The sequence below is a fragment of the Oncorhynchus keta genome, chromosome 29, assembly GCF_023373465.1.
Source record: "Oncorhynchus keta strain PuntledgeMale-10-30-2019 chromosome 29, Oket_V2, whole genome shotgun sequence".
NCBI classification, from domain to species: Eukaryota; Metazoa; Chordata; class Actinopteri; order Salmoniformes; family Salmonidae; genus Oncorhynchus; species Oncorhynchus keta.
The window spans coordinates 40986881-41058969 of record NC_068449.1 but is presented as its reverse complement, the minus strand read 5'-3'; the positions used below and the strand labels follow the sequence as shown (position 1 = coordinate 41058969).

The 72089-nt window shown below is 42.6% G+C and overlaps 3 protein-coding genes across 4 annotated transcripts in view; 2 read left to right on the top strand and 1 right to left on the bottom strand.

Moving 5' to 3' along the window:
• Window positions 1-27168, bottom strand: part of LOC118362905 (uncharacterized protein C4orf54-like) — a 29577-nt gene extending 2409 nt beyond the window's left edge. Inside the window, exons 1-3 of one of the 2 annotated variants that reach the window (XR_004821279.2) lie at window positions 22145-27168; window positions 21917-21954; window positions 1-2318 (exon numbers count right to left, since the gene is read on the bottom strand). The exon at window positions 1-2318 is cut by the window's left edge and continues 2409 nt beyond it. Coding sequence is in view for 1 of the 2 variants with exons in the window: in XM_035743623.2 (XP_035599516.1) it covers window positions 22165-26793 (4629 nt within the window). In the remaining variant the exon portion in view is untranslated. The remainder of the gene's footprint in view (window positions 2319-21916; window positions 21955-22144) is intronic. The other variant, XM_035743623.2, reaches the window with a different exon arrangement.
• Window positions 27169-36529: 9361 nt separating this feature from the next.
• LOC118362903 (ATP-dependent RNA helicase DHX15-like) lies at window positions 36530-53131 on the top strand. The gene is made up of 14 exons (XM_052486572.1): window positions 36530-36734; window positions 38036-38372; window positions 39048-39241; window positions 39979-40138; window positions 41294-41512; window positions 41757-41924; window positions 42222-42308; window positions 47236-47385; window positions 47686-47794; window positions 48025-48216; window positions 49856-49978; window positions 50340-50530; window positions 50688-50857; window positions 51068-53131. The coding sequence occupies exons 1-14, from the start codon at window positions 36673-36675 to the stop codon at window positions 51183-51185; spliced, it is 2280 nt and encodes a 759-aa protein (XP_052342532.1). The 5' UTR covers window positions 36530-36672; the 3' UTR covers window positions 51186-53131.
• A 7918-nt stretch (window positions 53132-61049) lies between these two features.
• LOC118362902 (storkhead-box protein 1-like) lies at window positions 61050-69498 on the top strand. Its single transcript, XM_035743622.2, has 2 exons — window positions 61050-62341; window positions 68478-69498. Exons 1-2 carry the CDS (start codon window positions 62020-62022, stop codon window positions 68483-68485), a joined length of 330 nt encoding a protein of 109 aa, XP_035599515.1. The 5' UTR covers window positions 61050-62019; the 3' UTR covers window positions 68486-69498.
• The last annotated feature ends 2591 nt before the right edge of the window (window positions 69499-72089 follow it).

Sequence of the window (72089 nt, the reverse complement as noted above, 5' to 3'; positions counted from 1 at the left end):
GTGTGAATGTACTGTACTGTTCAGTAGAATGTGCTACTTTGTGTCAGGATTCAATTAGACTTCATTCTACTATTCAGTAATTCATCAGGATTAATGCGTAACAAATTTCCTTTTGAAGGACAAGAAACATCATCAACCAATTTTCAACTGTTACAGTATGCACTGCTTTTGGTTGGTGAATAAAATCATTTATCTAGCCTGCCAAGTGCACTAATGTGCCCAACAGCAATTACACACCCTTAAGAAGGAAATTCAGTTTACATACCACAGTATATGAACCATTTCATAAAAACCAACAACACAAGAAATGACATGTCAAATAAAAATACAAATAAATTGTCTTCTCTGGTTTGACATTTTGAAAGTTATCATGTTTGACGTTTGAATCCAAATGTTTGCATGATAAAGGTGAAATACCGTTAGTGAATTTAATCCACCCTTTTGTAACAGGTGAACATTTTTTAAATGTTATAGATCCATGGCCCAGTGGGTTGTACTGTGACTAAACTTTCTTCCACAGTGGAATCAACTCACAGGATACTTTTTTATACAGTACGTTGTCACAGACAGAAAACTCAAATCTATTTTTTCAGTTTCAAAGACTGACCAGCAGCTGAAAATACCTTTAATGCATTTTCGAATGTGTAAAACAAGAAAAACAGCAACCTACAATATGCATATTCAAACATGGAACTTAAAAAATAAAATAAAACTGAAGAAAGCACCATTGCTCTAAGCGTGAGTGTCTATTGTTGCACTGCAAAATTGTTCAAAAGGAAAGAAAGAGATTAGTATATTTTTTAAATTTGGAGTCAATTTCATTTTAGCTCATTCATCCCTGAGTGTGAGCTGAAATTGTATTAATAAATGTGAAAGTCCACATACCAATTTGTTTTAATAATGAGCAATTTTCAATGAATTCATTTGATTTCAAATCATGACTTGAAATGACTGAATTCAAATTTGAATTCACCCCAACCCTGGTCCTGATTGAATATGAATATAAGCATTTTTTACAATTGGTATTCAGAATGGGCATGAATTAGCAGTATCCACTATTTTTTTAAACAATTGCCATTTAAGAAAAGGATCAAAGGGAAAGACAATTCCTTTCCCGTTCCTGTTCCTGTTTACAAGTAGGTAACCTCCCAAAACATTGTGAAATCTTAAATACAAAATGCTTATGTATGAATGAATGATCGACTGATGCATTTCTAATTTATCTGAGTTATTCTGTAACACGCTAGCCTGTTGTCTGTGCACATAATGCATAATACCTCACAATTACTAAACACATACAGTACATACACACACTAACCCTAACCCATGTCATTCTCCTTTTACACGTGAGTGTAAAGTTAGCCAAAACCTATAGAGGAGGTTATCCCATAAAATGTCTCAACTTTATCTATAAGGTCCCACCCTAAGCCTACAGTAAAGCTACTTGGGAAACATTTGCCCCAAATATACTATATAGCCAACCTCTGACTCTAAACAACCACTAAATATGTGGCAGGTCCCAGGGCTCCAGCTTTTCTCGGCAACACACTTAGTGTGTTTCTCTTAAGTCTATCATCATAGTATTTGCATACAAGGAGAGTGCCATACGAATGTCATATAAAAGCACATCAAATCATACAATCCAATAACTGTGTGGCTATTAGCTGCAAAAGACGGAAACAAAGGGTGCAGCTAGAAGTGTGATCTTGTTACTACTTCTCCAGGTCACCAAAGAGCCAAGAAAAAAGGAAACGCCTCAGTTTAGAGAATAAAAAAAAATCTCTCCTCAAAAATAATTCCTGGATTGGATTTTCAATTTATATGATGCATTGAATTAGAATGAACTCCCCTGCAAATGCAAATGTTTTCCAATGTATGGTGTAATAGGGTCTTTTGTACGTCTACTGATTCAATATTTTTGTTGGGATAATCACACTCGCACACGCACGCATCGGGTGTAACTTTTATAGAATCTTAATTGGAAAACATTAATTCCTGTTGAATCACAATATTGCAGTGCCTGAATCCAAATGCTTTTGAACACAAGGGATGGTCTGTAATCTAAATACAGACCTGAAAGCAGTTATACAAAGCAATTAGCTACCCTACAAACAAGTATTAGGCATGAAGCATAGCTTTACAGATACAGACGTGCTGCAAAGACCACCGGTTGGATGGGGCGGTGATGGTGGCCGGTGGTTGGGCTTGGAAACATGGTGGGTTCAGGTGGAATTTGGTGGACTGGGTGCGAAGAAGGGTGTGAGAAGATTACCATGAAACATCTACTTATCACAGGACAGGCTCCTCAAGAAGCACTCCTGTGTAGAAAAACAACAAAGGATGGTGGTCAGGACACATGCAATAAAACTTCATCATGATCAAGGGTTCATTTGAAAAGGCTTGAATTTGTTTTTATTTTCTTGGCGAACCTCACACCCAATATTTTGACCACATCCACTTTTGCAACAATGGTGCAGTAAATGAAACACTCACATGAACTATTATACCTGTGTGATACTAATTACTCAATAAATTGTGTTCAGAGGCTAATTCAGTGGCCTTGTGTTTAGAGTGTCTTCCCTGACATTGGAAGGTTGGCGGTTCAATCCCGGTGAGTCATAGCAAAGACTCTAAAAATGGGACCCGATGCTTGGCACTCGGCATTAAGTAGATGGATTGGTGGTGAGGCCCGGTGATATACTGGCATCCTGTCCAGGTGTACATCAAGCTACCTCATGCTACAGAAACAGGAGATAGGCTCCTGTCCTATGGGCTTTTCTGGCTTGGACAAGGTTCATTATTTAGTTGTATTGATAAAGAGACAGGACACCACTATGTTAGCTTTAGGGATGCCCTTTATGAAGATAAAACTGGATATGTAACACAGAGCATTGTGCATGCTGTAGTACAGTGGTTCCCAACCAGGGGTACTAGGACCCCTGGGGGTATTTGACCTAACCACAGGGGGTACTTGAGAAGACTCAGGAGACCATAGGCCTACTGGTAAAATGCACAAGAGGGGGTACTTCTAGGGTACTCCCGGCAGAGCAAAATTAAGTTGGTGGTACAGTAACCGAAAAAGGTTGGGATCCACTGCTGTAGTACATCATGCTACAGCAATAACATCGTACTAGCATGCTGTTATTTAAGTTATAATGCCCTCGAAGCCAGTGTTTGGAGGATATATTGGCACAGGTGTTGTTAGGCCCGAGACAAAGTCTTTGTGGGAATTATCACTTTTAAACAACAGATTACCAACATATTCAAAACATTTACTTACATATTTTCATTTAAAAAGTTATTTTGATTAATTTAATTCATACTATTTCATCCTTCCACAAGATATTGTGCCGACACATATCTAGGGTTGATTCCCAAGCGGGCTGGTCGTTTTTCTATCAGTTCGGTTGCCGGAGACACGACCCAGTTATTAAGTCTTTTTGTTCTGTAACTATAGACACGACCCAGTCGTTCGTTCTAAACGTTCCATTGCCATTCTGGCTGGCAACGTTCTTATTCCTTGCTTGCTAGCTAGGCAACTACAGCTGACTTACAGTCATGTCAAACAGTGTGGCCAGAATAACAACAAGGTAGCTGCATTTGCATTTGTTTGGATACATCCATAATGATGCACGATTTCACCTGACATAAAAAAAATGCTCTCTCGTCAGGACACTGTTCAGAGGAGCTAGCCAACAACACAGCAAGCACAATCACTTCGGTTCGCTGAAAAGACTGCAAACTAGCTACACTTCATTTCGTTTGACCTGTTTTCTATTGACTGTTCTTTGTATATATCCATAAAAATGATACTGATTCATGATTTCGACTGGCTGAGAAAAGCTGCCTGCCTGTCTGTCTCGTCACGACTCCCGACAAGTTAATTACTATGGGACAGCTGGAGATCGAATTTGAATTTTTATATAATGTTGCAAATGTCAGAGAGACAGACAGCAAGTTTTATTCAAATTTGTTCTTAACTGACTTGCCTAGTTAAATAAAGGTTAAATAAAAAATAAAAGATGGAAGAGGCATTTTAACGTCATAGATTTAGCTGGTGGTAACTTGTGGAATAGACACTGGCTGGAATGTGGTTTTAACCAATCAGCATTCAGGATTAGACCCACCCACCCATATGAAAGTTATTTAGTAGTTGCCTTCCGATAGCAATTTCAGCAACTTTTGTCATTCATTGTCAATAGCCATTTAACTTCATGACCATGCAATTACAAAGCAACTACTATATTAACTTATAATATAAGATAACACAACTTTATTACTTGAGTAATTACATCGTTATTAAATAGGTCTAACATTTCATATAAAGTGTTAACCTTTAATTCACAGCACCATCATTGCGACAAGTGGACATGGTCAAAATATTGGGTGTGAGGTTCAGTGTGGTGTTATTATACAGGAATAAGAGCAACTTAATGTAAAGTGGGACCCTTAAAAGATAGAGTGAAACGTAGTAAAAGTATGTAACCCCTTTACGTAAGAGCTGGAGGTCAGCCTCCACCTCCTCCACTTTTAGGAGAGAGGGGCGACCTATAAAAAGTTGAACCTGCTGCAGCCTCGCTCACCAATCTACCCCCCCCCCCCCCTCAAGCATCTGATCTCTCCCAGCAGCTGTCCCCTCCTGCATCAGCACAACAAATACTTTACATTGCCTGACCTTTTCTCTCCCGTCGCTATCCCAGCCGTGCCCAATGCTACCACTCAACCCCATCTGACTCCCTAGCCATTGACCCAGCTGACATGTATCCCTCATGCAATCGTCCCAGTACACCGACACGTGTGTGTGTGTGTGTGTGTGTGTGTGTGTGTGTGTGTGTGTGTGTGTGTGTGTGTGTGTGTGTGTGTGTGTGTGTGTGTGTGTGTGTGTGTGTGTGTGTGTGTGTGTGTGTGTGTGTGTGTGTGTGTGTGTGTGTGAAAGAGAGGATGAGGACAGAAGGGGTAGGGGAGGGTGCGTAGGGTTGAAGAATTGATTTTGAGTTTCAATATATCCACAAACGTCAATACACAAAGGACAGTGCCAATGGAAATCTCCCTTCACATATATGATACATTTAGTATTGAGGAACCCAGATTTGAGTATATTTCCCCCACGAAAATGTCATTAAGTTAAATGTAGATGGAAGTGATAAAATTGTGTGAAATACATTTTCAACATTTAAGCTGTATTTTGTCACAATAACCAGGTTTCCAATCCAACCTTTTTATGCACGTAAAGTACATGCCGGATTTAAAAAATGTATGACAGGCCTGAGGGAAACAGAAAATTTGTCATAAACTTTCCAAATGTCGACAAAACAAAATACGCTAGATAAGGCGGGATCTTTTTGTGTCTGTAAAATTAATTATGAAAACGCTCTTATGTGCAAATATTGATATAATAACCATCATATCAAAGTAAACTTGGAGTCACACGATGACATGTTGTGTGGTCCTCTGACTACGACTCGGGGAATGTTTATTAGGCTACAGATGAAATAAATGATGATGAACTTCACAGGGTGGTGAAAGTGCAAGGTGATGATCTTGATGCTCCTTTCCAATAAATATCGAGCATCTTATTCGACCAGTTCTCTGCTGCCAATGACTGGAACGAATTGCAAAAATCACTGAAGCTGGAGACTTATATCTCCCTCTCTACCTTTAAGCATCTTCTGTCAGAGCAGCTTACCGATCTCTGTACCTGTACACAGCCAATCTGTAAATAGTATACCCAACTACCTCATCCCCATATTGTTATTTATCTTCTTGCTCTTTTGTATCTCTACTTGCACATCATCATCTGCACATCTATCACTCCAGTGTTAATGCTAAATTGTAATTATTTCACCTCTATGGCCTATTTATTGCATTACCTCCCTAATCTTCTACATTTGCACACACTGTACATACATGTTTCTATTGTGTTATTGACTGTACATTTGTTTATGTGTAACGCTGTGTTGTTGTTTTTGTCGCAATGCTTTGCTTTATCTTGGCCATGTCGGAGTTGTAAATGAGAACTTGTTCTCAACTGGCCTACCTGGTTAAATAATGGTGAAATAAAATTTAAAAAATAAAAAATCTGGTGACATGATGATTGATGCTTGGCTGCTGTTTGACAACTGAAAATAATCTCACTCTTTTCATTACAGACAGAATCTCAAAACGCTTGTTAAGCAAAATAAACGAGCAATTTAAAAAGAAATATACAACAGTAGCTAGATCAAGTCTGTTTGAGTGCTTCTTGAAGCCTTCAGAAGATGGACAGCCGCAGTCATGAGAGGATCTGATGATCTGATAGTCAGCGGAGGGGGGGGCCGGAGATGGTGGCAGGGCGTCTCAGCCTTTTTGCAGCTCTTTACTTTACTGGGACTCTGTGATGAGCTCCTCACAGAGTACAGCCCACTCCTTACTTCAGAAGTACCCCCTAAGCAATGACAAAGCTGGCCCCCTGTCAACTCTGCATGCATAGCCTCTCTTGGGTCACCATTGTCGAAAAACAACCCAAAGGTGTTGTAATGGAACATACACCTGCGAGCTAGCATTAGCTAGCTTATTGGCCTTGCTGATTTTCATCAAGACACAGGCAGGATTCCAATTCATGATATCAAGACTTGATCTGCATGCTTTTAGCTGTTGAAAAATGAAGTTTGTAAAAAGTATTTACATAAAAACAATTAAATATGTACAAAATTTACATGAGCTCTTTGCCTAGGCTGCCACTAGGCGCCATGGCAATTATAGAACTCTGATGTTATACAGTTCATTTGGGCAAGGCATGTGGCTGGATTCTGTAAATAACATAAGACCACTTTCGACAAACATTGGAGTGAACTGTGACTTTCATTAATGGATTGTATGTGGACATACAGTGTGTTCCAAAATTATTGACACAATTGATAAAGATGACTTTATAAAATAAATCATTCAAACGAAATGTTATTTGTGCCAAATACAACTGGTGTAGACTTTACCGTTAAATTGCAAGATCGCAATTTCAAGATTTCAATTTCAAGATCGATAGATCGAATCCCCGAGCTGAAAAGGTACAAATCTGTCATTCTTCCCCTGAACAAGGCAGTTAACCCACTGTTCTAGGCCGTGTATTGAAAATAAGAATTTGTTCTTAACGGACTTGCCTAGTTAAAGGTTAAAAAAAAGAAGAAGCTTTCTTACGAGCCCTTCTCAATGATGCACAGTTTAAAAATAGTTATTCAATTAGTATTTTAATTCAAACACGAGGAATAACAGTAAAATACTTAAGAATGGAGCTAAAAACAGGGAGTACCAGTACCAGATCAATGTGCAGAGGTACGAGGTATTTGAGGTAGATACATACATGAAGGCAGGGTAAAGTGACTCAGGATAGATAATAATAAGAGTAAAATAAAGAACAGAGTAGCAACATCAATTGATGACTTTAAAAGTGGGTGTGTAATGTGTATGTATGTGTGTTTGTGTTGTGTTATGTGTGTGTGCGTAGTCTATTTGAATGTGTGTTGGCTTTAAGTGGGAGTGTCAAAATAGTGAGTGTGCGTAGGGTCAGTGGAAGATATTTTATTTTATTTCACCTTTATTTAACCAGGTAGGCTAGTTGAGAACAAGTTCTCATTTGTAACTGCGACCTGGCCAAGATAAAGCGTAGCAATTCGACACATACAACAACACAGAGTTACACATGGAATAAACAAAACATACAGTCAATAATACAGTAGAACAAAAGAAAAAAAAAAGTCTATATACAGTGAGTGAAAATTAGGTAAGTTAAGGAAATAAATAGGCCATGGTGGCGAAGTAATTACAATATAACAATTAAACACTGGAATGGTAGATCGGCAGAAGATGAATGTGCAGGTAGAGATACTGGGGTGCAAAGGAGCAAAATAAATAAATAAATACCAGTATGGGGATGAGGTAGGTAGATAGATGGGCTGTTTACAGATAGGCTAAGTACAGGTGCAGTGATCTGTAAAATGCTCTGACAGCTGGTGCTTAAAGCTCGTGAGGGAGATATGAGTCTCCAGCTTCAGAGATTTTTGCAATTCGTTCCAGTCATGGGCAGCAGAGAACTGGAAGGAAAGACGACCAAAGGAGGAATTGGCTTTGGGGGTGACCAGTGAGATATACCTGCTGGAGCACGTGCTACAAGTGGGTGCTGCTATGGTGACCAGTGAGCTGAGATAAGGTGGGGCTTTACCTAGCAGAGACTTGTAGATAACCTGTAGCCAGTGGGTTTGGCGACGAGTATGAAGCGAGGGCCAACCAACGAGAGCGTACAGGTCGCAATGGTGGGTAGTGTATGGTGCTTTGGTGACAAAACGGATGGCACTGTGATAGACTGCATCCAGTTTGTTGAGTAGAGTGTTGGAGGCTATTTTATAGATGACATCACCGAAGTCGAGGATTGGTAGGATGGTCAGTTTTACGAGGGTATGTTTGGCAACATGAGTGAAGGATGCTTTGTTGCGATATAGGAAGCCAATTCTAGATTTAATTTTGGATTGGAGATGCTTAATGTGAGTCTGGAAGGAGAGTTTACAGTCTAACCAGACACCCATGTATTTGTAGTTGTCCACGTATTCTAAGTCAGAGCCGTCCAGAGTAGTGATGCAGGTGCGGGCAGCGGTAGATTGAAAAGCATGCATTTAGTTTTACTTGCGTTTAAGAGCAGTTGGAGGCCACGGAAGGAGAGTTGTATGGCATTGAAGCTCGTCTGGAGGTTAGTTAACACAGTGTCCAAGGAGGGGCCAGAAGTATACAGAATGGTGTCGTCTGCGTAGAGGTGGATCAGAGAATCACCAGTAGCAAGAGCAACATCATTGATGTATACAGAAAAGAGAGTCGGCCCGAGAATTGAACCCTATGGCACACCCATAGAGACTGTCAGAGGTCCAGACAACAGGCCCTCCGATTTGACACACTGAACTCTATCAGAGAAGTAGTTGGTAAACCAGGCGAGGCAATCATTTGAGAAACCAAGGCTGTCGAGTCTGCCAATAAGAATGTTGTGATTGACAGAGTCGAAAGCCTTGGCCAGGTTGATGAATACGGCTGCACAGTAATGTCTCTTATCGATGGCGGTTATGATGTCGTTTAGAACCTTGAGCGTGGCTGAGGTGCACCCATGACCAGCTCTGAAACCAGATTGCATAGCGGAGAAGGTATGGTGGGATTTGAAATGGTCAGTAATCTGTTTGTTAACTTGGTTTTCGAAGACCTTAGAAAGACAGGGTAGGATAGATATAGGTCTGTGGCAGTTTGGGTCTAGAGTGTCACCCCCTTTGAAGAGGGGGATGACCGCGGCAGCTTTCCAATCTTTGGGAATCTCAGACGATACGAAAGAGAGGTTGAACAGGCTAGTAATAGGGGTTGCAACATTTTCGGCAGATAATTTTGGAAAGAGAGGGTCCAGATTGTCTAGCCCGGCTGATTTGTAGGGGTCCAGATTTGCAGCTCTTTCAGAACATCGGCGATCTGGATTTGGGTAAAGGAGAAATGGTGGGGGCTTTGGCGGGTTGCTGTGGAGGGTGCTGGGCAGTTGACCGGGGTAGGGGTAGCGATGTGGAAAGCATGGCCAGTCATGGAGAAATGCTTGTTGAAATTCTCAATTATAGCGGATTTATCGGTGGTGACAATGTTTCCTAGCCTCAGAGCAGTGGGCAGCTGGGAGGAGGTGCTCTTATTCTCCATGGACTTTACAGTGTCCCAGAACTTTTTTGAGTTAGTACTATAGGATGCAAATTTCTGTTTGAAAAAGCTTGCCTTAGCTTTTCTAACTGCCTGTGTATATTTGTTCCCAACTTCCCTGAAAAGTTGCATATCACGGGGGCTATTCGATGCTAATGCAGAACGCCACAGGATGTTTTTGTGCTGGTCAAGGGCAGACAGGTCTGGCGTGAACCAATGACTATATCTATTCCTAGTTCTAATTTTTTAAAGAGGGGCATGCTTATTTAAGATGGTGAGAAAGGCACTTTTAAAGAATAGCCAGGCATCATCTACTGATGGGATGAGGTCAATGTCATTCCAGGATACCCCGGCCAGGTTGATTAGAAAGGCCTGCTCGCAGAAGTGTTTCAGGGAGCGTTTGACAGTGATGAGGGGTGGTCATCATTACGGATGCAGGCAATGAGGCAGTGATCGCTGAGATCTTGATTGAAAACAGCAGAGGTGTATTTGGAGGGCGAATTAGTTAGGGTGACATGTATGAGGGTGCCCGTGTTTACTGATTTGGGGTTGTACCTGGTAGGTTCATTGATAATTTGTGTGAGATTGAGGGCATCAAGCTTAGTTTGTAGGATGGCCGGGGTGTTAAGCATGTCCCAGTTTAGGTCACCTAGTAGCACGAGCTCAGAAGATAGATGGGGGGCAATCAGTTCACATATCGTATCGAGGGCACAGCTGGGGCAGAGGGATGTCTATAGCAAGTGGCAACAGTGAGAGACTTGTTTCTGGAAAGGTGAATTTTTAGAATTACAAGCTCAAATTGTTTGGGTACAGACTTAGAAAGTAATACAGAACTCTGCAGGCTATCTTTGCAGTAAATTGCAACACCGCCCCCTTTGGCAGTCCTATCTTGGCGGAAAACGTTATAGTTAGCAATGGAGATTTCATTTTTTTTGGTGGTTTTCCTAAGCCAGGATTCAGACACGGCTAAGACATCTGGGTTGGCAGAGTGTGCTAAAGCAGTGAGTAAAACAAACTTGGGGAGTAGGCTTCTAATGTTAACATGCATGAAACCAAGGCTTTTATGTTTACAGAAGTCAACAAATGAGAGCACCTGGGGGGTGGGAGTGGAGCTAGGCACTGCAGGACCTGGATTAACCTCCACATCACCAGAGGAACAGAGGAGAAGTAGGATAAGGGTACGGCTAAAGACTATACGAACTGGCCGTCTAGCACGTTCAGAACAGAGAGTAAAAGAAGGCCGGGTTAGCAAGCAAGCAGTTAGCATGGGCTAGCAGTTAGTAGACCAGGGCAAGCTAGCAGTTAACAGACCGGGTTAGCAAGCAGGCAGTTTGCAAGAGTTAGCAGTTAGCAGACCGGGCAGGCAAGCTAGCAGTTAGCAGACCGGGTTAGCAAGCAAGCAGTTCGCAAGGACTAGCAGTTAGCTAGTCAGTGGAGATAGAGTCAGTGGAGATAGTTTGGGTACCATTCATTGACTATTCATTGACTATTTAGCAATCTGGCTATTCATATACTTATTATTAAATAAATACTATTCAGATACTGAGCTATAAAGTATGCTTAAAATATTTGGGAAATTATATTATTTTATACGAATACAATTGCTCAGATTAACAAGTACATTTTCTCAAAAAGGTAGGGGTCAAAATGATTGACACCTCTGTTTTCAATACCTTTTCAGGATAACCGCACTGAAAATGTGTTTTAGCCAGAACTACAGACGGCTATATCGGTCCGCTAGTACAGGACTAGTGTGAGAAACAGTTTTTTTGTATTCAAAAATGTATAACATTAAAAGAAAAAGATTAGGGGGTGCTGCAGTACCCTCAGCACTTGTACTTCCTGTGGCATAGGGTTATTGTATTGCTGGAAGATCCACTTGTGGCCAAGTTTCAGTCTCCTGGCAGAGGCAACCAGGTTTTTGGCTAAAATGTCCTGGTACTGGGTAAAGTGCATGATGCCATTGACCTTAACAAGTGCCCCAGAATTAGTGGAAGCAAAATAGCTGTCACGCCCTGGTCGTAGTATTTTGTGTTTTTCTTCATGTATTTGGTCAGGCCAGGGTGTGACATGGGTTTTTGTATGTAGTGTGTAGATAGTGGGATTGCAGCTTAGTGGGGTGTTCTAGGTTAGTCTATGGCTGTCTGAAGTGGTTCTCAATCAGAGGCAGGTGTTTATCGTTGTCTCTGATTGGGAACCATATTTAGGCAGCCATATTCTTTGGTTGTATTGTGGGTGATTGTCCTGAGTGTCTTGATGTCCTTGTGCTGTGTTAGTTGACACAAGTATAGGCTGTTTTCGGTTTTCGTTTCGTTTATTGTTTTGTAGTGTTTGTGTTTATTCGTGTTTACGTTGTTTGATTAAACATGGATCGCAATATACATGCTGCAGTTTGGTCCGACTCTCCTTCACCATATGAAAACCATGACAATAGCCCCATAACATCAAAGAACCACCACCATATTTTACAGTAGGAATGGGTTCTTTTCTGCTCATGCATTCTCATTTTGATGCCAAACCCATCACTGGGATGCATGGCCAAAGATATTTATTTCCATGTCATCAAACAAATGTAAACACCTGGGGCCTCATTTATCAAAGGTGTGTGCTTACAAAAAATACTCAAATTCAAATGAAATCAAATCAAATTGTATCAAATTGTATTAGTCACATGCACTGAACAACAGACCTTACAGTGAAATTCTTACTTACAAGCCCATAACCAACAATGCAGTTTAAAAAATATGAATAAGAATAAGAAATAAAAGGAACAAGAAATTAAAGAGCAGCAGTAAAATAACAATAGCGAGACTATATACAAGGGGTACCGGTACAGAGTCAATGTGTGGGGGCACCGGTTAGTCGAGGTAATTGAGGTAATATGTACATGTAGGTAGAGTTATTAAAGTGACTATGCATAGGTAATAACAGAGAGTAGCAGCGGCGTAAAAGAGGGGGTGGGGCAATGCAAATAGTCTGGGTAGCCATTTGATTAGATGTTCAGGAGTGTTGGGGGTAGAAGCTGTTTAGAAGCCTCTTAGACCTAGACTTGGCACTCCGATACCGCTTGCCGTGCGGTAGCAGAGAAAACAGTCTATGACTAGGGTGGCTGGAGTCTGACAATTTTTAGGGCCTTCCTCTGACACCGCCTGGTATAGAAGTCCTGGATGGCAGGAAGCTTGGACCCAGTGATATACTGGGCCGTACGCATTACCCTCTGTAGTGCCTTGCGGTCGGAGGTTGAGCAGTTGCCTTACTAGGCAGAGATGCAACCAGTCAGGATGCTCTCGATGGTGCAGCTGTAGAACCTTTGAGGATCTGAGGACTCATGCCAAATCTTTTCAGTCTCCTGAGGGGGAATAGGTTTTGTCGTGCCCTCTTCACGCCTGTCTTGGTGTACTTGGACCTTGCGTGTGCCTAGTATTCCCGCAAAATTTAATATGGCTCTGATTTATCAATGAAAACATGGGTATATGTTGCGTGCGACAGTTTGATACATCCCAATAGAAAAAGGCTCCGTGTCATTAACCTCACAAGGTGAGGTATTGAAAGGTATTGAAAACAGGGGTGTCAATCATTTTTACCCCTACCTTTTTGAGATAAAAAGTATTACTTGTTAAACAAAATCAATCTGAGAAATTGCATTAGTATAAAATAATACAGTTGTAAAAAAAATTGGAGTATACCATAATGTAATTATTTATTTTATACAGTCAATTTTGCTCATATTTATCAAGGGTGTCAATAATTTCGGGCCACCACTGGACATACAATGTGCTATCCTGTATGATTATTTATCAGTTCAGTTTCTGTTGAAACAGTTGAAACTATATGTCACTTACATGTACAATACATGTTTTAATACTTGATTGGATATGAAGAGTGAAAATGATAATATGATATTATTGACTTGCATTGGATTTGGGCCACAAATGCAAAAAAGTTAGCATTTGAAACAGTGATCAGGTAAAAAAAAACAAAGCATGGTGGTCATACCTTGTCCATAGACTGCTTACATTGTAAAAACAAAAACAAAGCATGGTGGTCATACCTTGTCCATAGACTGCTTACATGGTAAAAACAAAACCAAAGCATGGTGGTCATACCTTGTCCATAGACTGCTTACATAGTCAAAACAAAACCAAAGCATGGTGGTCATGCCTTGTCCATAGACTGCTTACATGGTAAAAACAAAACCAAAACATGGTGGTCATGCCTTGTCCATAGACTGCTTACATGGTAAAAACAAAACCAAAACATGGTGGTCATGCCTTGTCCATAGACTGCTTACATGGTAAGGAAACCAATATGTAATTTGGGTGAACTATCCCTTTAGGAATCTCTGTTATCACTCATTACCTACCATCAACGAGACAGAAGTAAGGCACTGTATCTAACGGTACAGACATTGGCCTTTATTCACAATGTGTCTCAGAGTAGGAGTGCTGATCTAGGATCAGGTCCTCCCAGTCGATATAATTTTTAAACATTTTGATCTAAATTAGAAACTGATTGTACATCAGCACTCCTACTCTGAGATGCTTTCTGAATATGTTACTTCGAAAGTATAGGGCAAACTGAAAACATCACACAGAAATACAATTCTTCTTTCTTTAGAATTCACTAAAACATGCAACATCAAGTAGGCCATAATTATTTAAAGTACCAGAAAGTATTGTTACCACATAATATTCTAGTAAACACTAGGAAACTACTGGAAATACTACCGTAAAGTACAGTCTGTGACTGATTACTTAGAAGCACTGATAAACTATAATATATAATACCAGATAACTCATTTGGGGCCCGATTCAGACTTACTGTAGGAAATATACACCTTCCCTACACACACCATTCCTACGTACTTCTTAGTAGTTGGTATTCAGACTTGTCCTATGTAGGTGCGTAACAGGCTTTGCATGTGTGGTTCCCCTGCGCTTGCTGAATAAATGTAATTCAACTGCTGAAAACCCTCCCACTTGCTGGCCAACAGATTTTCTCGTGGAGTATTCAAGACAAACAAAACGATCACAGATAACACAAAAAAAATACAGCAACAGATTACATTTACACATAAGTTATTACCCTAACAGCACAAGAACTTGCTTTACACGAAACAGTTACAAGCAATACCACAATAACAATCCTCCAATAAATATTTAAAATGGGCGACAGGGGGACATGAGTCTCAAGTTTAAGTTTAGTCTGCAAGCTATAGGCAAAAAGGCAGCCATACCCAAGGAAAAGGCAGCCATACCCAACTCTGTGGAAATCGCATGGGCCTCACTTGAGACCTGGTTTTAGGAATTCTAATTCTAATATTGATGAGTGATGAGAAGGTAGTTTATTCAGAAGTGCTTTTTAATTTTTTTTCATTTTATTTTACCCCTTTTTCATGGTATCCAATTGTTGTAGTAGCTACTATCTTGTCTCATCGCTACAACTCCCGTACGGGCTCGGGAGAGACGAAGGTTGAAAGTCATGCGTCCTCCGATACACAACCCAAACAGCCGTGCTGCTTCTTAACACAGCGCGCATCCAACCCGGAAGCCAGCCGCACCAATGTGTTGGAGCACCTGCACCTGGCAACCTTGGTTAGCGCGCACTGCACCCGGCCCGCCACAGGAGTCGCTGGTGCGTGATGAGACAAGGACATCCCTACCGACCAAGCCCTCCCTAACCCGGACGACGCTAGGCCAATTGTGCGTCGCCCCACGGACCTCCCAGTCGCAGCCGGTTGCGCGAACCCAGGGACTCTGATGGCACAGCTGGCGCTGCAGTACACCGCCCTTAACCACTGCGCCACCTGGGAGGCCCAGAAGTGCTTTATAGACAAATACGAGAGCATGTTGTTCTCGTCTCATGGACAGCGAAGTCCAACCCACATTTTGATATAAAACACAGTGGTGAGTTCTGTAGCTAACACCCGTAATAAATCTAAGTGCGCAATGATAAGTAGCATCCAGCGATTTAAGTGTTGATGCCGTACCATGCATGTAAATAATATCCCCATAATCTATAACAGACATAAAAGTAGCTTGCACAACTTGTCTTCTATTTGTAGAGGACAAACATGTCCTGTTTCTATAGAGGAAGCCTAGCTTGATTTTTAGCCGTTTACAAAGTTCATTAATATGCATTTTAAAAGACAGTCTATCATTCAACCATATCCCTAAGTATTTATATGCAGAGACCTGATTTATTTGAGAACCATCTAAGCTCGTAAGTGCAAGTGTATTTTCAACCAACGTTTTGAACCTACAGGGTTTTCAGTACATTTATCTAAAGCCATCCCTTTAAATTTGGTGTGCCTTTAATTAGAATTTTCTCCGTGGACGATACTACAATATATGAAGAAAACGGTTCAGAATATTAGGGATCCCAAGTGGAGCAGCAGTCTAAGGCACTAGGCAAGGATCATATCACCGCCACCCTAGACCCACTTCAGTTTGCATACCGCCCCAACAGGTCCACAGATGACGCAATCGCCATCACACTGCACACTGCCCTATCCCATCTGGACAAAAACTAATACCTATGTAATGCTGTTCATTGACTACAGCTCAGCATTCAACATCATAGTACCATCCAAGCTCATCATCAAGCTGGAGGCCCTGGGTCTCAACCCCGCCCTGTGCAACTGGGTCCTGGACTTTCTGACGGGCCGCCCCCAGGTGATGAAGGTAGAAAATAACATTTCCACTTCGCTGACCCTCAACATTGGGTCCCCACAAGAGTGTGTGCTCAGACCTCTCCTGTACTCCCTGTTCACCCACGACAGCGTGGCCATGCACACCTCCAACTCAATCATCAAGTTTGCAGATGACACAACAGTAGTGGGCCTGATCACCAACAACAACGAGACAGCCTACAGGGAGGAGGTGAGGGCATTCTGAGTGGGGTGTCAGGAAAACAACTTCTCACTCAACGTCACAAAACAAAGGAGATGATCGTGGACTTCAGGAAACAGCAGAGGGAGCACTCCCCTATTCAAATTGAAGGGACAGCAGTGGAGAAGGTGTAAAGTTTTAAGTTCCTGGACATACACATCACAGATGTACTGAAAAGGTCCACCCACACAGACAGTGTGGTGAAGAAGGCGCAACAGCGCCTCTTCAACCTCAGGAGCCTGAAGAAATTTGGCTTATCACCCAAAACCCTGACAAACTTTTACAGATGCACAATCAAGAGCATCCTGTCAGGCTGTATCACCGCCTGGTACGGCAACTGCTCCGCCCACAACCGTAAGGCTCTCCAGAGGGTAGTGAAGTCTGCACAACGCATCACCGGGGGCAAACTACCTGCCCTCCAGGACACATATACAGCATCCGATGTCACAGGAAGGCCAAAAAGATCATCAAAGACAACAACCACCTGAGCCACTGCCTGTTCACCCCGCTATCACCCAGAACCCGAGGTCAGTACAGGTCCATCAAAGCTGGGACAGAGAGACTGAAAAACAGCTTCTATTTCAAGGCCATCAGACTGCTAAACAGCAATCACTAACTCAGAGAGGCTGCTGCCTACATTGAGACCCAATCACTGGACACTTTAAATAATGTCACTTTTATATGTTTTACATATCTTACATTACTCATATCACATGTATATACTGGTTGGCTGAACACTATTTAAAAAAAAAAAATTAAAAATATTTTTGCATTAGCTTTTTCTTCCTGTTGTGATGGTGTCAAAGGGTTTCTATTTTAAAACGTTTTGCCTCCCAATATTTTTGTATATAGTTCATTAGTTTTATATACCATCTACTGCACCGTGCCTATGCCGCTCGTCCATCTGGCTCATCCATATATTTATATGTACATATTCTCATTCACCTCTTTAGATATGTGTGTATTAGGTAGTTCTTGGGGAATTGTTAGATTACTCGTTAGATATTACTGCACTGTAGAAACTAGAAGCACAAGCATTTCCCTACACTCGCATGAATAACATCTGCTAACCATGTGTATGTGACCAATCAAATTTGATTTGTATCACAACTGGCCGTGAAAGGGAGTCCCATAGGGTGACGCAGCGTCGTCCGGGTTTGGCTGGGGTAGGCCGTCATTGTAAATAAGAATTTGTTCTTAACTGACTTGCCTAGTTAAATAAAGGTTAAATAAATAATAAATAAAATCAATGAAAGAAAGCCATGTAGGCCTAAATACATGCATATTCGTCTATTTTTCTGCACCAATTGGTAGATTTAAAAATACTCTGATATTGTGTATTATATATTTAGCGTTAGGAAAATATTCATGAATAATAATAAAAAACAGGTTTGCAAAGCCTTTATGCACTAATAATACCCTAATAATACCCACTAATCATGGAACTGTGATGACAACGGTCCAGTCGTCATGAACTGTGCGCAGGCTGGCTACAAGTTTAAACTGCTACATATGTGAGCTACAAGTCCTAAATGACAGCACAACTTGTAATACATTAGACTAAGATGAGCCACTATTGCTGGTGATCCTCAGGAACAACCACACAAATGTGACAGAGGAAAGAAAAGTAAACTAAGTATGTAATGGAATGATGCAAAATGTAAGGAAATGAGCACTCAAGTGACAGTTATAAATATACAGTATGTGGGTATAACTGATGGTGGCTACCGAAAATGGCTAATTGTTTAGCCTGGTACCGTTTTTTAAAAATACAGTAAAAAGCCCAGGGATATAATTAAAACATACTAGAAATCATAAATCAACTCGGTAGGTTTGCCCCTTTAATATAATTTGCGTGTGGCTACAGAAGCATATAGTTTAGGTCTCCAAATGTCATCCTTGCCAGTAATAAGCCCAGCATTTCATAAACTTCACTGTGGAAAAGTTGAAATGTTGATATGCTTCAGTTAGCTACCATATGGCTGGTCACACATTTGTCTCTAGCGATCCTAAGGTCAAATATATCCAAAACAATTGACATTTCCTCACCTGTCTGTGTCTTATTTCAATAAACAAACTCGATAACTTGAAAGGCCTGATTGGAGACAGCAACGTAAAATAAAAATACAATTCAGGGGACTTATATCATAAGAAAAGTGTAAAAAAGGTTAATAAGATCGTCATTCATCACAAGGGAACAGGATGCTCCTTGTGCCAAGTCAATCTGGTCTCATCATTCATTATACTAATTCATAATCTAACGTTCCTCATTCATCTTACATTTCCAAGTAGATGGGAGGGGGCGAGGGGGGACGTGGCACTTTTAATACTAATGCAATAATGGAGCATTAATTCAATTCTTTATGAAAGGCTTTATGAAAATTGTCGCAAACCCAACTTACCAATTTTTTAAATTACAATTTAAATGTAAAAAATAACCCCCCCCCCTGCAATTTGTATATGTTACGAATTCCAATTCGTACAGTATGTTACAAATGTGTAAGTGCTTAATATTCCGTTCAATCTCTTTAATCCACTTGGTGGTAATTGTAAATTGGCTCATATTAAATGCTTATGAATTTTCTTCATTTCAAAACACAAATCTCAAACCAAATCTTAACCATTATTTCTCAGGTGGTGGATAAAAAAAAGACTAATCTCATAGGGCCTGATTCCGACCCGAGTTAAGTGCGCATAAATGTACCGTAATTCCGTTTTTATGCACTTTTCTCTATATGCATATTCTGAACTTGAATTTAAGCATGAGTATAGAATGCTATTCCCCTGATATTCGTTCGGGGTGGAGATCTAAGAAATTGAGGTGTGGCGGAGCTGTGTCTACAGATACATCGTATTTTGACCTTGACTTAATTCTCTTATAATTACACCACCTTTACGCACACGGAAATCATGAATAAGGTCGAGCGAATCTGATGGTTCCAAGTGTAAATAGCATCTGCTAGATTTTTTTCTCAGTAGAAATAACAGCATTCTCCATGCACTATAATTTACAACTTGATATAGCTTGGTAAATAAGTAATCCGTTTGAATAAGGGAATTGTAAATATAAATTACACTTGTTTTAGATCTATTTGAACTTATAATCGCTGGAGACAAATGTGACACCAGTCATATGGCAGCAAACTGAATCATATAAACATATCAACTTTCTCACAGAAAGGTTTATGAAATGCTGGGCCATTATGCAGAATTGAAATTTTACAGCATTTTAACTTTCAGGGATGGGCACTCTTGAATGTCTAAATTATAGGCTACCTTGACTGTCTCTGTTTCCTATTTCTATCATGTTAAATATTTCGCCACTGTCAGTATCAACCATCAGTAGACCTAATAACCACACATATTCAACTGACAATTTACTGTTAGTTCCCTTCAGTTGGTAAAGCCTACGTTATCATTCCATTTAATTACATTATTTCGTTTATCTTCATTCGCCATGGCGGGGTGGTTGTTGCTGAGGATCATTAGTCACAATTCATAATGTAAAAAAAGAAATGTAGGCTAATTAAAATACTATGGTATGGAGCACAGACCAAGCCGTAACAGTTTGAACTCGACGCATTGCGCAATACTTGTGTCACGTGTGCTCCCTCTCCCGCCTCTAGGTCACCAGGCTGCTAGTTATGGCGCACATCTGTCACCATCGTTACGCGCACCTCCGCATCATCAGACTCACCTGGACTCCATCACTTCCCTGATTACATTCCCTATATATGTCACTCCCTTTGGTTCCTTCCCCAGGCGTTATTGTTCTGTTTCATCTCTGTGTGCTGTGTGTTTCTTGTGTTGTATTATTTTCCGTTTATTTGATTAAAACACTCACTGAACTTGCTTCCTGACTCTTAGCGCACTCGTTACAACTTGGCCGTGTCATTGCACAGTTCCATGGTTAGTGCAGGCAATAGCCTACTATTGTACACTATTATCCCTATTATAATTCTATGTACACTAATATTTCAACATTATCATGGGTTGAAAAACTGAATGTGGCAATTTTTTAGAATTAAAGCTGCAATATGTAACTTTTTGGGCAACCTGACCAAATTCACATAAACTGGTCTGCCATTCTCATTGAAAGCAAGTCTAAGAAGTGGTACATATGTTCTATGTGTGTTATTTCTTATGCTTACAGTTCATACATTTTGTTTTTGTGTATTTTTCTTTTGGTTTTGTACACCCGTTTCAAAGAGCTGAAAATATAATCTTTTTGGTTATGGAAAATATATTTTAAAGTGGTTTAAATGGTACAATGATTCTCTACACTATGTCACATAAACTTAAATTAGCCGAAGTATTAGAATTTTAACAACCAGGTAACTTGGTCTCAGAGCATTTCATATGATATGTATGATATATAATGTTTCATATGGTATGTATTAATTTGTGGATGTCCATCACCCATTCCATATGATATGTTGCAAATTACAATTTGTATTATATGTTATGAATTGCAAAACGTACAATATGTTACGACTTTGCACAACGAATGATAGGGTTAGCTAAAAATGTTAGGGGTTAGGTGAAGGGTTAGATAAAAGGGTTAAGAATAGGGTTAGGGGAAGTGTTAGCTAACATGCTAAGTAGTTGCAAAGTAGCTAAAAAGTAGTAAGTAGTTTAAAATTCTAAAGTTGTGCTTTGGGTTGCTAAACATTCTAGTTATACACCCACCCATCCACCCCGACCAACAACCCTACTTTAGTTTTTGCCTAAACTAACCATCTATCTTACGCAATCATACCAAACTTAACATATCATACTGAATGAAGTGTCTCGGATTTACACACAGAATAATACGCAATGCTCTGAGAAATGCTCTGAGAAGTTGGGAAATGGCAGAGCATCTTTAATCAAACCATTGTTTTCTTTATTTCGTGAGTAAAGAATCTCCAAGACTGTTTTTTATGATTCATAAATACTTTCCTAAATCTAAATAATCTAAAGATCAGTCTTTTTTTAGTCTACCAATTGGTGCTGAAACGGATATTAAATACACATAGCCTATATAGATGGTGTTCTTTCATTGATCCCTAATATTCTGAACCCGTAATCTCTAGATATTCTATTGAGTGTCGACAAAATTCTAACTACAAGGAACACCGTATTTAAAGGGACGTTTAAGATAAATGACCTGAAAGCCCTACTGAATGAAAACTCCAAGAGAAAATCTGTTGGCCAGCATGCGCAAGGGAACCACACCTGCAAAGCACGTTATGATAAAGTAAATCTGAATACCAACTACTGAGAAGTATGTAGGAAAGTCATGCGTAAGAAAGGCTTAATTTCCTAAATCGGAATCAGGGCCACACAGAGAGAATACTCACCTGCTGTATATGCTGTCAAAAAGTGGATTTTAAAGGGTCTGTAGATTGTAAACAAAGACACTATGTAAACATGTTAATGGCATGCTTGGTGGTATTCCAATACAGATTGGGGTCTTTGCATGTTGTCAATATTTATACAAGTAATTTAAGGTTGTATTCCAGCCACAGACTGTACAGTTTAGATATGGTACAAGCATGAGTGAGAAGGAAACACTCAAGGTGACTCACTGTGTATATTCCCTTGGTGGTTACCGATGCTCCACCACAAAGCTCATGGTCGTACCATCGAAGGAGGGTGGTGCAATGATTCTCGGGCGTTGCTGGGACGTGATGCTGATGACCGGTGGTTTCCCTTCTGACAAGGCCGCACTCCCCCGGGTGGTGACGTGGTGGCCCAAGGTGACGGGCACTGATGCTGGCACTGACCCTCCAGTAGCACTGTAGTAGGGGCTCTCTGCCCCCGTCATGTTACCCTCCTGTCCCCCCCCACGCACCAGGGTGTATTTCCTGTGAGCGGTATTCCCGCTCTCGTCCTCCAATTGGGATGCCACGTAGGATGCGACCTGGGGTGTCATCACCGTCTGTGTAGGAAGCATGGGTGAGAGGAACCCCGGGTAGATCATGTAGTTGGGTGAGTACACCCCTCCCGTGTTCAGCGCCAGGGGGGACACGGACATGGGGGTCACTGGCTGCAGCTGTGGCATAGGCATGGGCACGTCCACATACTGGCGCGTCTCAGGGTCGAAGAGACGCCGGGTGACTGGCTCACTCGGAGTGTCCACCAGGTAGTACTGTCCGGTGGTGGGATCAAAGAGCATCTTCCTCTGGGTAGGCTGGAAGGGGTCTCCCCCCGAAGGGGTTGTGGGCAAGGGGGCAATGGACGGGGAGAAGCAGAACACCTGCGGCTGGGGGGCTCCTTGCTTGACCACTGGTAGAGAGTGGTGGTAGATGGTGGCGGTAGTGGGGATGGTGGGGGTATCTGGGGGCCGCGTCTCCATGACAACAGGGGACCGTTTGAGAGACTGGATAGAATTATGCTCGGATCTCTTGGTGTCGGTGATGTCAGGTTGACTGGCAGCAGGGCTGCTTGGGAATACCTGCTCTTGAATGGGCAGTTTCACTTGACCGACACACCGGCCTTCTACAGGTATTGTTAAGTAGTTTTCAGAGTCTGGGTTGCCAGATTTGATGGGCTGTGGTGTTGTCTCTGTGGTGGGGCTGCTTTTGAACCTTCCCCTGTCCACCAGCACTCGTTTTGGGGGGCATATTTTCAATGAGAGAGGAGCTTTCGGGGTCTTAGTGCTAATGCTTTTCACCATAGAGGTTGCATGTGATGGAGAACAGGGTTGTGGCCCATTCCTACTAGCAAAGCTGCTGCTACTGACAGCTGTCTTAATGCTGTTCCCCAAATGAAACACACTTTTGTTACTAAACATTTTACTTTGTTGTGACTGGGTTTTAAATGTGTTCTTTGTGAATGGGACATGGATTATTCTTAGACAACCTTTCTCTTCTTGAATGTTGCATGTTTCTGGCAGCCTGTCTGTGTTTGTCTCTGTAATAAGCCTCTCTCTGTCACCTGCTGAACCTAGCTCCTCCGGGCCACCGTGCTCCTCTTTAGCAATGAGTGACAGAACATGACTGTCTGTAATAGGCCAGGGAGCCTGGCTCTTGCGCTTCCATTCATTTCTGTCAAAAACATAAAGCTGTTCCATTGTTTTAACGGCCGCCTTTAGTTTCTCTAACGCCACCTGTTTTGGTATTTTCGACTCCGGTTTGCGTTCAACTGCCTCGACCATTTTTTCCTGCTTCTGTTTAGCCTCGGACTGATCTGTGTTGGGGTGTTTAGCGAAGCCAATTGGAGGTCTGCCCGTCGCCCTGTGCAGCGACGTGGGTTCATTTTTGGCACAGTCTGGAGATGGTTTGGGGGATGACCTATCGTTCTCAATTTGTCTCTGCTTTGGAGCCTCGGTTACAAGCACACCTTGTTTAGTACTGCTATTTGTATTTACAGACTGACATTTTATTACAATTGAAGAGGGAGGCGATTTTGTACCGGGTAGTTTCTTAGAAGCTTTATTATCTTCGCGTAATGAGGCAGTTACAGGGGCGACTGCGCCTTTACTCTCGCTGTTATCCACTGAGACTAAACGATATGAACTCTTGACCAATTTACGTACGTCTCTTACCTGATGAATTGGCGTCTGAAACTTGCACTTATTGTCTCTTATATCCCTAACCGTAAAGTGTGGCACTCTGTCTGACGCAGGCAGCACCTGACATTTGGAGTCACCTGCTGACTTTATTGGATAATTTATATTAGGGGTTAACAAGTTGTCAATATTTAGCGGATTGCATTTGTTTTCTTTTACGCTCCTCAGGCGTATTTTTATCTCGGGTGCCTTTGACCCTTTCACGATTCCTGCATTGTTGTCAGGTCTAAACTTTCTCTCTCGGTCCCCCTGTTGCTCTTTTTGCGCACCGAGGAAAGTACTGTCTGGCACCTGTTCTTTCAATTCCGTATCTTTAGGAAGACGCTGGGAACTTGGAACAAACAAGTGTGACAATTTAGTTAGCTTGCTACTTACAGACCTGGTGTCTAACTCCCTTTCCCCCGTGTTATCTGTTGTGGAGTGTGTCCCATCTAAAACGGTACAAATGTCATGTTCATCTTGGGGCTCTGGCTCACCATCCCTCCATGATTTGAATGCGCTGTTTTGGCTATGGCTCAGGGATCCTCTTGTGGGCTCGCATGCATCCCTTTGAGAATCTAGTCGTGCCTCATTTATGGGCTGAAAGCTTGCTAATGTTCTTGTACGCTCTTCCTTGGGGTCACAAGAATTAGGTCTACTGTCCACAGCCCCTTGTTCATCCGAATAATTGCTTGTGCATCCCGAACCCGATTTTGAGGATTGACTATGCACGCCTCTCTCTGTATCCCTCTCCCTTATCCCATCTTGATCCTTGCATTGAAAGCATGGGGAGTGCGTGGGATGCGTGTCCCGTATCTCCCCCCTCTCCATCTTACGCTCCTGTTCAAATTGCATTTTTTTGGAAATTACATTTTTTAAGAGACTTGATGCGAAACTTGCATTCTTATGTGTGCCTTCCATGCTATCACCCGCGTCACTGTGTTGGGAGCTCACTTCATATCCTGGCTTAGCTGGCAAGGTGCCGGTAACTTCATCCATGGAACGTGCTCCTGACACATTTTCTGAATACTTAGGAGACTTCCCGGGTTCAGGTGACCCCGCTTCAACATTACAGCAAAAATTCAATGTCTTTGTCAAAGTGATAACCTCACTGCCTGGTTCAAATGGGCCTGTAAGCTCTACATTTTGGGTAGAGGAAGATGCATGTTGTGGACTAGATATTTTTGTATTCAAAGAAAACATATTGGTTTGGGGTACTTTCTTATTGCTTATGGCAATACCATGTATACTCTTATAGTCTGCGTTCTTGCTCATTTCAAAAGTTGCAGTTGCACTCTTATGGGCGATTAGATTTTGCTCTCTGCCATGTGACATATTGCCATATTTAAGGTCAACGAAAGCTGACCACTTGTTTAAGCCAAGCCCATTTTCTGACATTGAAGACTCACTTGAAGTGCTCAAATTTATAGCATCGAAATAGGGACATGCCAAACTCCTAAATGATTTGGCGGTTAAATTACGCACTTCTTTATCAGCGTCGTCCAGTTCACTAATCGAACTTGACGCACCGCTGGAATATTCGTTAACATCTTTCCCTCTTAATTTAGTTGCAAAGTGTTGACGTCCCGGGGCTGGGATAAAATATTGGGATCTATCGCACAAGGCTTCCGCTCTGGCGTCAGTGCTTGTAAAAAAGAAGTGACTCCTGTTTCCCGTGTGCTTGGTATTATAACAAATGTTTTCATTCTCAATTATATTGTTAGAGTCGTTTATTGCTCTTGATGACGTCTTGATTGACAGGTGAATTTGCCCCGCCGAATTCCCACTACTGTTTTGTTTTTTACAAATGCTTTCATCTGAGCTGGGGCATTTGTCAGAGTCACAAAACTCACTCTCAGTGCTGACAACTGCACAACCAGAAACACGTTGGTGCACATTACATTGCGCCTGGCTGCTTTTTACTTTCGCCTGGCTCCTACCATCCACTAGGCCTATCAAAGTTTCCTCCGTTGTTTCATCGCTTTCAAAAGAGGCATAATCCACAAATGAATAAACCAGATTATCGTCCTCAATATCCCAACAGTTTCCCCGTCCAAAATCACAATCGACATCATGGTCATGCTCTGTCAGTTGAATTTCGTGCGTTGTAATGTAGTGCGATTCGTCTATCACCGTATCAGGCGCACAATGGTCTGACAATACTACGCTCTCACCGTCGTCCGATTCGGTTTTACTGTTCAAATACATGTCTGTGTATTGTAACTCCTCACACTCGCTAGGGACATTATAATCACGAGGCACAATTTCGCTCTGGGGTTCTCTCGTATTGTTATTCCCCAAGTCCACATTGCTGTTAAATTCTGTCAAATAAGTGTCCATGGGGGGATCTTCCGAGACAGGCCTATCTGCCCACCTGTCCTTCGATGTTTCCTCATAGATTTGATCCACATTGTCATCAATCTCGCGAACCCCGGGGCTCCTCTCTCCGGACGTATCACTGTTGCATTTGAAAACGGCAAGCTGGTTACCGTCACCGGTGAAAGTCACTTTAACAGTTTTTGTGCACTCTGAATTGATATCAAGTAAATCATCCAAATCAACATAATTGGATTCGTCACTTTTTGCCTTAGTGTTGCACTGGTTTTTGTCTTCATTTCCATGGAGCAGCTTTCTATAAGGTCCGGTGTCGTCTCGGTAAGTGAGAGTTTTCTCAACTGCTTCCATTTGTGCAGTTTCTTACTGCCAGAAAATGCTCTTTGTTAGCGATGTTATCCTGTCACAGGACGGAAAACTCTGCGCGAGGGAGAGACTGGAATGAGGGAGGGAGAGTGAGAGGGGGTCAGTCTAGTCGCCCTCGAAATCCCCAGTGCACCCTCTGTTGTATATTCCGACGTCCGTAATCAGCACATGGAGTTGTTGCTCTTCACGGCTTCACTCGACGACAGTTGTCTGTTTAACGCTCGAGTGACATTTCGGATGACATGTCAGCTACATTGGCAAAGGCTGGGGTCAAACCTTCGTCACAGAGTGCGATTTTAGGTCTACATGCTAATCTACTTGATGCTACTCTCTTTGATTACGTAGCCGTGCACAATCAATTGCGCGGTTGAGAGAGAGAGAGCGAGCGAGCGAGTGAGAGAGAGAGAGAGAGAGAGAGAGAGAGAGAGAGACGAATGACTATGTGGATTTAACGACCCTCATGGAATGCGCGTGAACAGGATCTCTCTTGTGCCAAATTACAATAAATTACGCACAGCGACTTACTTACGCACAACGTGTTACTGTATTTTCTAGTAAATATTTGATGCGCCCATGCAGTCTATTAGATACAAAAACGTAAAAATCAAACTCTATAGTGTTGCCTTTAACACTTGCATATGTAACAAATAGGAAATACAAGATAACGGAATGGAAGACGCCTATTTTTATCAGCCGTGCACGGGACTAAACCTCAGTGCCGCACAGCACAGGCACTCGATGACTGCATAGTACTCTTTTGGAAAAAATATTAGGTCCTAATTTAACTCCTAATTAAAAAACTATTTCAGAAGTATGTTAAAGTGGTTCAACGCTAGCTGCCTCGTATTTTCAAGAGAATTGTCGCATCAGCTACCGTATGCCCAAAATGCAGTTAATAAGGACATGGAATGTGCGTCACCTTTCCTAGAACAACAGCTAATTTTCCTAGAATACAGCGAAAACTTATATCCAGATCTTTCTTTCTTTCGTTCTATACTTTCTAAATAAATACCTAAGAAATAAATAAATACATTACGGAAGGAAATATTTTCTAAAGAAAGGAAAGATGTGCATTTGTTAATTCATGGGCAAGGTAGCTGATTTAAATCAGAAATGCATAGCATCAATGTCTCTAACAAATTAACATAATTTCTAGGCTACTAGAAGCCGAAACAGCTACATGATGCTTTATAAATACCACTCCCGAATAGGTCAATATCTTTCTGCTCTTATTTTCAGACATTATGATTGATTGGAAAGGAGCATGAAATAGATCAGTTGGCCCCAAACCAAACCGGCCTTATGTGGTAGCTGCAAATACATTGGACTTAAAATATTTTTTGACAGCTGAATGTTATCAATGCTCCACCCACGATTTCCAACAGCTGCAAACTCTTAATAGAGAGAACCAGGAAGGTTGTCCGATAGGTTCTATCGTGGAACTCACTGCAAGGACTGAGACTCACCCAAATCCAATGCGTCAACAATGGTATATGTTTTTCTCATCTTATACAGTATGTATGGACTTTGTGATTGACCTGACTGTATATTAACTTGGTGATAAACTTGCTGAAAAAAATGCACAATTTGTACAACAGTGGTATTCAAACGTCTTCACCCGAAATACCAAAAACATGATCTGGGACAGTGGACATCAAACACACATTTCTGCAGAATAACCATTATTCAAATATAAAACATTGATGTTCATTGGCACGATTTCTGAATGGATGCTTTACTGTTGTAGCTCCTTTGTTGATCTGTCTTCCTCTGACTTTTCAATCATTGACTGGTGCCCAGAGGTCAGTAATGAATCAGTAGGCCTAATGGAGAAATAAGACATTAATGATGCTTTTTAATTAATGTTATATAGCCATTGATCCTTGAAGAATACAGCTTATAAATGTCTCATGACTTTAGTTTAACTGTCTACCCTATTATGTAAGCTTGTTTTACACCATTGTTTGTAAACAATGTAGGCCTAATTGCAATCAAGCACTGTTTAACTTTTTAAAAAAGGATGAAACTGTCATTTGGATCTCAGGATGGTCGATGCTTGCATCCATAGCTCTGTCTATGAAATTGAAAGTGGCTGCATTTCTACAGCCCCATCCCTCAGCTGTTTTCCAAAACAAGATTTCTGAGGCATTTATGTAGTGCTTATAAAGATGCTAAGAATGCCCTGTTAAGAATTTGTGAACGCGCACACACACACACACACACACACACACACACACACACACACACACACACACACACACACACACACACACACACACACACACACACACACACACACACACACCTATTATTTTTCCGAAACCACTGTCGTGTCTGTGACTATCATTAAATGTGAAGACTTATTTATATCAAATCAGTTATTTAGGTTTAATTATTACATTAAACTTATCATGTAAACATTGATTAATTAGGAAGTCAGGGGCACCACGGAAAACGCAGAGATTACAAAGTTATAATTCTTTAATATCTGATCAATTAGTGTTCAATGAATGAATTATTATTATTACCTCAATTCGCGTTACTGAACGTCGCAAACCCTTGGATATCTGCACAAACCCTAGCCAAAATCATGAATCAGCGATATACAAATTGGCTTAATTATTTATTTACGAACTAACTAAATAATCACACAAAATGACAGAACAAACAAACAGTAGATATTGGTTACTAACAATGATAGAAAAGTCTCTAGTGGGCTAAGCCAATATGACGGCTTGATAAACAAATGAAAGGGGTGGGGAAAGACAAAATGGATTCACTACACACAGTCTATAATTATATTCATAGAATGCTAATCCTTTGCACATGAACGGCCGCTCATTCGAGAATAAATTGCAATGTACATATTTACGCCTGTATGTCATTGTTGTCTCTCCGTTAAACACTCGATCGTCTTGTAGAGTTCATCAGAGTCTCTGGTTAACTTTCTCAGAAGTCACAATGTCTTTCGTGATTGTTGGTGGTTAGAATGGATAGTTCAGAGTACCATTCGGAAATGTTGTCACAGAATAGATGCTTCAGCGGTTGTCTGTTTTCTCACTCTAGATTTACGTAATTTCTATCTGCAGACTCCTTGCTCTTAGTGATCAATAGTCTCAGAGTTTAAATATTTCCAGCCGTGTAGCCAAAACTACAGCTGTATGGTCTCCGTGGCCTATAGAATTGTAGCCATTCCAATGTGGGGACGATGTCCCAGCTTTTTCTGAGTTCTTAACCATTCGAGAAACCCGGCTTACTATGGGTCTCTTTGGCATGAAATGTAAATTTGGTCATGGGTGATCTTATACTCTGGAGTAGAAAAGGGAGGTTCCATGTCTATGCTCATGTGGGCGTGGGCATTGATTTGGTGAACTTTATATGAAAACCCATACTCTCATTTAGAAGGTTAACATCACATTACATCTTTTCACAAATAGTTTCATGTTTAATCACATACGTTTCACAATATTTAGATGTAAACCTGACAGCTGGGAAATGTACACTTTAAGTGATACAGTTATGTGTGTTTCCTGTCCTCCATGAGATCACCAAATGAAACACACCAAATGAACACACATTTTTTATTTAATTTTATTTTACCTTTATTTTACTAGGAAAGTCAGTTAAGAACAAATTCTTATTTTCAATGACGGCCTAGGAACAGTCATAACTGTCCCATAAGTGTCCACGGACCATTCCCACATTCTCAAAAATATAAGTATGGTTTAGTTCTCCCATTTTGGGGATATAGGAGTTTTGAACAAAATAAGGTCTTTGTTCTCGCTCTCCCTAAATACTGCATGGCAGTTTCTACCAGGTATTTATGACCTGTCGTAAAGTCATAAAACTGTGGCGAGAGAGGGGGAGGGGGCTATGATCCTCCCCCCAGGTTACGTCATGACACCACAATAAATGAAAGTAAACAGGATATGCAGATGAGGCACAGGCACAGCCTCGTAACAAGGAACGACTGTCCCCCTGGTGCCTCTAACCTAACATCAAACTGAGGGGCATGGGGTTAGAAACAGGCCTCATTCCATTCCAAAACTATGCCCACTCCCCTCTGCTCTCGTTCACTTGTCATCACAACCTTGATACAGCTAGGGGGGTATTATGCAATAGCACCACTTAGTTTCCGCCATATTGCTTTGGTTTCACCTATACTGTCTGGTCAGTTCTGTGAAGGGGGAAAGCTAAAGGAAGGCAGCTGCCAGTGCATGCAACTGCCGACTGACTGATCTACAAATCACCTTACATCATAACTAACAACTCATGATTATTTATAGATCAGTCAGTCACAATTTACCCATGATACATCGCGGTTTTGATGCTCTCGAACACGGCCAAATTCTGCATGTGGAAGCACAACAGCTCGTGTTACTCATAGGGTATATTTAAAATCTTGACACCCTCCTCATTTCCCTCTAGCTTTGATAACATGAGGGAGAGGTGTAGGGGCTTGACTGAGTTTGTCTCTATGGTGTTGTCACGGATCCCCCTAGTACTGCTGCTCATTCCGTTCACCAGCTCTGGAGGTCTACGTCACCGGCCTTATAGGCGTCACTGAACTGGATTCATTATCACCAACCCTGGACTGTCTTGTCTCATTACGTACACCTGATTCCCATTCCCCCGGATTAGTATGTGTATATATGTGCCCTCTGTTCCCCATTGTCCTTGTCGGTTATTGTTAGCATGTCCGTTGGTCTTGTGAGCACCTGTGCTGTTGTATCGGCTTCCATGCTACGTGTTATTGTGCACTTGTACCGTGTATTATTGAGAGGTTTACACCTTGTTCTTTTATTTGGGTGGAGAAAATAAAAACCCTTATTACGTATTCCTGCACTTGTCTCCTATCATTTTACAGCGTGACAGAATAACCAACCTACTAAATGGAGACAGCAGGAAAGACTGAGCTGTCGACCATCGTAGAGACAGTCCAGCATCAAGAGTGACTGTCTCTCCAGACTCGGCAGTGCCATGGACAGTGTGCTGGCAACCATTCTGCGTTTGGAGGGGAATGTGCAGTCCCTCCAGTCTCCAGCACCGGTTCCGGCACCAGTCCCCACACCACTACCAGCCTCCCGTCCCATCTGAGCCGGTCCGCGGAATACCCCTGTCCCTTTGACGGCGCACCAGCGAGATGCAAGGGCTTCTTTCTGCACTGTGACCTGTACCTCACTAGCTACGCCGAGGCTGCCTCCAGGAGAGACAGGGTTGCCATCTCGGCACTGACCAGACGGGCCCTGGACTGGAGTGCTGCGGTCTGGGAAACAGGCGGACCCGAGGTCGAGTCCTACGAGCGCTTCACCCTCCTCTTCTGCTCGGTGTTTGATCAACCTGTTGAGGGCCGAGAGGACCAGGGATCAACGACCGCCTCGGAGTTCGCTTTGGAGTTCTGGACGAGGCCTCCACCGGATGAAACGAGTCAGCTCTGGTTACCGTGCACAGACCATACAAGCGCTCCACACCGCGTGGCCGCGGCCACCCTAATCTGGTGGTCCCAGTGCGCACGACCCACGTGTAGTTCCAGGTCTCCGGTAGCCTCTGGAACTGCCGATCTGCGGCCAACAAGGCAGAGTTCATCTCAGCCTATGCCTCCCTCCAGTCCCTCGACTTCTTGGCACTGACGGAAACATGGATCACCACAGATAACACTGCTACTCCTACTGCTCTCTCCTCGTCCACCCACGTGTTCTCGCACACCCCGAGAGCTTCTGGTCAGCGGGGTGGTGGCACCGGGATCCTCATCTCTCCCAAGTGGTCATTCTCTCTTTCTCCCCTTACCCATCTGTCTATCGCCTCCTTTGAATTCCATGCTGTCACAGTTACCAGCCCTTTCAAGCTTAACATCCTTATCATTTATCGCCCTCCAGGTTCCTCGGAGAGTTCATCAATGAGCTTGATGCCTTGATAAGCTCCTTTCCTGAGGACGGCTCACCTCTCACAGTTCTGGGCGACTTTAACCTCCCCACGTCTACCTTTGACTCATTCCTCTCTGCCTCCTTCTTTCCACTCCTCTCCTCTTTTGACCTCACCCTCTCACCTTCCCCCTACTCACAAGGCAGGCAATACGCTCAACCTCATCTTTACTAGATGCTGTTCTTCCACTAACCTCATTGCAACTCCCCTCCAAGTCTCCGACCACTACCTTGTATCCTTTTCCCTCTCGCTCTCATCCAACACTTCCCACACTGCCCCTACTCAGATGGTATCGCGCCGTCCCAACCTTCGCTCTCTCTCCCCTCTACTCTCTCCTCTTCCATCCTATCATCTCTTCCCTCTGCTCAAACCTTCTCCAACCTATCTCCTGATTCTGCCTCCTCAACCCTCCTCTCCTCCCTTTCTGCATCCTTTGACTTTCTATGTCCCCTATCCTCCAGGCCGGCTCGGTCCTCCCCTCCCGCTCCGTGGCTCGACGACTCATTGCGAGCTCACAGAACAGGGCTCCGGGCAGCCGGCGGAAATGGAGGAAAACTCCCGCCTCCCTGCGGACCTGGCATCCTTTCACTCCCTCCTCTCTACATTTTCCTCCTCTGTCTCTGCTGCTAAAGCCACTTTCTACCACTCTAAATTCCAAGCATCTGCCTCTAACCCTAGGAAGCTCTTTGCCACCTTCTCCTCCCTCCTGAATCCTCCCCCCTCCTCCCTCTCTGCAGATGACTTCGTCAACCATTTTGAAAAGAAGGTCGACGACATCCGATCCTCGTTTGCTAAGTCAAACGACACCGCTGGTTCTGCTCACACTGCCCTACCCTGTGCTCTGACCTCTTTCTCCCCTCTCTCTCCAGATGAAATCTCGCGTCTTGTGACGGCCGGCCGCCCAACAACCTGCCCGCTTGACCCTATCCCCTCCTCTCTTCTCCAGACCATCTCCGGAGACCTTCTCCCTTACCTCACCTCGCTCATCAACTCATCCCTGACCGCTGGCTACGTCCCTTCCGTCTTCAAGAGAGCGAGAGTTGCACCCCTTCTGAAAAAAAAACACTCGATCCCTCCGATGTCAACAACTACAGACCAGTATCCCTTCTCTCTTTTCTCTCCAAAACTCTTGAGCGTGCCGTCCTTGGCCAGCTCTACCGCTATCTCTCTCAGAATGACCTTCTTGATCCAAATCAGTCAGGTTTCAAGACTAGTCATTCAACTGAGACTGCTCTTCTCTGCATCATGGAGGCGCTCCGCACTGCTAAAGCTAACTCTCTCTCCTCTGCTCTCATCCTTCTAGACCTATCGGCTGCCTTCGATACTGTGAACCATCAGATCCTCCTCTCCACCCTCTCCGAGTTGGGCATCTCCGGCGCGGCCCACGCTTGGATTGCGTCCTACCTGACAGGTCGCTCCTACCAGGTGGCGTGGCGAGAATCTGTCTCCTCACCACGCGCTCTCACCACTGGTGTCCCCCAGGGCTCTGTTCTAGGCCCTCTCCTATTCTCGCTATACACCAAGTCACTTGGCTCTGTCATAACCTCACATGGTCTCTCCTATCATTGCTATGCAGACGACACACAATTAATCTTCTCCTTTCCCCCTTCTGATGACCAGGTGGCGAATCACATCTCTGCATGTCTGGCAGACATATCAGTGTGGATGACGGATCACCACCTCAAGCTGAATCTCGGCAAGACGGAGCTCCTCTTCCTCCCGGGGAAGGACTGCCCGTTCCATGATCTCGCCATCACGGTTGACAACTCCATTGTGTCCTCCTCCCAGAGCGCTAAGAACCTTGGCGTGATCCTGAACAACACCCTGTCGTTCTCAACTAACATCAAGGCGGTGGCCCGTTCCTGTAGGTTCATGCTCTACAACATCCGCAGAGTACGACCCTGCCTCACACAGGAAGCGGCGCAGGTCCTAATCCAGGCACTTGTCATCTCCCATCTGGATTACTGCAACTCGCTGTTGGCTGGGCTCCCTGCCTGTGCCATTAAACCCTACAACTCATCCAGAACGCCGCAGCCCGTCTGGTGTTCAACCTTCCCAAGTTCTCTCACGTCACCCCGCTCCTCCGCTCTCTCCACTGGCTTCCAGTTGAAGCTCGCATCCGCTACAAGTCCATGGTGCTTGCCTACGGAGCTGTGAGGGGAACGGCACCTCAGTACCTCCAGGCTCTGATCAGGCCCTACACCCAAACAAGGGCACTGCGTTCATCCACCTCTGGCCTGCTCGCCTCCCTACCACTGAGGAAGTACAGTTCCTGCTCAGCCCAGTCAAAACTGTTCGCTGCTCTGGCCCCCAATGGTGGAACAAACTCCCTCACGACGCCAGGACAGCGGAGTCAATCACCACCTTCCAGAGACACCTGAAACCCCACCTCTTTAAGGAATACCTAGGATAGGATAAGTAATCCTTCTCACCCCCCTAAAATATTTAGATGCACTATTGTAAAGTGGCTGTTCCACTGGATGTCATAAGGTGAATGCACCAATTTGTAAGTCACTCTGGATAAGAGTGTCTTCTAAATTACTTAAATGTAAATGTGTCCCTGAACAAAGGGGGAATCAAAAGTAACAGTCAGTATCTGGTGTGGCCACCAGCTGCATTAAGTACTGCAGTGCATCTCCTCCTCATGGACTGCACCAGATTTGCCAGTTCTTGCTGTGATATGTTACCCTACTCTTCCACCAAGGCACCTGCAAGTTCCCAGATATTTCTGGGGGGAATAGCCCTAGCCCTCACCCTCCAATCCAACAGGTCCCAGACGTGCTCAATGGGATTAAGATCCGGGCTCTTCGCTGGACATGGCAGAACACTGACATTCCTGTCTTTCAGGAAATCACGCAAAGAATGAGCAGTATGGCTGGTGGCATTGACATGCTGGAGGTTCATGTCAGGATGAGCTTGCAGGAAGGGTACCACATGAGGGAGGAAGATGTCTTCCCTGTAACACACAGCGTTGAGATTGCAGGCACCAAAAGAAAAGTACTATCCAGTAAAACCCTTCTGTTTTCGTTGTGCTATGTTTTTGGTTCGTTAACTTCACCATGTATTTTTCTAAGCTGTGCTCGCATTCTACACATGGTGCATTTCCTAATCATTTTTTTGTATGAGGGGTAGGCGCACTCGACATGGCCTTCCAGGATGCAATCATTTACATTACATTTACATTTAAGTCATTTAGCAGACGCTCTTATCCAGAGCGACTTACAAATTGGTGCATTCACCTTATGACATCCAGTGGAACAGTCACTTTACAATAGTGCATCTAAATCTTAAAAGGGGGGTGATAAGGATTACTTATCCTATCAAAGGTACTAGATCTAAGTAAGAGGACTCTTAGTCCTTACGCAATGCCAGTTTTTGTCAATTATGTCCTCCATTTTTGTTTTTCCAATCTATAAGATGATGACGTACTTGGTTTTGGTGGCTTTTAGTCTTGCAGCATGCCTACTTTGCATTTGCCTGTTTTTTTGTTGTGATATTGACAGCGTATTTTCCAGGATCTGTATTCTCTTATTAAAGTAACATCTGTATGAGATTAACTAACTCTGATTGTTATAGATTATAGTTTTGGAAACAGAAAACTGTATGGAGATCAAATGTTTCATTTATGAGAAAATTAGCAGAATGTCAGCGCAAATTCCATTTAGCTCAATCTTCTCCCACTGCCGGCTATTGGGTTTCCTCTCACTACCAAATGTGGTAGTGAGAGGAAACGCCAACCGGATGTCTCACATTTATACATCCAGTGAAATATTTGTGTCATCTATCTGTGGATTTACCCTCAGCAGAACCATAACCAGCGAGCTAAAACAAACTGCTTCCGGGTTACCCGAATTTGCTTCCTCGCGCGGATCACCGTAGCTAGCCGGTTGTAAGGAAAGTAGCTAAATATACCATTTTTAAAAAAATCTATGTTTATTCATTATGTCTAAAAGACACCGTTTAGATTTAGGCGATGACTACTCAAATAAAAAGAGATCTGATGGGTAAGCTTCTCGTTTCATGCATTACTCTCTTTCGGGTAGCAAGTTGCTGCTAGCGAACGGCTAGCTTGTTTTGTTTAGCTAGCTATCAACCGGCTAATGTTTCTTCTTGCTAGTTATCATTTATTAGCTGGCTACTTTGTGGCGATGATGAACGATTAGCTACATATCCGCGAGCTTCCTATGTTAATCAGCTTGTGACGCTCGTGTAGTCATGTTGATAAGACACGTGTTGATGTTCTGCGGCCTAGCGCTGACGGTATACAGAGTAAACTGGCTAGCCAAGTAACGTTAACTCGATTCGACGATGTCTTTTACATCAAGGAAGTTGAGTGGGTGGACTGGAGCTCCGACGTTATAAAATCGAGTTTTTATTTAAAAAACCATGGCACCCCAAAAATAGCCCTTAATTGGGCTCCCAAGTGGCGCAGCGGTCTAAGGCAACCAATTTCAATGCTAGAGGCGCCACTACAGACGCTGGTTCTATTCCAGTCTGTATCACAACCGGCTGTGAATGGGAGTCCTATAGTGCTGCGCACAATTGTCCCAGCGTCGTCCGGTTAAGGGTTTGGCTTGAGTAGGTCGTCATTGTAAATAAGAATTTGTTCTTAACTGACTTGCCGAGTTAAATAGAAATATGCGACACATTGGAGCTCCAGTCAGCCCACGTCCCCGCTCAACTCCGTTTATTTACACGAGCTGGGTGGCAGGTAACCGAAAGGTTGCCAGTTTGAATCCCCGAACCGACAAGGTGAAAATCTGCCGTTCTGCCCTTGAGCAAGGCAATTAATCACCTACAACAACAGGTGCCCGATGTGGCAGCCCCCTGCACTTCTCTGATTGAGTTTCGGTTGGATCTTGTGGGCAACTTACAATAACGAATGTATTCCTTTAATCATGGAGTTTTATTTGCCAATTAATTGGCCAGCCTATTTCTCAAGTTCAGGAACTAGCCTCTCAGCTGCAATATAGCCAAATAACAAACACTTGTGTTTTCTAATATTGCATCAAACTTGCATTATCACTTAATCTACATACAATAGTATTTTGGTTACCAGGAGAAACACTTGCATATTTGGATTCCATTAAATGGTAATCTGTCAAATGTCCTGCTGTAGAATGGTCAATGAATAATATAAATCCACTGATTCTTGAGTAAGAGTTCTTATAGACACAACCTGAAATATGACTGAATTTGTTTTTGTCATTATGCACATTTTGTAAATGTCCCACTACATTAAAGTGTACTTTATTTCAAGTAATGTACAATCGTTGACTTATGTATATTCTTCAATTATTTTTAGGAAAGACCGAGATCGCGACAGGGACCGCGACGAACGCTCTAAAGACAGGGACCGCGACAGAGATCGGGACCGGGACCGAGATAGGGATGTGAAGCCCTCTGTCCTGCCCCCCAACACCATGATGGCCGGGGGCGGCATGCTGCCTCTCAAGCAGACAGCCATGCAGCAGCAGATCAACCCGTTCACAAACCTGCCACACACGCCGCGCTACTATGAGATCCTGAAGAAGAGGCTGCAACTGCCTGTGTGGGAGTACAAGGAGCGCTTCAACGACATCCTGGCACGTCACCAGAGCTTCGTGCTTGTCGGAGAGACTGGCTCCGGGAAAACCACACAGGTGCAGTTCTGTTTGAAGGTCCTTAAACAGGGGTTGACATTAAGGGCTAAAAGGCTCTTGCCCATTGGGCAAGACAGGAGTATTTTTGGGGGGATGGCCGAAAGATTACGATCACTTGCCCCTGAAAATATGAAGTTATTTTCACCTACACATGGAAGGAATCAGAAAGACAAAACTACTAGAATTCTTAGCATTTTGGTTATCGGTTAAAAAACTATCTTCTGCCCATTGGGGAAACTTGCGCGCCTGCTCAGGTCACCTGTCCTGGGAAATAGGGATACCCTTAATGTCAACCCCAGCCTTAACATTTTCTGTGTTTTGCAATTTTGCATTGGCAAATCTTCACGCTTGAAACTGAAAACGCAGTTTGGGTTGACTTTTAGTTTGATCTCCTGTTCCCTCTGTTTGTTTTCTGATGGAATCAGATAGGTGTACAGTAAGCAATAGCCCCACCCCTCCCTCCACATGCCATTGAAGGCCAAGTGATTACATCACTGTGTTTACACCTACTTTGTTCCCTCAGATCTGCAAACACAGAAGAGGTAGCGTATAGGGGCGATTTGTAATTTGGCATTCTAGTCAATTCTCCCCCTCCAAACCAATGCACTTTGGAATATGTTTGTTGTTTCAGAAGACAGAACCATCCATAACATGCCCTCCCTTTCCCCTCCTCAGATCCCCCAGTGGTGTGTGGACATGGTGAAGGGCTTGGGTGGCCCCAAGAAGGCAGTGGCCTGTACCCAGCCCAGGAGGGTGGCAGCCATGAGCGTGGCCCAGAGGGTGGCTGACGAGATGGACGTCATGCTGGGCCAAGAGGTGGGATACTCCATACGATTTGAGGACTGCAGCTCCGCCAAGACCATACTGAAGTAAGCAACTGCTTGTCTGGTTAGTAGAGGCTACATGAGGGTTATTCAATTCCAGGCCTAAACACTTCCAGTTTTCATTCTCGCCTACTACCAGGATCATCATTATTAGGGCACACTTGTAGCAAAGCGCTGCAAGACGTTATTCAACACAATTAGAAAAGGAGCATTTGTTATTGGAGAACTTGAGATGGTACCAATTGCCGTTTCACTCAGTTCAAGAGTTTTCTCCTGTTTTGTGCCTACTGGACACAACATAGGTAAAACAAAAGTTGTCAACCGTGATGGCGCAGCATTCTGGCCCTTCAGAACTGTAATTGAATACCCCAATGATAGGAGAGACCATGTGAGGTATGACAGAGCCAAGTGACTTGGTGTATCGAGAATAAGCATTTGAGAGCGCGTGGTGAGGAGACAGATTATAGCCAGTTAATTCAATTGCCCAACTGACACACGGCTTCAGTCAAATTTCTTTAGGACATTTGTTATTGGATAGATGAATGACTCAGTTATTTTAGACTACCCCCACAATACACGATCCAAGCATTTGGGTTATAGCTGTGGTCAAAAAGTATTTGTTATAGTGTTACAGCTGCAGACTCCAAGGGAGCAAAGGTTGTTTGTTTATGTATTCATTTTGAGGAGGCGTAAGATCAATGAACACACATTTTGGAGTTCAAGTCATCACTAGGTCAGCATCTGCTATGTTTCAAACCATGTGTATCCTTTCCCCTTTTAAGGTATATGACAGACGGTATGTTGCTTCGGGAAGCCATGAACGACCCCCTGCTGGAGCGGTATGGCGTGATCATCCTGGATGAGGCCCACGAGAGAACTCTGGCCACAGACATCCTAATGGGAGTCTTGAAGGAGGTGGTCCGACAGAGGTCAGACCTCAAGGTACAGCCTCTGAGTCCGGGGGGGGTCTCAAGTCTTTCATCGATTCCTTATGTCCTTGATTTGAACCTTCTGTGTTTTGAGAAAGCGGTGGGGAATCAAGGAAAGACTAATGAGAAAGAGGGCATATACCAAGGTTGCTATCTTTATCATTTGCATTTAGTCAATTCTGGAGATTAATTTGATTCATTAGTTTAATTTAAATTAGCTTGTGCTTGGATGCAGTTAAAATGGTATTGACCATAACTGAATGAGTTACATGGAGCGAAAAATATCACATATGAATTGTAAATGTTGCTTTACAGCTAACTATTTCCAAGTCCCAAAATAACCCCTGTTGTAGCCCAGTCCCCATGAATGTACAAAAGACCTTAAAGAGCCACTGAATATGAGGATTGGCACATGTGTTTTTCTGTTGCTCATTAGAAAAAAACGAGATTTCTGTCTTGGTGTGTTTCCTGACAGATTCTGCATTTGGTTAATGTTTGTCGCCCATGAGACACTGGAGACACTGAAGCCTATTTAATATCCGCAAAATCCCCAGAATGACTCTAAGATGCCGTAACTCAAGAAATCTGGTCATTAATTTAGTATTTATTTGCAGAGGATCCTTCAGTTGCGCAATTTTACATCTAACTAAGGTGTTTGTGCTGTAATTGTCAATAAAAAAATGTACACTGTGTTTTATGTAAACAACATCAGAGCTGTTGGGTATGTCTGTCTCACTGTCTATACTATTGGATCGAGAGCAATCACCACAGCTATTCACCCCATGTTAGTGGGCAAATGGACATTGTCAAATCAAAACCCAACCTTCGTTTACCCATTGTGATGCACGGATTATCCAAACTGTTTTAGACAACACTAGAATAACTGTTTCTGACTCCTATCGATGTCACAGGCTGTTTTCAAAGGGGTTTATTTGCTTTTTAAAGGCATTCGCTCTTTAGGGGTTATGTTTTTGGATTGCTTTTCACTTACCTTAGTTAGTCCCAATGTCATTTAGCCTAGTTATTTGCTCGTCCATCTTAGATCCCTATTCAAATGTAGATGTGTCTCTCTTTGGGTCCCATAGTCATGATTTCACTATTGTACACAGAGTGGCATTGCAACAATTCTTAACCACAAAGCATTAACAGGAATATGTTTTTTTGCCAGGTGATTGTGATGAGCGCTACGTTAGACGCCGGGAAGTTCCAAGTGTACTTTGACAGCTGTCCACTGCTGACTATTCCCGGACGCACACACCCCGTGGAGATCTTCTACACCCCTGAGCCGGAGCGGGACTACCTGGAAGCCGCCATCCGCACGGTCGTTCAGATCCACATGTGTGAGGAAGAGGAGGGGGACTGTCTGCTGTTCCTCACTGGACAAGAGGTATACTTCCACCCCTTCTCAAATGCAATCCAGATAGTTTGAGTTGGTTCACTGGACACTAGTCAAGGGCTATACCTCTACCCCTTCTCATATGCAGTCAAGACAGTTCAGTTCAGTGTTGAAGCGTGATGCTGACAACACCAAGGTTGTCACCTGAATATAAGTTGAATGGTTGGGGGAGGTTTAACTTTCAGGGTACCTGTCTGCTGCTCAACATGAATATTGTCTGACTCTGAACTATCAGGAAATTGACGAGGCCTGTAAACGGATCAAACGGGAGATCGACGACTTGGGACCTGAAGTCGGAGACATCAAAGTCATTCCACTATATTCCACACTGCCCCCCCAGCAGCAACAAAGAATCTTTGAGGCCGCACCCCCCAGGAAGCCCAGCGGTGCGATAGGAAGAAAGGTACTGACCAGCAGAACATGCCCGGGACTATAAAAACAGGGTTGTGTTCAGTAGGAAGAAAACGTTTTGAAACTGAGTGAAATGGGAAGGTACTTCCTGAACTTGTACAATCAGAACACAGATTTTAGTTTTTAATTTCAAAATGTTTTGGTATGGGGTGCCCTACTGAATTTACAACCCAGATTTCATACATTGGTGCTCATTTATCACCAAAGATTTCCAATGGCTTATGATGTAAGTTTGTATAGAAAGTCTTTCAGTTGTCTGCTAGTGCTAACCCCAATGCATGTTCCCTAGGTTGTGGTTTCCACAAACATTGCTGAGACATCCCTTACCATTGACGGAGTGGTGTTTGTGATTGATCCCGGTTTTGCCAAGCAAAAGGTAGGCTGCTACTCCTCTCCCTGTATAATTGTTTTACCTTACCTCGTATTCCCTCAAACCCAGAGGGAATACCTGGCAACAGTACTAAAAACGTGTACTTTTTTCAATAAGTGACACTTGAACTTTCTGTAGTCCACAATCTAAGCACAATGCAGATAGACAAATGATAGTAGTAACCAGGTTTCCATCCAACCATTTCATGCGGATTAATTACCTGACGCTTTAAACAACTCATGACAGACCTCAGAGAAACAGAATCAGTAAAGTTTCCCAATGTCAACAAAACAAAATACGCAAGACAAGATGGGATCTTTTTTTTGACTGAAATAGAAGTCACAACAATTGCAGTGGAAATACTTTTATGTGCAAATATTGATTCAAAAACATCATGCTTTTGGCCATGGAGTGTATGTGGACACCCCATTCAGCCACACCCGTGTTTAAAATCGAGCACACAGCAATGCACTCTCCATAGACAAACATTGGCAGTAGAATGGCCCGTACTGAAGCGCTCACTGACTTTCAACGTGGCACCGTCATAGGATGCCACCTTTCCAACAACTCAGTTCGTAAAATTTCTGCCCTGCTAGAGCTTCCCTGGTCAACTGTAAGTGCTGTTATTATGAAGTGGAAAAGTCTAGGAACGACAACGGGACTGCCGAGTGCTAATAGCGTTTCAATCGGTGACGTCACTCGCTCCAACTGGCCTGTCAGCGGTTTCACGTGTGAAGATGATGGCAGGTTGCTGGCAGGCAGGCAGTACAATGAACATAGATCAATCTCTTTTGCCAACAAAAACAACAGCTAAAGACCATGTGACACCATTTCCAAATGTTTTACATGAAAGTGGGGGGAAATTGTTTTGCACTCCATGCAACGTTGTTCTGGAACACGAGAAAGTCGAAAATCAAGTCACTTCAAATCAGCAAAGCATATGAGAACGCTAGAACAGTTCCCACAGCAGCGGCAGATCACCATGACTGAAGTGGTAGCAGGGAAGACTGGCAAACGCTGAAAGAATCAAGTTGAGTGGCGTTTTCCTCAAACTTTTACTCCGCTAACCTTTGCTTTAGAGAGTGGTCGGCACTCTGCTCTCCCCAGTCTGTCAATGGAGAGCGCTGCTCAAGGCGCTGAGTGCACTTTGAACTTAATACGGATCGCGAAAGCACAATCCTTTTATTTATTATTATTTTTTAGAAATGGTAATACTGTTTTAAAAGTACATATCAACCACAATACTCTGTTTACGTTTTCCGTTCTTTATCGCCCTTACGATCCTTTCAGAAAAAAATCGCACTTAAAAATGTTGAAGACAATTCATGCTAAAGAAATATCATTCCTCAAAATTTAAAGCAATTGATCAGTAAACGTTGTTAAACTGAAACCTTTTGAGTTAACATTGGTAGCAGAGGAGGGCTAATGACTAGCGTTCAAATGCGCCACCTTGCTTCGGCGAGAAGAGGTCATATTAAAATTGGGGAAATGAACTTGGAATCTGGACACGGGTTACTAATCTGGACGTGAAAAAGCAAGCACTTGCGGTTGTATGATCGTTTGAGCGAGAGACACTGCACTGGAAATATCTGTTGAGGATTTGAACAAGGATGACGGTATGATAACTTTAATCAGAGCACTGGGTTCTGTGTTTCCTAAAGAAGAGAAAGACCGTGACAACGAGGCATACTCAAACTTTGACAGTTGTTACCAGAAACAAGGGGTACAATTAGGATGCGCAAGTACGATATGGTTCTCCCAGTTAGCTTTCAAGTTTCTAAATACTGCCTGTATGGGTGGTAGGGAGAAACAGTTGGCTTTAATGCTCCTACAGTGCTTTTGCGTCAGTGAAGTCAGCACTAAAGTCTGTCGGGCCAATAACAGATGGAATGTAAGTGAGTGACGCGGCGTATTACACGGAGCAGCAGAGAAAAGGCGCCAACATGTCATGTTTTCAAGACGACCAGAAGAGGGCGCCATAGCCCGGCACAAATCCACTGGACAAATATGGAAGGAGATCAAAATGTGCTATTTGTCAAAGCACTTACCATTGGATTAAAGACTGTCCTCCATAAGAATTAACAGGTTTAAACCTAAGAGGACAATGTAAACACAGAGATGGAGCAGTGTAACATTACACTGTTTCCAAATGAATCTGCTTCTGAGGTCTTTATAGGTTGAATCCTTATGATCTGCTGTGATTTGATACTGCATGTATACGCACCGTTTGTTGCGCAAAATGGCTTGAATCGCTATGTCAGTGAAATAAGAAATAAGAAATATGAAATATGAAATAAGTACAAAATATGATTGACACACCAAGCAACAGAGCTTTCAAATTTGGAGATGGGAAGAGTTGTCCATTCTACCAAGAGTCAAGATACCAGCAAAAATTGGTCAGACCCCAGTGTCACATTGAAACCGAGGTGATCTCTGCAGATAGCCCCTTATTATAAAGCAAAGCTTCCCTCAAGAAGGCAGGGGCTGTACTAGACATAAAAAATGACAAGGCAGTGATGTTTAAACAACCAGTGACCCTTGAACTTACTACCTCAGGCCACTATTGTGTAAACATTTTAGACAAAGACATCACACAGAGTCCATGTAAAAATGAGATTCTGAAGGACACAGAGAACATGACCACAGAGGAAAAACACAAAGTTTTGTTAAACCTTCACAAATAGTTTGGATATGCTACAGTTGACAGACTTAAGAAATGACTCGGCAGTTCTGGGAATAATGTTGATGAGAGTGTTTCCATTCAATGGTAGATTGAATGGACCAGCTGTTGGTTTGCCACTGGCTTCCAAGTACAATGAAACGGTGGCTGTAGATCTACTTGAGCTAGGACCAAGTGTGTGGTAACTTCACATAATTGACCACTTCACACGCGTCAGTGCTGGAAGCATTGTGAATACAAAGAAACCCAGTGAAATCGTCAAGCACTTCATTCATTCCTGGATAAGTGTGTATGTCCCGCCCCAGAAATTGTACAGACAATGGAGGAGTATTCAATAATTAATGAAATGGCAGAGAAATTCAACGTGGAAGTAAAGACAACTGCTGCGTACAGTCCATGGAGAAATGGACTTACATTTACATTTAAGTCATTTAGCAGACGCTCTTATCCAGAGCGACTTACAAATTGGTGCATACACCTTATGACTTCTGGAGAGACCTAATCAGACACTCTCAGAGATTATGCTGAAAGTGAAGCAAGACAATGGGTGTGACTGGAAAACAGCCCTAGATTGGGCTTTTGATGGCAAAAAACTCAATGCACAATATTAATGGCTACAGCCCATGACAACTAGTGTTGGGGCAAAACCCTAATCTTCCCTCTGTACAGGTTTACAAGCCACCAGCACTAGAAGGGACCAGTTTGAGTGCATGGGTGGGACAGCGAGAAAAGCATTCATAGAAGCAGAGTTCAGATAGCTTCGACCCACAGATGAGAAATACGAGACTGGAAACAAAGTGTACCACAAACAAGTTGCCTGTCAAGAGTAGAAAGGACCGGGAGTAGTCATTGGCCAAGATGGTGTGGTGATATTTGTGAGGCACAATCGTCAGGGTGCGTCACTCAAGATTGCAGAATGTAAATGATCAACAAGCTTGAGGGGCTGTTGCTGAGAATCAGCCTCCTACTGAAAATGACAAAAAGGACACATTAACAGACCCAAACCTACCAGATGTCACATCCAATGATGTGAACACTGAAGCTGACACAGGAAATGGAGCAGAGACCTTCAACCATCACACAGGCAATAATGTTGTGTTCAAATGAGGAAAACATTCAACAGCCACGTGTTAAGACAACATGGTTGTTCCAATCTTAAACTGGGGAAACGGTTAAATACATGGACTGAGAAAGTGGTATTCCACACACAGCAACAGTCATTAGACGAGCAGGGAAAGCCAACAGAAAACACCAGAACTGGTACAAATTGCAGTACTCTGAACCTGCTGCACTTTCTGGTACAACAGGGTCAGCTGACCTGGCACTTGTAGATAATCTCAGAATTGAACCAAAAAACAGAATGACTTTCAATTATGATGTACTTGAAACAAAGGATGTTTCATTTGACAGCTAAACTAGATGAGCTCAGTAATTGGAGGTGTGTTTGAGGAAGTCAAAGACATTGGCCAAAAATATGTCTCAACAAGGTGGGTGTGTACCCTTAAAGAATCCTTAGATGGAATAGTTCCTAAAGTACGTCTAGTGGCTAGAGGTTTTGAGGAGCTGGCTGCTAAAGAATTCCCAAAAGCCTCACGACATGCGCCTCAGAGTCACTCAGATTGCTGCTGACAGTGATTTGCCAGAAAAAAATGGAAACTTCATTCCATAGACATCAAATCTGCATTTTTGCAGGGAAACAGCTGTCAAGGGACATTCACATCTGACCTCCGCCTGAAGCTAAGAGCGAACTGTGATTCCACACCTCAAAGCTGTTTTCCCGGTCTGCCACAAAGGAACAGCTTGCCGACTGTCTAACTAAAAAGGGAGCATCCGGTCTTGTGCTCCTAAAGGCACTCAGTAATGGCAGGTGGCAGCTTGCATAATAAAAATAAAAACTTTGTCAAACAATCCATTTGTAATGGGGAACTTAAATACTACTTATGACATTTATTATTTTGTTTTATTTTTTAAAAGAAAAGGTAGGAGATTTAAAACATGAGCTTAACGGTGTCCCTATATTTCTGTTATTACGGTCCTATCACTGTTATTAGTACGCCTGCGCAGTAGTCTCACTGGAGATGGACCTGGCTTCAGTGTGATGGCGACGATGTACTGTGGTCATACGGTGAAGTAAACGTTAAACTGGAACCTAGTTGTCATTTTGAGTTAACATTAACCAACGTGGAATCCACATCCACCAATTTGAATAAAATAAGACTTGAGTGAGAATGTTGTCTACTCTGTAACCCACAGGTGTACAACCCTCGTATCAGGGTGGAGTCTCTCCTGGTCACGGCGATCAGCAAAGCCTCGGCGCAGCAGAGGGCGGGCCGCGCTGGCAGGACACGGCCAGGGAAGACTTTCCGTCTATACACTGAGAAAGCCTACAAGACCGAGATGCAGGTGAACTGTCCTGGATTGTAGAAATGTTGGGGCAAAGTACATGGTTGAATGGACTATTGAATAAATTGTTATCTTATGGGTAATGTTGAGGACAATGGATTTATTAAGGAAATGTTTATAGTCTAACGTATCTCGTGTGGTGCTGGGCATTTTACAGAAGCCTGTTTTGGCCAATACGCTCAGCTCTTGTTGAACACATGATTTGGCAGAATACGCCGACCTTGTTACACAACGGATGATATGATACCAGTAGAATGGCTTCATGTTCTACACATCTGACTGTTTTCCATTCCACTACAGGACAACACGTATCCCGAGATTCTCCGGTCCAACTTGGGTTCTGTCGTGTTGCAGTTGAAGAAGCTGGGTATCGATGACCTGGTGCACTTTGACTTCATGGATCCACCAGGTGGGGAGCCAAGTGTTGGCTGGAATACCTGCCTGTTGGAAGTGCTACTTTAGTTTGAAACTGTTTCAATTGAAACTGACTGGCAGCCTTCTTTCTTGATTTACCTCTTGACCAACCAGGTTATCATAAAATATATCATTTGTTGATTGATTGTTTCACAGCCAGAAAAGTAAAAGTGACATGCGGTACTGATCACTTGCTCCTCTTGCTTCCTCCCTTGTGCTCTCAAGCCCCGGAGACCCTGATGCGGGCCCTGGAGTTGCTCAACTACTTGGCGGCGCTCAACGACGACGGCGACCTGACAGAGCTGGGCTCCATGATGGCAGAGTTCCCGTTGGACCCCCAGCTGGCCAAGATGGTGATCGCCAGCTGCGAGTTCAACTGCTCCAACGAGATCCTCTCCATCACCGCCATGCTGTCAGGTAATGGCCCAGGGCCGAGATGGCTGGCATCCAAAGTCGCCTAGTGCCCTCCCTTGGCACCAGTTGACACCCTCTTAACACTGTGGGTTCCAATTTAATGCAAGATGGAGATCTCTAAGATTTATCGTCTCCTCAGTGCTTTGTTAATGACATTTGTTAATTCCTAATGGTAGACGAGTTAATTATTCTTTTTGAAAAGTAAAGATGTGGCCCCCAGTTAATGGGGCTTGCAGGTCTAGTTAGCAAAGATGCTAGAAAGTATTCAATTTATATGGAGGGATCAAGTTAACGAGTCACAATATTTGGTAAGTATTTCTCAAATAAAATAATACACTTTTTTGGGGGTCTACACAAAGGATTTGGATGGCTTACTGGTTAGATCCTTGATTGATAATGACCATTAGCAATTTAATGGTCGACGGAAAAGTAAACTGAAAACCAATTGTATTCCGTATCAAATTGAAAAGTTGACCAGGTTTCTTCCAACTGCTTGAAATCTGGGAGTGTTTATCCTTAGTGCAATTGTGCAGGACAGGCACCTCAATGTTGTGTTCTCGGATGGGTCTAAAACATTGCCTCTTTGCATTTGTTTAGTGGTTTGTCTATGGCTGCTTTAATGGTGTCTCTTTGATGTGTTATTGGCCCAGTTGCGCCGGCAGTACATGATGCAATGTTCTTTTTTATTGTCAAGATGTTGTCATGCTCTTACTCGTCAAAATCACTTTTCATCAAGGCCCGGTCTTTATTTTTGTTTTAAGTGAGGTTTCACATTTTACAGGATTATTTGTTATCTGCATGTGGGTGGTTGATTAGGCTATATTTAAGCTTTCTTGGCCAATGTTGGTTTTGTTTTTACTACTGGGGGGGAAACTATTTGCGTTCAATATGACAAGATAGATTTCTGTTTTTATCATATAGAATGTTCAGTGTTTGGACTTTTCACAGTATTTCACATTGGCATTCCCCTCGTGCTTTACTCTTACACATTTGTGATTTGGTTGTGGTCAATTCAATATCAATTTAGGAGATTCATAGAAATCCCAGTTCAATACAAAGGCCATACACGTTTCGATTCTTGTAACGTTTCCTGAAATTCCCGTTGAATTTGGTCTGTGAATGTGAAATGACGACCTTGAATGTAAAATACACATTTTAAACATGTATGAGCAATGATCCGGTGGTGTTGCAAAAACTCCCAATTTGGATGTATTGATGTTCCTCTTCCACACAAATCTGTATGTCGGTAGTGACATCATATAAGGACATCGATTTCCCCTTTATAATGTCAAGGCAGTTTTATGTAGCCATTGACTTGAATGTGAAATGGACTTGGATTCTCTTGAATGTTATATATATACAGTACACTGTTCTCAAGTTCAATGCTCTTTTAACGCTCTGCAGGTGTGTGAAACCTCTTTTGTTTTGCAGATGTGGTTAGGTGTTGACCCCCTTGACAAGCTAGTAGCCAGTCATCATGCAGTCGGAAGAGCCCCCCTATAAACACACCACTTGTTCCTGCCCCCCCTATGCTCTCTGCTGTGAAGTTTTCTAGCTACAATAGGCCTTGTTCCTCTGTTCTGTGAATGCTTGACTTATCCCTATGGGCGTCTGTGTTGGGGCCCATACCAACCTTGTCTAGTCCCGCAGTGTTTCGTCCGCCCCACCGAGGCTAAGAAGGCGGCGGACGAGTCCAAGATGCGGTTCGCCCACATTGACGGAGACCACCTGACGCTCCTCAACGTCTACCACGCCTTCAAACAAAGTGAGCATGGGTGCCACGAACATTTTTATTTTGATGGGGTAAAAAAATCCTTTAAGGGGACAGATTAGACTCCAAAATCAAGGTTTGTCATGCGTTTCAGACCTCAAGTGAGTCCACATCCTACGCCATGGGTTGTGTGGACCAACCCTAATGAATAAAAGTCTAAAGATTAAGCACCACAAATTTGGAAATACCATGGTGCAAATATGGGTAATCGGATATGGCCATGGACTTCTCAACAGAAGGCTCACTTTTGAAGTCTGATTTTGAAGTGCAATGTCCCTTTAAGGCACTTTGTGAAACATGAGGCTTTACTTGCCGTTGCCTGTAACTTTGGTTGATCTGTGTTGTCGTTTCTCAGACCACGAGTCTACACAGTGGTGCTACGACAACTTTGTGAACTACCGTTCGCTGATGTCGGCCGACAACGTGCGCTCGCAGCTGTCCCGGATCATGGACCGCTTCAACCTGCCCCGGCGCAGCACCGAATTCACCAGCAGAGACTACTACATCAACATCCGCCGAGCGCTCGTCACAGGCTTTTTCATGCAGGTCAGTCTGTGCAGGGCAGGTTCCATTTCAATTAACTCTCTGAATTGAAATGGAATTGAGCCTAACCCTGATATTCGTCGTTAAGTGAACAAATGCGATTTATCTCACATTGCGTGCGTGTTTTCTGAAATGATATAATATTTTCTTGTTTGCTTAGGTGGCTCATTTGGAGCGCACGGGCCATTACCTCACAGTCAAGGACAACCAGGTGGTGCAGCTACACCCGTCTACCGTCCTGGACCACAAGCCAGAGTGGGTGCTCTACAATGAGTTTGTCCTCACCACCAAGAACTACATTCGCACCTGCTCGGATATCAAACCGGAATGGTACGTTTGTGGTCATGAAGTCTTAACTCAAATGTCCACACAAATAAAACGATTAGCGAATAACGAGGATTTTTGATAAGCGTCAACGTTTCAATACTCATGTCTTATGACTTACTCGTTAACACTTAAACATAGGCTTTTAATGAATGCTTTTATTGGATATTTTGATTGTATTACGCGACTTTGATTTAATTGATCTCGTCTCCCCAGGCTGGTGAAGGTTGCTCCTCAGTACTACGAAATGGGCAACTTCCCCCAGTGTGAAGCCAAGAGGCAGTTGGAGCGAATTGTTGCCAAACTCCAGACAAAGGAGTATTCCCAGTACTGATTAACAGCGACTGGAGAGCGGAAGACATCCTTTGAAAGAGCTTGGCACAATTCATACTTTAAAGTTTGTATCCTATCTTCTATCTTTAGTGTTTCTCTCGATTCAAGATATGATTTTTATAACTTTTTGTTGTTTTTCTGTCCATTCAATAGCAATGTGTATAACTGTAAGCATTTATGAAATTGATATCAATGGTGAAATATTAGACTATTCTGATTAGAGATTTTCAAAAGGAATACAGTTAACATGTTAAGCATGAGCATTCATGTGGATCTTGTTGATGTTCCTCTAGGAAATTGTGAACCCTGAGAAAAAAAGTGTACTTGCCTAGGTTGTCCTTGTTTCTTCAATAAAGGAGCTTCGACTTGAATAAAATAATGAATAATAGCTGGTGGTCGTTGACGATGTCTTTGATTGCCTAAAATATTTTGTTAACTATAAATGAATAACCTGTAAATAACATACATTATGTATACCCAGGGGTGAAAGTGGATCACTTCAAAAGACTCCTGTTGGCTACCCCCGTGTACCTTTGTCCACCCACTAAATAATTCCAGCATCCGCAATTTGATGAATGGAAATCGGCATCTGTTAGAAAAAACAAAAACGTGCAATGACATTCAGCGATTTGTCATTAGGCACACTACACTTACAGCGTGAATTGATGCGTCCACTTCTGTCTGGGCCACATGTCTCCATATCTCCGCCTTGGTAACACTTCAGTGTTCTCGTAGAACCACCATGCAATTGGGAGAGTTTATCGCACGTTTTGAAATAGATTTGCTCATTTTCATGCAGCTGACATGCGGTAATGTTAAATAATGCCGTAATTGACTATAGTTTTCTCAACATTTTGTTTTAATTGTTGTGATAGGCTTATATTTGACTGGTATGGTGTACCCCCACGATTTATTTCGCCGGGACACCGGACCATACCACCTAAATTTCACTCCTGAGTATACCTTATATTAGCATTGCTGAACATGACATTTTAATCCTAAACTTGTACATTGATGCTCCCTGTGTATAAAAAATGTCACCACAAGGTTCTAGCTTCGGCATGTTTACTTAGTTTAGTCTGTGCATGTTATAACTACTACATCTTCCTCCTTCCGATGAACAAGAAGTCAACATTCATAACATTGAAAAATAACTTCAATGCAATTTGAAAACAAGTGATTAACAATGCTACTTCATGTCCAGAAACTGTATGAAAGCATGAAATTACACTTTGAACTCTTGTATAGTCTTTCTTTTTGCTGGGTATAGGTCCCCCCCCAACAGTATATTCTATTCATGTGGCTCTGAGCATTCTCTCTCCTACCCCCTCTGTGTTGGCTGAGTCTGGAAGGGCTCAGAGGTGTCTAGTTCCTCCTCTGAGCCTGTGTCGTGGTGCATCTGCTTTCTGCAGCACTGGTGCTCGTGTCTTTGAGGTTGTAATCCACACACGTTGACCTTCTCGCAGCCTGGTGTCTCCGATTTAAATTCTACAGTTTGTGTTGGTTTCAGCTGTTTGACCCTCTTAGCGAAGGCCTTCCAGTTAGGCCATTAGGGTTTGAGCTGAGCTGGCGAGACAGGCAATAGGGAGCTCGGCAGGCAACGTCCCATGATGCAGTGCTGTGACCCTGTAAGCTAACAGCCCTGTACGGATCCTTGTTCTTTTTCAACAGTCCCTTGACTTTTTTTCACAGCCCTCTTGGCCTCAATGATGCTTTGTGTGTGGTATTGGCTACTGATCACGTGTGAAGTCATTCTGCGGCAAATGGATCTTGCGGAGAACTGGGGAGTGTTATCTTTAACCAGGACCTCAACGCCCACTTGCAAAAATGTACTGTAATCCAATGATGTGGTTATGGGTGTCTTTGCTATTTCAATGTATCTTGAATAGTAACCTACAACTAGCGGAGAAGTCATTTTTCCAATAAAACATATATGCCGCTACCTTTTTCCATGGCTATGTGTCCCTCATCTGCTCTCTGTCTAGCGTTTCCGGTTGTTGGGTGTCTGGGATTACGAAACGTTGTACTGTCATGACATCACAGTGGACGTCACTGTGATGAACCCAATATGGCTTCAGCAGCTGATGATATAGTACTTTATTAATCCCCCAGAGTGGAAATGTAATTGTACCAGCCAATACATACATTACCAGTAAAAACACAAGGACACACCAGACATTAAAAGTAGCACATCATCAATGGATATTTAAAAAACTAGGTGTTTGTGTTAAAAAGCCTCATGGCATATGGTAATAAGGATCTGTAGAAATGTTCTGTTTTGGCCTTGGGTAAAATAAATCTGCCTGCCATCGCACTGCGATGTTCCAGCCAGTTACTGTGGAGGGGGTGACTAGTGTTGGCCTCTATACTTCTAAGCTTTTTGAGGATCCGCTTCTCCAGCATGGGCTCTAGTTTGTCCTGGTTGGTCCTGATGGTAGATCCAGCCTTCTTGATGATTTTGTTTAGCCTGTTTGCATCCTCTCTCGTGGTTACCCCCCCCACAGCAGATTACACAATAAAACAGTACACTAGCCACAACACTTAAAATACATTTTGACCATTTTTGAGTAGACCTCAAAGGAGCTTCCTTATAAATAATAGCCTGTGCTGAGCCTTTTTAAAAACCATTGAGGGGTTCTCTTTCCACTGGGAACAGGCACAATGCAGTATTGTATTTCCACGGTGTAGGTACACTAGAGGTGATGAACTGGCTCCCAAGTGGCGCAGTGGTCTATGGCACTGCATCTCGGTGCTAGAGGTGTCACTACAGACCCTGGTTCGATTCCAGGCTGTAAAATAACTGGCCGTGATTGGGAGTCCCTTTTCCTAGGCCGTCATTGTAAATAAGAATTTGTTCATAACTGACTTGCCTAGTTAAAGGTGAAATTTAAAAAATAATAATAATAATTGACAGGGACTGGGAAACTGGTCAGAATTGAAGGAATGATGGAGATGGCTCTAAATACAGGGACATTCTTGAGGGAAACGTGTTTGTCTTTCAGAGATTTGAGACTGGGACAGAGGTTCACCTTCCAGCAGGACAATGACCCTAAGAATACTGCTAAAGCAACACTTGAGTGGTTTAAGGGGAAACATTTAAATGTCTTGGCCCAGACCCCAATCCAATTGAGAATCTGTGGTATGACTTAAAGATTGCTGTACACCAGCAGAACCCATCCAATTTGAAGGAGCTGGAGCAGTTTTGCCTTGAAGAATGGGCAAAAATCCCAGTGGCTTGATGTGACAAGCTTGTAGAGACATACCCCAAGAGAACTGCAACTGTAATTGCTGAAAATGGTGGCTCTACAAAGTATTGACTTCGGGGAGGTGAAGTTATGCATGCTAAAGTTCTGTTTTTTTGTCTTATTTCTTGTTTGCTTCACAAAATAAAAATATTTTGCAACTTCAAAGTGGTAGGCATGTTGTGCAAATCAAATGATACAACCTCCCCCCCCAAAAAAATATATTTTTTAATTCCAGGTTGTAAGGCAACAAAATAGTCAAAATGCCAAGGGGGTGAATACTGTCGCAAGCCAATGTACATACATGTACGTACATATATTTAAAAATATATTTCCTTTATTACATTTTAACCCTACCACTCCTCCCCTAATTGAAGTAAACTAGTGAACAACACTTAGGCCTCTACTTCCAGCTTATACATACTGTATACATTTTATGGTCACAGTCTATTTTACAATAGTTCTATTATGTTTGTTTTTACTCCTGTCCTTCCTCTACCCTCTCAACCTCTCCCATCTATTTCTGATGTCCATCCAGTTTGATTTCTATTTGCCATATCTTTCAAACTGTGTTCTTTCACAAAAGTTATTTTAACCTATATTTAGTTTTAAATTGAACCTTTATTTAACCAGGTAGGCAAGTTGAGAACAAGTTCTCATTTACAATTGCGATCTGGCCAAGATAAAGCAAAGCAGTTTGATGCATACAACAACACAGAGTTACACATGGAGTAAAACAAACATACAGTCAATAATACAGTAGAAAAATAAGTCTATATACAATGTGAGCAAATGAGGTGAGATATACAATGTGAGCAAATGAGGTGAGATAAGGGAGGTAAAGTCAAAAAAAGGCCATGGTGGAAAAGTAAATACAATATAGCAAGTAAAACACTGGAATGGTAGAAGAATGTGCAAAGTAGAAATATAATTAATGGGGTGCAAAGGAGCAAAATAACTAAATACAGTAGGGGAAGAGGTAGTTGTTTGGGCTAAATTATAGATGGGCTATGTACAGGTGCAGTCATCTGTAAGCTGCTCTGACAGCTGGTGCTTAAAGCTAGTGAGGGAGATGTGTTTCCAGTTTCAGAGATTTTTGTAGTTCGTTCCAGTCGTTGGCAGCAGAGAACTGGAAGGAGAGGCAGCCAAAGGAGGAATTGGCTTTGGGGGTGACCAGAGAGAAAAACATCCCCACAGCATGATGCTACCACCACCATGCTTTCACTGTGGGGATGGCGCTCTCGGGTTGATGAGAGGTGTTGGATTTGTGCCAGACATAGCGTTTTCCTTGATGGCCAAAATGCTCAATTTTAGTCTCATCTGACCAGAGTACCTTCTTCCATATGTTTGGGGAGTCTCCCACTTGCCTTTTGGCAAACACCAAACGTATTTGCTTAATTTCCTCTTGAAGCAATGGCTTTTTTTCTGGCCACTCTTATGTAAAGCCCAGCTCTGTGGTGAGTACGGCTTAAAGTGGTCCTATGGACAGATACTCCAATCTCCGCTGTGGAGCTTTACAGCTCCTTCAGGGTTATCTTTGGTCTCTTTGTTGCCTCTGATTAATGCCCACCTTGCCTGGTCCATGAGTTTTGATGGGTGGCCCTCTCTTGGCAGGTTTGTTGTGGTGCCATATTCGTTCGATTTAAAACAATAATGGATTTAATGGTGCTCTGTGGGATGTTCAAAGTTTCTGGTATTTTTTTCTGCACCAATTTGTAAGTCGCTCTGGATAAGAGCGTCTGCTAAATGACTTAAATGTAATGTAAATGTATGACCCAACCCGAATCTGTACATCTCCACAACTTTTACCCTGACCTGTTTGGAGAGCTCCTTGGTCTTCATGGTGCCGCTTTATTGGTGGTGTTGCAGACTCTGGGGCTTTTCAGAACAGGTGTATATATACTGAGATCATGTGACAGATCATGTGACACTTAGATTGCACAAAGGTGGATTTTATTTAACTAATTATGTGACTTCTGAAGGTAATTGGTTGCACCAGATTTTATTTGGGGGCTTCATAGCAAAGGGGGTGAATGCATATGCACGCACCATTTTTCCGGGGTATTTTTTGTTGAATTTAATTAAACAAGTTATTTTTTTCATTTCACTTCACCAATTTTGACTATTTTGTGTATGTCCATTACATGAAATCTGAACAAAAATCAATTTAAGTTACAGGTTGTAATGCAACAATGGTAATTATAGGCATTTAGCAAGACACCCCCAATAAAGGAGTGGTTCTGCAGGTGGGGACCACAGACCACTTCTCAGTTCCTATGCTTCCTGGCTGATGTTTTGGTCACTTTTGAATGGTGGCGGTGCTTTCACTCTAGTGGTAGCACACCGCCAGCACTAGAATGCTGGTGGTGCTTTCACTCTAGTGGCTCAGGTAGTGCAGCTCATCCAGGAGGGAACATCAATGCGAGATGTGGCAAGATGGTTTGCTGTGTCTGTCAGTGTAGTGTCCAGAGCATGGAGGCGCTACCAGGAGACAGGCCAGTACATCAGGAGACGTGGAGGAGGCCGTAGGAGGGCAACAACCCAGCAGCAGGACCGCTACCTCCGCCTTTGTGCAAGGAGGAGCAGAAGGAGCACTGCCAGAGCCCTGCAAAATGACCTCCAGCAGGCCACAATGTGCATGTGTCTGCTCAAACGGTCAGAAACAGACTCCATGAGGGCCCGACGTCCACAGGTGGGGGTTGTGCTTACAGCCCAACACCGTGCAGGACGTTTGGCATTTGCCAGAGAACACCAAGATTGGCAAATTCGCCACTGGCGCCCTGTGCTCTTCACAGATGAAAGCAGGTTCACACTGAGCACATGTGACAGTCTGGAGATGCAGTGGAGAACGTTCTGCTGCCTGCAACATCCTCCAGCATGACTGGTTTGGCGGTGGGTCAGTCATGGTGTGGCATTTCTGTGCTCGCCAGAGGTAGCCTGACTGCCATTAGGTACCGAGATGAGATCCACAGACCCCTTGTGAGACCATATGCTGGTGTGGTTGGCCCTGGGTTCCTCCTAATGCAAGACAATGCTCGACCTCATGTGGCTGGAGTGTGTCAGCAGTTCCTGCAAGAGGAAGGCATTGATGCTATGGACTGGCCCGCCCGTTCCCCAGACCTGAATCCAATTGAGCACATCTGGGACATCATGTCTCGCTCCATCCACCAACACCACGTTGCACCACAGACTGTCCAGGAGTTGGAGGATGCTTTAGTCCAGGTCTGGGAGGAGATCCCTCAGGAGACCATCCGCCACCTCATCAGGAGCATGCCCAGGCATTGTAGGGAGGTCATACAGGCACGTGGAGGCCACACACACTACTGAGCCTCATTTTGACTTGTTTTTAGGACATTACATCAAAGTTGGATCAGCCTGTAGTGTGGTTTTCCACTTTAATTTAGAGTGTGACTCCAAACCCAGACCTCCATGGGTTGATAAATTTGATTTCCATTGATATTTTTTGTGTGAATTTGTTGTCAGCATATTCAACTATGTAAAGAAAAAAGTATTTAATAAGAATATTTCATTCATTCAGATCTAGGATGTGTTATTTTTAGTGTTCCCTTTATTTTTTTGAGCAGTGTGTATATATTTGCCAAAAAATAAATGGTGGATTAGAAGTGATGCAGACAATTACATTGATGGAAGCTACAATATATCAGCAATATTAAAACTAATCTAGCCCTTAAAAAAAATAATTGTAAAAAAAAGGTCAATCAAGGGAGAAACATTCCACAGCTTTATTCAGAGGTAACTTGATCCTACTGTCCACTGAGTGTATATCATACCTGACAAATCATTATTCCCTCCTCAAATCTTGTTTCAAAACAGCACACATTACCAATTGTTAGATGAATTATGTTAGATCAGATAATAACAACAGTTATGAATGTTTAGTTACAGTATGTCTGATTTAAAATCTGGGGCAGACCTACTGACCATCAATGTAAAAAACTAAACAAAGGAAGATGAACACTCTTTATCAGTGTTCCCCCAACAGTACATGTTTTTGTTGTGGCCCCAAAAAAGGAGCACTGTGAAAAGGAACACGATCAGGTTCCACACTACTATAAACAAACAAAGCACTGAACAACTGACATTCTCTATTTCCTTTTGAGGACACAATGGCATTCCTGCTTTGAATGAGAGTCCCCTTCTTTTTTTCTTCTTTTTGGCAGTGAAAGTAGCACTCCTCACATGTCTTTGTTTTGGTTATTTGATAGGATAGATATAGAGAGGAAAGGTAGAGGAGAGAGTGTGTTCTGGATGCAGTGGTTTAGACTATTAGACCGTCATTAGACCACCGTTAGACCGCTTTTATACCACCGTTAGACCGCCGTTAGACCACCGTTAGACCACCGTTAGATCACCGTTAGAACGCTTTTAGGCCACCGTTAGACCACCGTTTGACCGCCGTTAGACCGCTTTTAGACCACAGTTAGACCACCGTTAGACCACCGTTAGACCGCCGTTAGACCGCCGTTAGACCGCTACACTACAAGAGTCCCTCTCTTACAATAATAACAGGTTTGGAACTTACTGAAAAGTGCTATATAAATGCAATGCAATCCAATTGTATCATCTATGAGTTTCACCTAAATACATAAACATTATTATACAGTACATTGCTATTGTATTGTTGATTTTCATGTTATAATAAGCTGTTGTGGTCACAGTATTGTCTAAACACAATGTGAGAATATTTCTTAGGCTTGGGATGTGTGAACACACCTAACATAAAAAAGTTAGAACGAAGTGATACATTTTGGACAAAGTGACACTTTCCTTCTTTTTCAACCCTAACTCATTAAAAACGTATCTGGTGACCTGAGGCTACTTCATGCATTTGTAAGAATTATCCCTTTTTAAATATGCCGTCTGTAAGATACTGTATTAAATACTCTCAACTATTGAAATAAAGCCTACCCCATGAATACTTTTTGAATACTTTCTACCTGAATGCCAGTGGCAAGTACTTCTTTCTAACTTTGGCCATGATGTGAAATATTGTTATATTGTTTAGAATTTCTAGGACAATAACCAATAGTGAATCAGGAATAAGCAGTTGCTTGAATGGAGAGTGTCTGGGTTGGCCTGGACTCTGACAGTAAATAAGCAACTTTACTTTCAAACACCATTTTTGAACATGTTCCATTTTTCAATATTTTCTCTCAAGGAATTAAATTCCTTCACGTACAAAGGCATTAATTCTGTAGTCCTGCAGATATTTCAGCATTTTGGCTTGACCTTTTTTTCTTTAGACCAGATAGATGGAATTGCTATTAATTATGGCCGGCCACTACTAATATTGATCAATTTGCTCAGTTGAGTAATTGCTTTTTAATTGCATAATTGAGTTGTGTTTTGTAATTCCACAAGAGGAATATGCCTACTATTCCTTAGTATGCCTACTATTCCTTAGTTCACTTGTGTAGCCCTACAAAACTGCTCAAATATGCAAGCAATTCTACAGTCTACAGTAGCCTGGCCTACAGTAGCCTAGCCTACTAAGTAAACATCATCCCTAGCCTACAGTAGCCTAGCCTACTAAGTAAACATAATCACTAGCCTACATAGCTTACAACAACATAGAATCAGAGCATTTCGTATTATTCTGTATGTAAATCCGAGACACTCCATTTTGTATTAATTGTGGATGTCCATCATCCATTTCATATGATATGTTACAAATTATATGGTACGAATTGCAGCTAGTACAATATGTTACAAATTGCAATTCGTACAATATGTTACGAATTTGCAAAACATACAATATGTTACAAATTTGCAAAATGTATGATATATTATGAATTCGCAAAACGTATGATATGTTACGAATTCCAATTTGTTGTGGCTAATGTTAGATAGGTGGCTAGGTCGCTAACGTTAACTAGCTGGCTAACATTAGCTCTAGGGGTTAAGGTTAAGGTTAGGGTTAGCTAAAAGGGCTAAGGTTAGGGAGTGAGTAACAGGTGCGCTCTCTCGCTTTAATAGCTGGGTGCTCTGCCATATATGACAATAACTCAAATGAAATTTCAAGTTCAAGAAACGAAATCCCAAGTTCAAGAAATGACGTTCCCTCATTTCACCTTTTTATTTTCGGCCATATAGGCTAACACATTTGGTCAGTTATGGATATTTCACCAGATGTATAAATGTGAAGCATCTGGTTGGCATTTCCACTCACTACCAAATATGGAGATGAGAGGAAACCCAGTGGCCGGCAGTGGGAGAAGATGGAGCAAAATGGATTTTGGCTAACATTCTGCCATTTATTTTATTTTATAGATGAAACATTTGATGTCCAAACAATTTAATGTTTCCAGTACTATAATCTGTATCAAACAGAGGATACCGCGTTTTGGTTTTGTAGACTTTACCCTTTGCCAAAGTATCTATAAAAGGCATTGTTTAGAAGGAGTGCAAGGGCGAAATGAGTTATTGCACGTGCACATTTCACAGAGTAGGCGTTCCCTAATGGAAATTCGCAAATAAAGACTAGAATGCATTCATAGGATCTCACTAGCTCGTGCTTGGCTCTACCCACCTCCTTGCTTGTTCTTCCCACCCACTATGATGAATTTACTCCCATTGGAAATGACAGGATCTGGTCTATCTTGGGGTAGTTATAAAAATATTTGGTATTTTATGTAACCATACCAACGGTAACATATCACATTTACATTTACTATGTTACGTCTAGTCTATGAGACCAGTCTGCCTACACAGGTAGTCTTTACTTCCATCGCCTGTCATTTGACTGTCAAATATTTTTTATTTTCACCTGTTGCAATGCCCCGGTATGGAGCTCATCATGTTCAGAGGGTTGGATCGAGGTGGAGTTACGGTCAAATATTTGGTGGTCCTGTTCCTCTTCGAATTGGCGTCTATGTTCTCAAAGAACCGAGGGGTTGAATGAGAATGGTATACACTAGGCTATGTGTCAGGCGTTTTATACAGAACAGAAGAAAGTGTAACCCAGTTTGGATGATTTATTCCTTTTTGGATGAATGCGGAGACGCGGTGCGCCCTCGTTGAATGGGAGGGAGGCTGCCTTTGCGCACCAAATGAAGTCATGAACGGCAGAACGATGAAGTCATCGCCTGAACTTGCAGCTATAATTTCTGTGCACTGATCGATCGATGTACACACACAGATGAGGGGTTCTCGCCGTCTTGGGAAGTGGGTCATGGAATAATCGGTTCACCTATTTTCTTTGTAAGGCTATATGTGAAAGCTTGGGTTTGAGAGTTAATTTGTCTGTTAAATTGGTATGCTACTGTCGCCTGATAAAAACGTTTGACATGTTTTGGTTCGTTTTTGGACACAGATAGTGACAACATTTATTGTAAGAATAGGCTATAGCCTACATTTCCATTTTGCGTGATGCAGATCAAATGTGTGCTGTCAAGTTTGTGTGGTAGCCTACAGTTTTCAATAGACCTAAATCAAGATTGAAACATCAGAAAGATGTGCTCGTTTTGTAAATATATCAAAGTACGGAATAAAACATGCTGTAAAACATGCTGCTCTGAGAAATTGGACGTTGTTGTCGTTCATGGTGTAGCGGAGAACGAAGCAATTTGAGACATGGATAAGTTTCTGCAGATCGCGCCTCACTCCCTGGGCATAGTGCTGTCTCGGGTTGGCGCCGAGGAGTCGCCCGCGGTAACCGACAAGCTCCAGCAACATCACACGGGCTACGAGATATTTGCCGATTTCAAAGCCGTCAACATGCAGCACTTCTGGAATAAGAAAATGACCGATGCGATATCGGAGACTTTCTTCCTAGGCTGGATTGACCAGGATGTCCTGCTAATCCAAGGGAAGGAACACCACCTCGAGGGGCTCAGAGAGGGATGGACGAGGCGGGCCCTCAAACCGCCCGGAGGGTTCGAGATCAAGTGCATCGGTAAGACTGTACTTAATGAATCTTAAAGGCTACCAGTGATTATGATCATAATACCATCCAGGCAGGTTGTCACTTGTTTGTTTGGTTTATTGAGTAGCTAAAGGTACATTTCAGGTCATCTGAACACTGTGGTGATCCTCTCTGCACAATAGGATAGTGCGGCTCAACTTTAATGGATAACAGTAGGCCTTTGTGACTGGGCACACACTGGTTGAAACAACGTTGTTTCCACGTAATTGTAGAATAAGGGTCGAATTGACATCTGTGCCCATTGGGATGTGATCAAATGGAATGTGCAAGACTCATGGCCCCTATGAGGAGTAATTGAGAACCCTGAGGCCAACAGAAGAGTAAAAATACATTTGAATTTATAGCCCTCCCTGTGGTTTGCTTAATTCCCACTTTCCTCACCATTGTTCAGCTAGTATGGGAAATATGTGTGATGGGACTTTGGAGTTTGTCTTGAAATGAGTGGGATATGTTTTGTATTTCAGTTAAACAATCAGAGCAGTAGATATTCACAGTGGTGTGTGTGTATACAGTGCCTTGCGAAAGTATTCGGACCCCTTGAACTTTGCGACCTTTTGCCACATTTCAGGCTTCAAACATAAAGATATAAAACTGTATTTTTTTGTGAAGAATCAACAACAAGTGGGACACAATCATGAAGTGGAACGACATTTATTGGATATTTCAAACTTTTTTAACAAATCAAAAACGGAAAAATTGGGCGTGCAAAATTTTTCAGCCCCCTTAAGTTAATACTTTGTAGCGCCACCTTTTGCTGCGATTACAGCTGTAAGGCGCTTGGGGTATGTCTCTATCAGTTTTGCACATCGAGAGACTGAAATTTTTTCCCATTCCTCCTTGCAAAACAGCTCGAGCTCAGTGAGGTTGGATGGAGAGCATTTGTGAACAGCAGTTTTCAGTTCTTTCCACAGATTCTCGATTGGATTCAGGTCTGGACTTTGACTTGGCCATTCTAACACCTGGATATGTTTATTTTTTAACCATTCCATTGTAGATTTTGCTTTATGTTTTGGATCATTGTCATGTTGGAAGACAAAAATCTCCGTCCCAGTCTCAGGTCTTTTGCAGACTCCATCAGGTTTTCTTCCAAAATGGTCCTGTATTTGGCTCCATCCATCTTCCCATCAATTTTAACCATCTTCCCTGTCCCTGCTGAAGAAAAGCCGACCCAAACTATGATGCTGCCACCACCATGTTTGACAGTGGGGATGGTGTGTTCAGGGTGATGAGCTGTGTTGCTTTTACGCCAAACATAACATTTTGCATTGTTGCCAAAAAGTTCAATTTTGGTTTCATCTGACCAGAGCACCTTCTTCCACATGTTTGGTGTGTCTCCCAGGTGGCTTGTGGCAAACTTTAAACAACACTTTTTATGGATATCTTTAAGAAATGGCGTTCTTCTTGCCACTCTTCCATAAAGGCCAGATTTGTGCAATATAAGACTGATTGTTGTCCTATGGACAGAGTCTCCCACCTCAGCTGTAGATCTCTGCAGTTCATCCAGAGTGATCATGGGCCTCTTGGCTGCATCTCTGATCAGTCTTCTCGTTGTATGAGCTGAACGTTTAGAGGGACGGCCAGGTCTTGGTAGATTTGCAGTGGTCTGATACTCCTTCCATTTCAATATTAATCGCTTGCACAGTGCTTAAAGCTTGGGAAATCTTTTTGTATCCAAATCCAGCTTTAAACTTCTTCACAACAGTATCTCGGACCTGCCTGGTGTGTTCCTTGTTGTTCATGATGCTCTCTGCGCTTTTAACGGACCTCTGAGACTATCACAGTGCAGGTGCATTTATACGGAGACTTGATTACACACAGGTGGATTGTATTTATCATCATTAGTCATTTAGGTCAACATTGGATCATTCAGAGATCCTAACTGAACTTCTGGAGAGAGTTTGCTGCACTGAAAGTAAAGGGGCTGAATAATTTTGCACGCCCAATTTTTCAGTTTTTGATTTGTTTAAAAAGTTTGAAATATCCAATAAATGTCGTTCCACTTCATGATTGTGTCCCACTTCTTGTTGATTCTTCACAAAAAAATACAGTTTTATATCTTTATGTTTGAAGCCTGAAATGTGGCAAAAGGTCGCAAAGTTCAAGGGGGCCAAATACTTTCGCAAGGCACTGTACGATGACGTTTGGGGACATGTGAAGTTCAACCGCAGTTGTGTCTAGTCGCTCACTCATAAATGCTTTGAAAGTCTGAACAAAATCTGCTTTTAGGGAGAGGTAGGCTATTTGTGTGTGTTTTTTTAATGCACTGTAAGCAAGAACACAAATACCTATCGGGAAACACCATTGTTTTGTCACAATTGCTCCTAACTCAAATCAGGATTTGGGAAGAGACAAAGTTCAGGACCATGTAAACATCTCTCTCTCTCTCTCTCTCTCTCTCTCTCTCTTACTCACTCTCTCTCGACCACATCAACAATTTCAAAGGGATGGGAAAGTTGCCAAACAGTCAAATATTGATTGAGAAAAAGTGGGATATTCTGTGCTTATTTGTCCATGGACGGGGATACCATGCCCTCCCTGACCTTACCATCGAAGCAGCAAGCATTGTTAAGCTTTGGAATGTTTCCCTGACAGCTAAAAAATATCCACAGACAAATACAGTCTCTAATCTAATGAGGTCTCTATATTAATGCTCATGCAAGTTGCTAGTGCTTAATAGTCTTGCTTGGCCGGCGCAAGTGCTGAACATACTACGGATGGGGAAGACTGTGTGCTGACCCACCTTTCATCTGACAAAACACAGTCATACCATATCAGGTTCATGTCTTACTGAGTGATGGAAGTTGAATTCATATTCACAACAGTCAATAATCACACGCAAAGGTGAGGAAATAGAGCTTTTGAAATTGAAAACAATGGTTGGCTTTGGATAGCAAAGTTCAGAGTCACAAGTTGGTCTAACCTATTAAGTTTGTTTGGTTGGAGTAAGCTGGTCTAATACTCCCATGTCTGGAGAAACTAAGATGGGGTTTATAATCACTGACAGATTACAGAATTTTCCAAATATTTCTAATTCCAATGGTAAGTCATTCTATTTTGTATGTGGCTCTGTTGGACATTTTCTGATAGTGTTTTGTGTGTGGGCTGTACTTCAGCCCACAATACGTATCACATTCAGTACTTTATTCTGCATAAACCTCTCCCATAGATGTGTGGGATGGCCATGGTTACTTAGACTAGTTAGAAGTCTAGGAAAGTTGTTTCTGTTTAATTGGGATACAGTGGGGCAAAAAAAGTATTTAGTCAGCCACCAATTGTGCAACTTCTCCCACTTAAAATGATGAGAGAGGCCTGTAATTTTCATCATAGGTACACTTCAACTATGACAGACAAAATGAGAAACAAAATCCAGAAAATCACATTGTAGGATTTTTAATGAATTTATTTGCAAATTATGGTGGAAAATAAGTATTTGGTCACCTACAAACAAGCAAGATGTCAGGCTCTCACAGACCTGTAACTTCTTCTTTAAGAGGCTCCTCTGTCCTCCACTCGTTAACTGTATTAATGGCACCTGTTTGAACTTGTTATCAGTATAAAAGACACCTGTCCACAACCTCAAACAGTCACACTCCAAACTCCACTATGGCCAAGACCAAAGAGCTGTCAAAGGACACGAGAAACAAAATTGTAGACCTGCACCAGGCTGGTTAGACTGAATCTGCAATAGGTAAGCAGCTTGGTTTGAAGAAATCAACTGTGGGAGCAATTATTAGGAAATGGAAGACATAAAATCCCAGAACCACACGGGGGGACCTAGTGAATGACCTGCAGAGAGCTGGGACCAAAGTAACAAAGCCTACCATCAGTAACACACTACGCCGCCAGGGACTCAAATCCTGCAGTGCCAGACGTGTCCCCCTGCTTAAGCCAGTACATGTCCAGGCCCGTCTGAAGTGTGCGAGAGAGCATTTGGATGATCCAGAAGAAGATTGGGAGAATGTCATATGGTCAGATGAAACCAAAATATAACTTTTTGGTAAAAACTCAACTCGTCGTGTTTGGAGGACAAAGAATGCTGAGTTGCATCCAAAGAACACCATACCTACTGTGAAGCGCGGGGGTGGAAACATCATGCTTTGGGGCTGTTTTTCTGCAAAGGGACCAGGATGACTGATCTGTGTAAAGGAAAGAATGAATGGGGCCATGTATTGTGAGATTTTGAGTGAAAACCTCCTTCCATCAGCAAGGGCATTGAAGATGAAACATGGCTGGGTCTTTCAGCATGACAATGATCCCAAACACACCAACGAAGGAGTGGCTTCGTAAGAAGCATTTCAAGGTCCTGGAGTGGCCTAAACAGTCTCCAGATGTCAACCCCATAGAAAATCTTTGGAGGGAGTTGAAAGTCCGTGTTGCCTAGCAACAGCCCCAAAACATCACTGCTCTAGAGGAGATCTGCATGGAGGAATGGGCCAAAATACCAGCAACAGTGTGTGAAAACCTTGTGAAGACTTACAGAAAACGTTTGACCTCTGTCATTGCCAACAAAGGGTACATAACAAAGTATTGAGATAAACTTTTGTTATTGACCAAATACTTATTTTCCACCATAATTTGCAAAGAAATGAATTACAAATCCTACAATGTGATTTTCTGGATTTTTTTCTCATTTTGTCTGTCATAGTTGAAGTGTACCTATGATGAAAATGACAGGCCTCGCTCATCTTTTTAAGTGGGAGAACTTGCACAATTGGTGGCTGACTAAATACTTTTTTGCCCCACTGTACATGTATATCTGAGGTCTGCTTGTTCCTCCCCCTTTCCATTCTGAACACACACAGCATGCTAGTAGATACCTTCAGACTTCCAGTCACTGCACTAACGCTAGTTAGCATTGGCTCGCAAAACAGCCTCTAACTACCTTCATACTGGACACAGAGATATACAAATGGTATCCACAAGACTCTTGAGAGTAGATCATTTTTAATCATTGCCAAAATCCTGAAGTATCCCTTTAACGAGGGTTATCTCACCTGCCAGAGTTTTTGTTTTTGTCAGTTTCTGTTAGGTGCAATTGTGAACAATAGTCGTGTCAGACATCAAATAAATCTAATAGGCCAATAATAATTAGATGCAGATCAAGGATCAATTGTCCTACCGGTGATGTGATTAGATGTCCATGCACTCAACATTTGAAGGCCTGAAAACCAAAGGGTTTAGGTTGATCAAGCCATGTGGGGTGGGCTTGCCATTTGTAGAAGATCGAAAATCACATCAATTATTGTTTTTACATTTTCGCTTTAACCAGACAAAACTTGAAATTTATATTTGATGCCAATTGTTTGTCATATGGTATTTGGCTGATTTATAAATTGCTGTAGGGTTGAGATGTCGTCAGTCCTGAACCATGTCTGGAATTGGTAAGCTACTGAACAAATAAATACCACCCAAGAGGACGTTGTGTTTCTTTGAATGTCAAAGCTCTTGCATGTAATCTGATTTGTCGATTGCAGCATCCGGCAGCAAATGTTTTTTGCTAGTATGTGTGTGCATCCGTTGACATGTCATTGTGGTAGTCACTGAGTAACGAGGAGCGTAGTTGATGCAGCTGCTCCATGTGCATACCCGCTGGGTACAGATGTAAATACAACGTCTATTCCACATTGGTTCAACGTAATTTCATTGAAATTACTTGGAAACCACATTGATTCAACCAGTGTGTGCCCAGTGGGTAGGTACCCTTCGTTCCCGACTCTATTTATCTGGCCCAATTTGACAGAGATAGTGGAAGAATGTTGTCACTGGTTTTCTCAAGGTTAAAACCCACACACAACCGTTGAATTGAGGAGGGAAAGGTGCGTCCCACCTCAGCAGGAAAGCCCATAGAAGCTGTGACTGTGGGCCCTATTCGATGAAACTTTTTAACCGGTTTACAGGTCAAGTCAAAAAACAACATCCAAAACAAAATGTGCATTCCTGTACTCAAAGAAACAATGTTTTCAGATTGAAACCAAAAGAAAACTACTGTTAGTGGATTGAAACATGCTTTTTCTCGCTGTGTGGAAAGCCTGTTGTTTTTCAACATTTCAACTGGAAATCTGGTTACAAGTTTAATTGAATGAAAGCCCTTTGTTTCCATTTGCAGGCTTCTAAACAGAGGGGCTACGAGAAGTGTCCTATGCAGGAAGGAAAGTCGAGTGTCTGTTCAGGAAAGGAACCATGCTAAACACTGAAGCATCATTCTCCCCGGTGGAAGGAAGAGGAGGGGCCTGGAAGAGAGAATTGGGGGAAACGATAGACAGAAATGATTCTGGCAGCATATCCCAAGTGGTAACAGGAATGACTCTGGCTGTATTTCCAAAAGGGTGACAGGAATTAGTCTGACAGATTTTCCCAAGAGGTGGGTTGGGGCCCCACTGATGTGTTGAGAGGAATTCCTCACTAGGGTTGCAACTTAAGACTGGGTACCGTCCAGAAACATGCTTAATTATTTTAATTTTTTATTTAACCAGGTAGGCTAGTTGAGAACAAGTTCTCATTTACAACTGCGACCTGGCCAAGATAAAGCACAGCAGTTCGACACATACAACAACACAGAGTTACACATGGAATAAACAAACATACAGTCAATAATACAGTAGAAAAAGCCTATATACAGTGTGCAAATGAGGTAGGATAAGGGAGGTAAGGCAATATATAGGCCATGGTGACGAAGTAATTACAATATAACAATTAAACACTGGAATGGTAGATGTGCAGAAGATGAATGTGCAAGTAGAGATACTGGGGTGCAAAGGAGCAAGATAAACAAATAATTACAGTATGGGGATGAGGTAGTTGGATGGTGTCACGCCCTGGCCATAGAGAGGCTTTTTATTGTCTATTTTGGTTAGGCCAGGGTGTGACTAGGGTGGGAGTTCTATGTTCTTTTTTCTATGTTTTTGTATTTCTTTGTTTTTGGCCGGGTATGGTTCTCAATCAGGGACAGCTGTCTGTCGTTGTCTCTGATTGAGAACCATACTTAGGCAGCCTGTTTTCCCACTATGGGTTGTGGGTAGTTGTTTTCTGTTTTTGTGTCTGCACCAGACAGAACTGTTTCGGTTTTGTTCATTCTCTTTGTTATTTTGTTTTGTGTTCAGTTTAAATAAAAATAACATGAACACTTACCACGCTGCGCTTTGGTCCACACCTTCTACATACGACGACCATTACAGATGGGCTATGTGCACTGATCTGTGAGATTGTAGATTGCAGATTGCAACACCGCCCCCTTTGGTAGTTCTTTCTTGTCGGAAAATGTGATAGTTAGGGATGGAAATTTCAGGGTTTTTGGTGTTCAGAACTGGTCGTCTAGTACGTTCGGAACAGAGAGTTAAAGGAGCAGGTTTCTGGGCACCATAGAATAGATTCAAGGCATAATGTACAGCCAAAGGTATGGTAGGATGTGAGACACATTGTAGGTAAATCTAGGCATTGAGTATTGATGAGAGAGATATTGTCTCTAGAGACATTTAAACCAGGTGATGTCACCGCATATGTGGGAGGTGGAACTAACTGATTGGTTAGTTCCATTGAGCAGGGCTACAGGCTCTACAGTGAAATATTTTAATTTGACCTTTATTGACCGTTAAGAACACATTCTTATTTTCAATGACGGCCTGGGAACAGTGGGTTAACTGCCTGTTCAGGGGCAGAACGACAGATTTGTACCTTGTCAGCTCAGGGGTTTGAACTCGCAACCTTCCGGTTACTAGTCCAACGCTCTAACCACTAGGCTACGCTGCCTAGTGGTTAATCACTAACCAGGACAGTAATAGACAAGGCATATTGATATTAGAGAGAGGCATGTGTAGCCGAGTGATCATAGGTTGCAGTGAGTGGTTGGGCTGGCTGGAGACACGGCGGTTCAGACAGCTAGCAGGCCGGGACAAGCAAGCTATGAGGAGGGCCTTAGAGGGACGTCGCGACGGAGGAAAGTCACCAAAGCCCCATATACTACCCACCATTGCGACCTGTACGCTCGTTGGCTGGCCCTCGCTTCATATTCGTCGCCAAACCCACTGGCTCCATGTCATCTACAAGACCCTGCTCGGTAAAGTCCCCCCTTATCTCAGCTCGCTGGTCACCATAGCATCTCCCACCTGTAGCATACGCTCCAGCAGGTATATCTCTCTAGTCACCCCCAAAACCAATTCTTTCTTTGGCCGCCTCTCCTTCCAGTTCTCTGCTGCCAATGACTGGAACGAACTACAAAAATCTCTGAAACTGGAAACACTTATCTCCCTCACTAGCTTTAAGCACCAACTGTCAGAGCAGCTCACAGATTACTGCACCTGTACATAGCCCACCTATAATTTAGCCCAAACATCTACCTCTTTCCCAACTGTATTTAATAAATTAATTTATTTTGCTCCTTTGCACCCCATTATTTTTATTTCTACTTTGCACATTCTTCCATTGCAAAACTACCATTCCAGTGTTTTACTTGCTATATTGTATTTACTTTGAAACCATGGCCTTTTTTGCCTTCACCTCCCTTCTCACCTCATTTGCTCACATTGTATCTAGACTTGTTTATACTGTATTATTGACTGTATGTTTGTTTTACTCCATGTGTAACTCTGTGTCGTTGTATCTGTCGAACTGCTTTGCTTTATCTTGGCCAGGTTGCAATTGTAAATGAGAACTTGTTCTCAACTTGCCTACCTGGTTAAATAAAGGTGAAATAAAATAAATAAATAAAAAAGTCTGTTTTAGCCTCCGCGTGTGGTGACGTTGATAGACCAGTCGTGATGGATTCGTAGGGTTCCGAGTAGCAGAGAGGTCCAAGTCCAATTGGAAAAATAGGTATAGTGGCCCGAGAAATTGGCCGATGGATCTATTCAGCTAACAGTCTAATATGCTCTAGACAGCTAGCGGGCCGCGGCTAGCAGGCTAGCAGATGGGCGTTCAGGGGACGTCGCGACTTAGGAGCCAGTTGAGTACCCCCTCCAGCAGATTGCGTCGGTAGTCTAGGATCAGCGGGGTTCTGTGCCCCGTACCGGGTATTGAAGGGAACCGGGTATTGAAGCCCAGGAGTGGCTGATGGGCCTCTTCAGCTAGCCGGGAGATGGGCCTAGCATCGACTAGCTTCAGGCTAATTGGTGCTTGCTTTGGGACAGAGACATTAGCCAGGAGTAGTCACTCAGATTGCAGCTAGCTAGCTGCGATGATCCAGGTGAAAAGGTTGAAAACTTGTGGTAGGAACCTGGGGATATGGAGAGAAAATAGGTCCGGTATGATTTGGTTTGAATCGCGTTGTACAAACTGGCGAGAGCTTTCCGAGCTAAAGGTGATGACCGCTAGCAGTGGTTAGCTGACTACTAGCTAGTAGCTAGTGAGCTGGCTAGCTTCTGTTGGGGGATTCTGGTTCCGTGGTAGATAAAAATACTTTAGAAAAAAAAAAAACTATCCACACCACATTGGGTGAGGCGGGTTGCAGGAGAGTATTTTGAAGTTGAGGTTTAGAAAAAGATATGCGAAGAAAAATATATAAAAATATATACATGGGACACGACAAGACGAGGATGAAGATGTCCGACTGCTACGCCATCTTGGATACTACTTGGTGGTCATGATGGGGGAAAAAAACGTTGAAATATACAGTATATTTTATGTAGGAAACTTTATTTAGCCCTGTCTAATTCTACAGATTTGTGTTTACTTGGTGGATCACAATTATATAACAAAAGCTTTGGATGGGTCACACAATGCCAAG

Coding starts and splice junctions, on each gene's coding strand:
- LOC118362903 (XM_052486572.1), top strand. CDS start 36,673: ATGTCTAAAAGACACCGTTTAGATTTAGGCGATGACTACTCAAATAAA. Junction 42,309..47,235: donor CCGGTTTTGCCAAGCAAAAG/GTAGGCTGCTAC, acceptor TGTAACCCACAG/GTGTACAACCCTCGTATCAG. Junction 47,795..48,024: donor TGACTTCATGGATCCACCAG/GTGGGGAGCCAA, acceptor TGTGCTCTCAAG/CCCCGGAGACCCTGATGCGG.
- LOC118362902 (XM_035743622.2), top strand. CDS start 62,020: ATGGATAAGTTTCTGCAGATCGCGCCTCACTCCCTGGGCATAGTGCTG.